Source organism: Lepus europaeus, chromosome 6 (assembly GCF_033115175.1).
Source record: "Lepus europaeus isolate LE1 chromosome 6, mLepTim1.pri, whole genome shotgun sequence".
Classification (NCBI taxonomy): Eukaryota; Metazoa; Chordata; class Mammalia; order Lagomorpha; family Leporidae; genus Lepus; species Lepus europaeus.
Window position 1 is genome coordinate 82,727,936 of NC_084832.1, and position 72,089 is coordinate 82,800,024.

The following is a 72,089-nucleotide window of genomic DNA, read 5'->3' on the forward strand; positions in this document are numbered from 1 at the left end:
TTTTCCTTAGGCAAGTGCATATAATGTCATCTATACAAACAGAAATATCATGTTTGTGTTTCACAGTTCCTCTAGTTTTCTCCCTAGAAAATAGGAATGTGTAGAGCTGTTGTCACCATGTGGAACCAATTAGTGTTTCCAAGAACAAAATTAAACGTTCCCTGAAAAAAAACATTCAAAAAAATAAAGTCCGTGGAAAATATCAGGAATACACAAACACAGAGGCTGTAGCAATAACTGGGATTGAGTTAGCCAAAACACATCGCGATATTTCTGGTTTCATCCAGTCATATCTGGACAAAAGGTGTGGAATTCATATGCAATGGACTGAGAAAATCACAGTAAAAATGGATTTGGAGAAAACAGTCTTTTCGTTAGGCAAGTGCATAAAATGTCATCTAGACAAACAGAAATATCATGTTTGTTTGCCGCAGTTCCTCTAGCTTTCTCCATAGAAAATACCAATGTGTAGAGCTGGTGTCTCCATGTGTAACCAATTAGTGTTTCCAAGCTCAAAATTAAATGTTCCCTGATAAATAAAATTCAAAACAATAAAGTCTTTGGATAATATCAGGAATACACAAACACAGAGGCTGTACCAATATCTGGGATTGAGTTAGCAAAAACACAACCGGATATTTCTGGTTTCATCCAGTCATATCTGGACAAAAGGTGTGGAATTCATACGCAATTGACCGAGAAAATCACAGTAAAAATGGTTTTGGAGAAAACAGTCTTTTCGTTAGGCAAGTGCATAAAATGTCATCTAGACAAACAGAAATATCATGTTTGTTTGCCGCAGTTCCTCTAGCTTTCTCCATAGAAAATACCAATGTGTAGAGCTGGTGACTCCATGTGTAACCAATTAGTGTTTCCAAGCTCAAAATTAAATGTTCCCTGATAAATAAAATTCAAAACAATAAAGTCTTTGGATAATATCCAGAAAACACAAACAGAGGGTCTGTAGCAATATCTTTGACTGAGTTAGCCAAAATAAACCGGATATTTCTGTTTTCATCCAGTCATATCCGGACAAACTGGTGTGGAATTCCCATGCAATGGACCGAGAAAATCAGAGTAAAAATGGTTTTGGAGTAAAGCAAAGTCTTTTCGTTAGGCAAGTGCATAAAATGTCATCTAGACAAACAGAAATATCAGGTTTGTTTGCCTCAGTTCTCTAGCTTTCTCCCTAGAAAATACGAGTATGTTCAGCTGGTGTCTCCATGTGGAACCAATTACTGTATCCAATCTCAAAATAAAATGTTCCCTGAAAAAAAAATTCAAAACAATAACGTCCGTGGATAATATCAGGAATACACAAACACAGAGGCTGTAGCAATATTTCAGATTGAGTTAGCCAAAACACAACCGGATATTTCTGGTTTCATCCAGTAATATCCGGACAAAGTGGTTTGGAATTCGTATGCAATGGACCGAGAAAATCAGAGTAAAAATGGTTTTGGAGAAAAGCAAAGTCTTTTCATTAGGCAAGAGCATAAAATATAAACGATACAAACAGAAATATCATGTTTGTTTACCGCAGTTACTCTAGCTTTCTGCCTAGATAATACGAATGTGCAGACCTGGTGTCTCCATGTGCAACCAATTACTGTATCCAAGCTCAAAATAAAATGTTCCCCGATAAAAAATATTCAAAACAATAAAGTCTGTGGATAATATCCAGAAAAAGCAAACACAGAGGCTGTAGCAATATCTGGGTTTGAGTTTGCCAAAACAAAACCAGATATTTCCGGATTCATCCAGTCATATCCGGACAAAGTGGTGTGGAAGTCGTATGCAATGGACCGAGAAAATCACAGTAAAAATGGTTTTGGAGTAAAGTAAATTCTTTAAGTTAGGCAAGTGCATAAAATGTCATCTATACAAACAGAAATATCATGTTTCTTGCCACAGTTCCTCTAGCTTTTTCCCTAGAAAATACGAATGTTTAGTGCGGGTGTTCCCATTATGAAAGAATTAGTGTTTCAATGGTACAAAATTAAATGTTCCCGGATAAAAACATTGAAAACGATAAAGTCCATAGATAATATCCGGAAAATACAAACACAGAGGCTGTAGCAATATTTCGGATTGAGTTAGCCAAAACACAACCGGATATTTGTGGTTTCATCCAGTCATATCCGGACAAAGTGGTGTGGAAATCGTATGCAATGGAGCGAGAAAATCACAGTAAAAATGCTTTTGGAGAAAAGCAAAGTCTTTTCATTAGGCAAATAGTTAAAATTTCATCGATAAAAAAGAAATATCATGTTTCTTTGCCCCAGTTCCTCTAGCTTTCTCCCTAGAAAATACGAATGTGTAGAGCTGGTGCCCCCATGATGAACCAGTTAGTGTTTCCGAGCCCAAAATTAAATGTTCCCTGAAATAAAAAATTCAAAACAATAAAGTCCTTAGATAATATCAGGAATACACAAAAACAGTGGCTGTAGCAATATTTCAGATTGATTAGCCAAAACTCAACCAGGTACTTCTGGTTTCATCCAGTCATATCTGGACAAACTGGTGTGGAGTTCGTATGCAATGGACCGAGAAAATCACAGTACAAAGGTTTTGGGGAAAAGCAAAGTCTTTTCGTTTGGCAAATGCATAAAATGTCATACAGACAAACAGAAATATCATGTTTGTTTGCCCCAGTTCATCTAGCTTTCTCCCTGGAAAATACGAATGTGTAGACCTGGTGTCTCCATGTGGAACGAATTAGAGTTTCCAAGCCAAAATTAAATGTTCCCTGATAAAAAACATTCAAAACAATAAAGTCCATGGATAATATTAGGAATACACAAACACAGAAGCTGTAGCAATATCTCGGATTGAGTTAGCCAAAACAAAACCGGATATTTCTGGTTTCATCCAGTAATATGCGGACAAACTGGTGTGGAATTCATATGAATGGACCGAGAAAATCACTGTAAAAATGGTTTTGCAGAAAAGCAAAGTCTTTTTGTTAGGCAAGTGCATAAAATCTCATCTATAGCAACTTAAATATCATGTTTGTTTTCCGCAGTTCCTGTAGCTTTCTCCCTAGAAAAAACAAATGTGTAGAGCTGATGTCCCCATAATGAAACAATTAGTCTTTCCAGGGTACAATATTAAATATTCCCTGATAAAAAACTTTCAAAACAATAAAGTCCATCGATAATATCCAGAAAACACAAACACAGAAGCTTTCACAATATTTCGGATTGAGTTAGCCAAAACACAACCGGATATTTCTGGATACATCCAGTCATATCCGGACAAACTGGTGTGGAATTCGTATGCAATGGACCGAGAAAATCACAGTAAAAATGGTTTTGGAGAAAAGCAAAGTCTTTTCCTTAGGCAAGTGCATATAATGTCATCTATACAAACAGAAATATCATGTTTGTGTTTCACAGTTCCTCTAGTTTTCTCCCTAGAAAATAGGAATGTGTAGAGCTGTTGTCACCATGTGGAACCAATTAGTGTTTCCAAGAACAAAATTAAACGTTCCCTGAAAAAAAAATTCAAAAAAATAAAGTCCGTGGAAAATATCAGGAATACACAAACACAGAGGCTGTAGCAATAACTGGGATTGAGTTAGCCAAAACACATCGCGATATTTCTGGTTTCATCCAGTCATATCTGGACAAAAGGTGTGGAATTCATATGCAATGGACTGAGAAAATCACAGTAAAAATGGATTTGGAGAAAACAGTCTTTTCGTTAGGCAAGTGCATAAAATGTCATCTAGACAAACAGAAATATCATGTTTGTTTGCCGCAGTTCCTCTAGCTTTCTCCATAGAAAATACCAATGTGTAGAGCTGGTGTCTCCATGTGTAACCAATTAGTGTTTCCAAGCTCAAAATTAAATGTTCCCTGATAAATAAAATTCAAAACAATAAAGTCTTTGGATAATATCAGGAATACACAAACACAGAGGCTGTACCAATATCTGGGATTGAGTTAGCAAAAACACAACCGGATATTTCTGGTTTCATCCAGTCATATCTGGACAAAAGGTGTGGAATTCATACGCAATTGACCGAGAAAATCACAGTAAAAATGGTTTTGGAGAAAACAGTCTTTTCGTTAGGCAAGTGCATAAAATGTCATCTAGACAAACAGAAATATCATGTTTGTTTGCCGCAGTTCCTCTAGCTTTCTCCATAAAAAATACCAATGTGTAGAGCTGGTGACTCCATGTGTAACCAATTAGTGTTTCCAAGCTCAAAATTAAATGTTCCCTGATAAATAAAATTCAAAACAATAAAGTCTTTGGATAATATCCAGAAAACACAAACAGAGGGTCTGTAGCAATATCTTTGACTGAGTTAGCCAAAATAAACCGGATATTTCTGTTTTCATCCAGTCATATCCGGACAAACTGGTGTGGAATTCCCATGCAATGGACCGAGAAAATCAGAGTAAAAATGGTTTTGGAGTAAAGCAAAGTCTTTTCGTTAGGCAAGTGCATAAAATGTCATCTAGACAAACAGAAATATCAGGTTTGTTTGCCTCAGTTCTCTAGCTTTCTCCCTAGAAAATACGAGTATGTTCAGCTGGTGTCTCCATGTGGAACCAATTACTGTATCCAATCTCAAAATAAAATGTTCCCTGAAAAAAAAATTCAAAACAATAACGTCCGTGGATAATATCAGGAATACACAAACACAGAGGCTGTAGCAATATTTCAGATTGAGTTAGCCAAAACACAACCGGATATTTCTGGTTTCATCCAGTAATATCCGGACAAAGTGGTTTGGAATTCGTATGCAATGGACCGAGAAAATCAGAGTAAAAATGGTTTTGGAGAAAAGCAAAGTCTTTTCATTAGGCAAGAGCATAAAATATAATCGATACAAACAGAAATATCATGTTTGTTTACCGCAGTTACTCTAGCTTTCTGCCTAGATAATACGAATGTGCAGACCTGGTGTCTCCATGTGCAACCAATTACTGTATCCAAGCTCAAAATAAAATGTTCCCCGATAAAAAATATTCAAAACAATAAAGTCTGTGGATAATATCCAGAAAAAGCAAACACAGAGGCTGTAGCAATATCTGGGTTTGAGTTTGCCAAAACAAAACCAGATATTTCCGGATTCATCCAGTCATATCTGGACAAAGTGGTGTGGAAGTCGTATGCAATGGACCGAGAAAATCACAGTAAAAATGGTTTTGGAGTAAAGTAAATTCTTTAAGTTAGGCAAGTGCATAAAATGTCATCTATACAAACAGAAATATCATGTTTCTTGCCACAGTTCCTCTAGCTTTTTCCCTAGAAAATACGAATGTTTAGTGCGGGTGTTCCCATTATGAAAGAATTAGTGTTTCAATGGTACAAAATTAAATGTTCCCGGATAAAAACATTGAAAACGATAAAGTCCATAGATAATATCCGGAAAATACAAACACAGAGGCTGTAGCAATATTTCGGATTGAGTTAGCCAAAACACAACCGGATATTTGTGGTTTCATCCAGTCATATCCGGACAAAGTGGTGTGGAAATCGTATGCAATGGAGCGAGAAAATCACAGTAAAAATGCTTTTGGAGAAAAGCAAAGTCTTTTCATTAGGCAAATAGTTAAAATTTCATCGATAAAAAAGAAATATCATGTTTCTTTGCCCCAGTTCCTCTAGCTTTCTCCCTAGAAAATACGAATGTGTAGAGCTGGTGCCCCCATGATGAACCAGTTAGTGTTTCCGAGCCCAAAATTAAATGTTCCCTGAAATAAAAAATTCAAAACAATAAAGTCCTTAGATAATATCAGGAATACACAAAAACAGTGGCTGTAGCAATATTTCAGATTGATTAGCCAAAACTCAACCAGGTACTTCTGGTTTCATCCAGTCATATCTGGACAAACTGGTGTGGAGTTCGTATGCAATGGACCGAGAAAATCACAGTACAAAGGTTTTGGGGAAAAGCAAAGTCTTTTCGTTTGGCAAATGCATAAAATGTCATACAGACAAACAGAAATATCATGTTTGTTTGCCCCAGTTCATCTAGCTTTCTCCCTGGAAAATACGAATGTGTAGACCTGGTGTCTCCATGTGGAACGAATTAGAGTTTCCAAGCCAAAATTAAATGTTCCCTGATAAAAAACATTCAAAACAATAAAGTCCATGGATAATATTAGGAATACACAAACACAGAAGCTGTAGCAATATCTCGGATTGAGTTAGCCAAAACAAAACCGGATATTTCTGGTTTCATCCAGTAATATGCGGACAAACTGGTGTGGAATTCATATGAATGGACCGAGAAAATCACTGTAAAAATGGTTTTGCAGAAAAGCAAAGTCTTTTTGTTAGGCAAGTGCATAAAATCTCATCTATAGCAACTTAAATATCATGTTTGTTTTCCGCAGTTCCTGTAGCTTTCTCCCTAGAAAAAGCAAATGTGTAGAGCTGATGTCCCCATAATGAAACAATTAGTCTTTCCAGGGTACAATATTAAATATTCCCTGATAAAAAACTTTCAAAACAATAAAGTCCATCGATAATATCCAGAAAACACAAACACAGAAGCTTTCACAATATTTCGGATTGAGTTAGCCAAAACACAACCGGATATTTCTGGATACATCCAGTCATATCCGGACAAACTGGTGTGGAATTCGTATGCAATGGACCGAGAAAATCACAGTAAAAATGGTTTTGGAGAAAAGCAAAGTCTTTTCCTTAGGCAAGTGCATATAATGTCATCTATACAAACAGAAATATCATGTTTGTGTTTCACAGTTCCTCTAGTTTTCTCCCTAGAAAATAGGAATGTGTAGAGCTGTTGTCACCATGTGGAACCAATTAGTGTTTCCAAGAACAAAATTAAACGTTCCCTGAAAAAAAACATTCAAAAAAATAAAGTCCGTGGAAAATATCAGCAATACACAAACACAGAGGCTGTAGCAATAACTGGGATTGAGTTAGCCAAAACACATCGCGATATTTCTGGTTTCATCCAGTCATATCTGGACAAAAGGTGTGGAATTCATATGCAATGGACTGAGAAAATCACAGTAAAAATGGATTTGGAGAAAACAGTCTTTTCGTTAGGCAAGTGCATAAAATGTCATCTAGACAAACAGAAATATCATGTTTGTTTGCCGCAGTTCCTCTAGCTTTCTCCATAGAAAATACCAATGTGTAGAGCTGGTGTCTCCATGTGTAACCAATTAGTGTTTCCAAGCTCAAAATTAAATGTTCCCTGATAAATAAAATTCAAAACAATAAAGTCTTTGGATAATATCAGGAATACACAAACACAGAGGCTGTACCAATATCTGGGATTGAGTTAGCAAAAACACAACCGGATATTTCTGGTTTCATCCAGTCATATCTGGACAAAAGGTGTGGAATTCATACGCAATTGACCGAGAAAATCACAGTAAAAATGGTTTTGGAGAAAACAGTCTTTTCGTTAGGCAAGTGCATAAAATGTCATCTAGACAAACAGAAATATCATGTTTGTTTGCCGCAGTTCCTCTAGCTTTCTCCATAAAAAATACCAATGTGTAGAGCTGGTGACTCCATGTGTAACCAATTAGTGTTTCCAAGCTCAAAATTAAATGTTCCCTGATAAATAAAATTCAAAACAATAAAGTCTTTGGATAATATCCAGAAAACACAAACAGAGGGTCTGTAGCAATATCTTTGACTGAGTTAGCCAAAATAAACCGGATATTTCTGTTTTCATCCAGTCATATCCGGACAAACTGGTGTGGAATTCCCATGCAATGGACCGAGAAAATCAGAGTAAAAATGGTTTTGGAGTAAAGCAAAGTCTTTTCGTTAGGCAAGTGCATAAAATGTCATCTAGACAAACAGAAATATCAGGTTTGTTTGCCTCAGTTCTCTAGCTTTCTCCCTAGAAAATACGAGTATGTTCAGCTGGTGTCTCCATGTGGAACCAATTACTGTATCCAATCTCAAAATAAAATGTTCCCTGAAAAAAAAATTCAAAACAATAACGTCCGTGGATAATATCAGGAATACACAAACACAGAGGCTGTAGCAATATTTCAGATTGAGTTAGCCAAAACACAACCGGATATTTCTGGTTTCATCCAGTAATATCCGGACAAAGTGGTTTGGAATTCGTATGCAATGGACCGAGAAAATCAGAGTAAAAATGGTTTTGGAGAAAAGCAAAGTCTTTTCATTAGGCAAGAGCATAAAATATAATCGATACAAACAGAAATATCATGTTTGTTTACCGCAGTTACTCTAGCTTTCTGCCTAGATAATACGAATGTGCAGACCTGGTGTCTCCATGTGCAACCAATTACTGTATCCAAGCTCAAAATAAAATGTTCCCCGATAAAAAATATTCAAAACAATAAAGTCTGTGGATAATATCCAGAAAAAGCAAACACAGAGGCTGTAGCAATATCTGGGTTTGAGTTTGCCAAAACAAAACCAGATATTTCCGGATTCATCCAGTCATATCCGGACAAAGTGGTGTGGAAGTCGTATGCAATGGACCGAGAAAATCACAGTAAAAATGGTTTTGGAGTAAAGTAAATTCTTTAAGTTAGGCAAGTGCATAAAATGTCATCTATACAAACAGAAATATCATGTTTCTTGCCACAGTTCCTCTAGCTTTTTCCCTAGAAAATACGAATGTTTAGTGCGGGTGTTCCCATTATGAAAGAATTAGTGTTTCAATGGTACAAAATTAAATGTTCCCGGATAAAAACATTGAAAACGATAAAGTCCATAGATAATATCCGGAAAATACAAACACAGAGGCTGTAGCAATATTTCGGATTGAGTTAGCCAAAACACAACCGGATATTTGTGGTTTCATCCAGTCATATCCGGACAAAGTGGTGTGGAAATCGTATGCAATGGAGCGAGAAAATCACAGTAAAAATGCTTTTGGAGAAAAGCAAAGTCTTTTCATTAGGCAAATAGTTAAAATTTCATCGATAAAAAAGAAATATCATGTTTCTTTGCCCCAGTTCCTCTAGCTTTCTCCCTAGAAAATACGAATGTGTAGAGCTGGTGCCCCCATGATGAACCAGTTAGTGTTTCCGAGCCCAAAATTAAATGTTCCCTGAAATAAAAAATTCAAAACAATAAAGTCCTTAGATAATATCAGGAATACACAAAAACAGTGGCTGTAGCAATATTTCAGATTGATTAGCCAAAACTCAACCAGGTACTTCTGGTTTCATCCAGTCATATCTGGACAAACTGGTGTGGAGTTCGTATGCAATGGACCGAGAAAATCACAGTACAAAGGTTTTGGGGAAAAGCAAAGTCTTTTCGTTTGGCAAATGCATAAAATGTCATACAGACAAACAGAAATATCATGTTTGTTTGCCCCAGTTCATCTAGCTTTCTCCCTGGAAAATACGAATGTGTAGACCTGGTGTCTCCATGTGGAACGAATTAGAGTTTCCAAGCCAAAATTAAATGTTCCCTGATAAAAAACATTCAAAACAATAAAGTCCATGGATAATATTAGGAATACACAAACACAGAAGCTGTAGCAATATCTCGGATTGAGTTAGCCAAAACAAAACCGGATATTTCTGGTTTCATCCAGTAATATGCGGACAAACTGGTGTGGAATTCATATGAATGGACCGAGAAAATCACTGTAAAAATGGTTTTGCAGAAAAGCAAAGTCTTTTTGTTAGGCAAGTGCATAAAATCTCATCTATAGCAACTTAAATATCATGTTTGTTTTCCGCAGTTCCTGTAGCTTTCTCCCTAGAAAAAACAAATGTGTAGAGCTGATGTCCCCATAATGAAACAATTAGTCTTTCCAGGGTACAATATTAAATATTCCCTGATAAAAAACTTTCAAAACAATAAAGTCCATCGATAATATCCAGAAAACACAAACACAGAAGCTTTCACAATATTTCGGATTGAGTTAGCCAAAACACAACCGGATATTTCTGGATACATCCAGTCATATCCGGACAAACTGGTGTGGAATTCGTATGCAATGGACCGAGAAAATCACAGTAAAAATGGTTTTGGAGAAAAGCAAAGTCTTTTCCTTAGGCAAGTGCATATAATGTCATCTATACAAACAGAAATATCATGTTTGTGTTTCACAGTTCCTCTAGTTTTCTCCCTAGAAAATAGGAATGTGTAGAGCTGTTGTCACCATGTGGAACCAATTAGTGTTTCCAAGAACAAAATTAAACGTTCCCTGAAAAAAAACATTCAAAAAAATAAAGTCCGTGGAAAATATCAGGAATACACAAACACAGAGGCTGTAGCAATAACTGGGATTGAGTTAGCCAAAACACATCGCGATATTTCTGGTTTCATCCAGTCATATCTGGACAAAAGGTGTGGAATTCATATGCAATGGACTGAGAAAATCACAGTAAAAATGGATTTGGAGAAAACAGTCTTTTCGTTAGGCAAGTGCATAAAATGTCATCTAGACAAACAGAAATATCATGTTTGTTTGCCGCAGTTCCTCTAGCTTTCTCCATAGAAAATACCAATGTGTAGAGCTGGTGTCTCCATGTGTAACCAATTAGTGTTTCCAAGCTCAAAATTAAATGTTCCCTGATAAATAAAATTCAAAACAATAAAGTCTTTGGATAATATCAGGAATACACAAACACAGAGGCTGTACCAATATCTGGGATTGAGTTAGCAAAAACACAACCGGATATTTCTGGTTTCATCCAGTCATATCTGGACAAAAGGTGTGGAATTCATACGCAATTGACCGAGAAAATCACAGTAAAAATGGTTTTGGAGAAAACAGTCTTTTCGTTAGGCAAGTGCATAAAATGTCATCTAGACAAACAGAAATATCATGTTTGTTTGCCGCAGTTCCTCTAGCTTTCTCCATAAAAAATACCAATGTGTAGAGCTGGTGACTCCATGTGTAACCAATTAGTGTTTCCAAGCTCAAAATTAAATGTTCCCTGATAAATAAAATTCAAAACAATAAAGTCTTTGGATAATATCCAGAAAACACAAACAGAGGGTCTGTAGCAATATCTTTGACTGAGTTAGCCAAAATAAACCGGATATTTCTGTTTTCATCCAGTCATATCCGGACAAACTGGTGTGGAATTCCCATGCAATGGACCGAGAAAATCAGAGTAAAAATGGTTTTGGAGTAAAGCAAAGTCTTTTCGTTAGGCAAGTGCATAAAATGTCATCTAGACAAACAGAAATATCAGGTTTGTTTGCCTCAGTTCTCTAGCTTTCTCCCTAGAAAATACGAGTATGTTCAGCTGGTGTCTCCATGTGGAACCAATTACTGTATCCAATCTCAAAATAAAATGTTCCCTGAAAAAAAAATTCAAAACAATAACGTCCGTGGATAATATCAGGAATACACAAACACAGAGGCTGTAGCAATATTTCAGATTGAGTTAGCCAAAACACAACCGGATATTTCTGGTTTCATCCAGTAATATCCGGACAAAGTGGTTTGGAATTCGTATGCAATGGACCGAGAAAATCAGAGTAAAAATGGTTTTGGAGAAAAGCAAAGTCTTTTCATTAGGCAAGAGCATAAAATATAATCGATACAAACAGAAATATCATGTTTGTTTACCGCAGTTACTCTAGCTTTCTGCCTAGATAATACGAATGTGCAGACCTGGTGTCTCCATGTGCAACCAATTACTGTATCCAAGCTCAAAATAAAATGTTCCCCGATAAAAAATATTCAAAACAATAAAGTCTGTGGATAATATCCAGAAAAAGCAAACACAGAGGCTGTAGCAATATCTGGGTTTGAGTTTGCCAAAACAAAACCAGATATTTCCGGATTCATCCAGTCATATCCGGACAAAGTGGTGTGGAAGTCGTATGCAATGGACCGAGAAAATCACAGTAAAAATGGTTTTGGAGTAAAGTAAATTCTTTAAGTTAGGCAAGTGCATAAAATGTCATCTATACAAACAGAAATATCATGTTTCTTGCCACAGTTCCTCTAGCTTTTTCCCTAGAAAATACGAATGTTTAGTGCGGGTGTTCCCATTATGAAAGAATTAGTGTTTCAATGGTACAAAATTAAATGTTCCCGGATAAAAACATTGAAAACGATAAAGTCCATAGATAATATCCGGAAAATACAAACACAGAGGCTGTAGCAATATTTCGGATTGAGTTAGCCAAAACACAACCGGATATTTGTGGTTTCATCCAGTCATATCCGGACAAAGTGGTGTGGAAATCGTATGCAATGGAGCGAGAAAATCACAGTAAAAATGCTTTTGGAGAAAAGCAAAGTCTTTTCATTAGGCAAATAGTTAAAATTTCATCGATAAAAAAGAAATATCATGTTTCTTTGCCCCAGTTCCTCTAGCTTTCTCCCTAGAAAATACGAATGTGTAGAGCTGGTGCCCCCATGATGAACCAGTTAGTGTTTCCGAGCCCAAAATTAAATGTTCCCTGAAATAAAAAATTCAAAACAATAAAGTCCTTAGATAATATCAGGAATACACAAAAACAGTGGCTGTAGCAATATTTCAGATTGATTAGCCAAAACTCAACCGGGTACTTCTGGTTTCATCCAGTCATATCTGGACAAACTGGTGTGGAGTTCGTATGCAATGGACCGAGAAAATCACAGTACAAAGGTTTTGGGGAAAAGCAAAGTCTTTTCGTTTGGCAAATGCATAAAATGTCATACAGACAAACAGAAATATCATGTTTGTTTGCCCCAGTTCATCTAGCTTTCTCCCTGGAAAATACGAATGTGTAGACCTGGTGTCTCCATGTGGAACGAATTAGAGTTTCCAAGCCAAAATTAAATGTTCCCTGATAAAAAACATTCAAAACAATAAAGTCCATGGATAATATTAGGAATACACAAACACAGAAGCTGTAGCAATATCTCGGATTGAGTTAGCCAAAACAAAACCGGATATTTCTGGTTTCATCCAGTAATATGCGGACAAACTGGTGTGGAATTCATATGAATGGACCAAGAAAATCACTGTAAAAATGGTTTTGCAGAAAAGCAAAGTCTTTTTGTTAGGCAAGTGCATAAAATCTCATCTATAGCAACTTAAATATCATGTTTGTTTTCCGCAGTTCCTGTAGCTTTCTCCCTAGAAAAAACAAATGTGTAGAGCTGATGTCCCCATAATGAAACAATTAGTCTTTCCAGGGTACAATATTAAATATTCCCTGATAAAAAACTTTCAAAACAATAAAGTCCATCGATAATATCCAGAAAACACAAACACAGAAGCTTTCACAATATTTCGGATTGAGTTAGCCAAAACACAACCGGATATTTCTGGATACATCCAGTCATATCCGGACAAACTGGTGTGGAATTCGTATGCAATGGACCGAGAAAATCACAGTAAAAATGGTTTTGGAGAAAAGCAAAGTGTTTTCCTTAGGCAAGTGCATAAAATGTCATCGATACAAACAGAAATATCATGCTTGTTTGCCACAGTTCCTCTAGCTTTCTACCTTGAAAATACGAATGTGTAGAGCTGGTGTCTCCATGTGGAACCAATTAGTGATTGCAAGCACAAAATTAAATGTTCCCTGAAAAAAAAATTTGAAAAAAATAAAGTCCATGGATAATATCAGGAAAACACAAATACAGAGGCTGTAGCAATATTTCGGACTGAGTTAGCCAAAATACAACCAGATATTTCTGGTTTCATCCAGTCATATTCAGAGAAACTGGTGTGGAATTCGTATGCAATGGACCGAGAGAGAAAATCACAGTAAAAATGCTTTTGGAGAAAAGCAAAGTCTTCTCATTAGGTAAGTAGGTAAAATATCGTCGATACAAACAGATATATCATGTTTGTTTGCCGCAGTTCCTCTAGCTTTCTCCCTAGAAAATACAAATAAGTAGAGCTGGTGTCTCCATGTGGAACCAATTAGAGTTTCCAAGATCAAAGTAAAATGCTCCCTGATAAAAAACATTCAAAACAATAAAGTCTGTGGATAATATCAGGAATACACAAACACAGAGGCTGTTGCAATATTTCAGATTGAGTTAGCCAAAACAAAACTGGATATTTCCGGTTTCATCCAGTAATATCTGTAGAAACTGGTGTTGAATTCCTATGTAGTGGACCGAGAAAATCACAGTAAAAACGGTTTTGGAGAAAAGCAACGTCTTTTCGTTAGGCAAGTGCATAAAATGTCATCGATACAAACAGAAATATCATGCTTGTTTGCTGCAGTTCCTCTAGCTTTCTCCCTAGAATATACGAATGTGCAGAGCTGGTTTCTCCATGTGGAACCAATTAGTGTTTCGCAGCACAAAATTAAATGTTCCCTGAAATAAAACTTTGAAAAAAATAAAGTCCGTGGATAATATCAGGAATACACAAACACAGAGGCTGTAGCAATATTTTCGATTGAGTTAGCCAAAACAAAACCAGATATTTCTGGATTCATCCATTCATATCCGGACAAAGTGGTCTGGAATTCGTATGCAATGGACTGAGAAAATCACTGTAAAAATGGTTTTGGAGAAAAGCAAAGTCTTTTCATTAGGCAAGTTCATAAATTGTCATCGATACAAACAGAAATATTATGTTTGTTTGTCGCAGTTCCTCTAGCTTTCTCCCTAGAAAGTACGAATTTGTCGAGCTGGTGTCTCCATGTGGAACCAAATAGTATTTCCAAGCACAAAATTAAATGTCCCCTGATAAAAAAACATTCAAAACCATAAAGTCCATGGATAATATCCAGAAAACACAAACACAGACGCTGTCGCAATATCTGGGATTGAGTTAGCGAAAGCAAAACCGGATATTTCCGGTTTTATCCAGTCATATCCGGACAAACTCCTGTGGAATTCCTATGCAATGCACTGAGAAAATCACAGTCAAAATGTTTTTGGAGAATTGAAAGTGCATGATGGCGGAATAGGCAGGGAGCACACTATTAGTCTGGGGGAGAGACAGTTTTATATAAGTGGAGATACTGCCTGGTCAAGCAAGAGTAGGGGATGCAACAGCAGAGGAAACTCTTCCGGAACTAGTGATTCACAGTGGACCTGCGTGGAAAGCATGGGAGCCCAAGTTCGGGACACCAGCGGCAGACTCAACACACCAGCACTGGAACGCGAAGTGAGCCGAACTTCAATAGCCCGAGACACCAGCGGGCAAGCGGAAAGAGGAGGCTAGAGGGAACGAGGCTTGAAACTCTGTGGGGAAAAATTCACCAGGCTAACTAGAAGAGAGAGAGGAAAAAAATAAAAAAGTGACCGATACGGACACAAGTTTCTCTCTCTCCGCTCCCCTCTCAAAGTTGAGCAAGACAGAGCAGGCGCCATTTTGGACATACGTCATAAGCAGGGTGACCTCAGGTCTGCACTAGCCCTGAGCCTAGCAGAAAAACCTAACTCTGTGGGGAGGGGTGAAATAACAGGAGATTAGCATCTAACTTGGCAACCCAGTGGGAGACTGCAGGAGAATTGGAGCCCACACTGAGGGCAGCACAGATTCCCTGTGTGGTCCTTGGGAAAGAGCTTCCGATCTCTGGCTCCTGTGGGTATATCATTTGCCTGCTAACTACCTCCAATTACATTCAGCTGTGCGGAATTACTTCCCTTTTGAATCAAAAAAAGAAAGAGAGATTTACCACGCCTAACCTGGGAGTGTCATCTTTGACACACCCTCAACCCTGAGGAACCAAACACAGCTCCCAGTCCACACTCATCTCAAGCATCTAAGGCTCCACCGAAAGCAGACAGTCCACTTAATATAGAGCCATAGTGTAACAAGAAGAAACACCACAGTGAAGAAACCAAATATCTCCAACATGCCAAACAACAAACGCAAAAACCGAGGTAACAAGAACAAGGAAGACACTATGACGCCCCCAAATGAAAAAGACACCCCAATTCAAGATTATGAAGATGATGAGATAGAAGAAATGCAAGAAGCGGATCTCAAAAAATTGATAAGAACATTACGAAGTTCTCAAAAACAAATTCTTGAACTACAGAAATCCTTAATGGACAAGATAGAAAATCTCTCTCGTGAAAGTGAAATATTAAGGAGGAATCAAAATGAAATGAAACAACTAGTGGAACAAGAAATGGTGATAGTGACGAGAAATCATACTGAAATGAAGAATTCAATAGATCAAATGACAAACACATTAGAGGGCCTTAAAAACAGAATGGGCAAAGCAGAAGAGAGAATATCAAACTTAGAAGACAGAGAACAGGAAAGGAAACAGGCAAACCAAAGAAAAGAAGAAGAAATTAGAAATCTGAAAAATATTGTCGGGAATCTACAGGATACTATTAAAAAACCCAACATTCGGGTTCTAGGAGTTCCTGAAGGCATGGAGAGGGAGAAAGGATTAGAAGGCATTTTCAGTGAGATACTAGCAGAAAATTTCCCAGGTTTGGAGAAGGACAGAGGCATCTTAGTACAGGAAGCTTATAGAACCCCTAATAAACATGACCAAAAGAGATCCTCACCATGACATGTTGTAATCAAACTCACCACAGTGAAACATAAAGAAAAGATCCAAAAATGTGCAGGAGAGAAACGTCAGATTACTCTTAGAGGATCTCCAATCAGACTCACAGCAGACTTCTCATCAGAAACCCTACAAGTTAGAAGGGAATGGCGAGACATAGCCCATGTACTAAGAGAGAAAAACTGCCAGCCCAGAATACTATATCCTGCAAAGCTCTCATTTGTGAATGAAGGTGAAATTAAGACTTTTCATAGCAAACAGAAACTGAAAGAATTTGTTGCCACTCATCCTGCCCTGCAAAAGATGCTTAAAGATGCGTTACACACAGAAACACAGAAACATGGTCACCAATATGAAAGAACGTAAAGGAAGGAAACCTCACAGCAAAAGATCACAGGAAGCTCAATTTCTCTTTGACATAGAATTAAACTCTGATGCTCTGTTAAATCAATGTGTTAAAGTAATCTATTATGTTCTCTTGATGTCTGTTAAATTCTAATTGTTCAAAAACAGCTGAATTTTATTAAGTGCTATGGGTTATTTAAATATGTGCTTATTTTCAAAGATTTGAATAATCACCTTGTAACAATGATCACATTTGGTCTATGTTATGTCATGATTTTAAGGAATCTTATTTCAACCAGATATTTTGGATTTTGAGCCTTCTTGGCATTCTTGACAGGCATTCAAAAAATCAAAGTTTCAAACAATCTGGACTCTAATATTTCCAGTAAATCCTGGACTTTGGTTTTTCCAGTTTGGGCCCAACTAAAAAAATCGAAGGACCTATGTCTCTCATCTTATAGAGACACCAACAAATCAGTCTATTTGGATTATATTAGAAGGACTGTCAAGATGTGATGTGGTACCAGACTTTAAGTTTCTATAATGGAAAATGCTATTAATACAAATGTTTGAGAATTAAAAAGTCTAATGATCTTGTGTTCCTAGACATGATAGTTATCTTAATGAGAAAGCCCCAGAGGACAAAAAGGGTTAAATACTTCTAAAATCCTACAGGTGCTTTCAAAAATACTGTGAAGGAAGCAAGTGCCTCTTGTTGGTTGATGAGTTTATAATTTTAAACATGGCGACTTAAAGTCTTTTGTCATCCATAGTTATATATGATGTGCTGCTCATAAAACTAAAGCATTGTTGGTTCTGTGTTTAGCTGTCCTCCTATAGGTTCCTATGGACTTTTTCCAGCCACTTTTATTGTATTCAATACTTTGGGATGGCTCTTTAAACAGATGAAGCCAATAATGTATTAACAGTACCAAATGAGAGAAAGTATGGTTAACTGAGGTTACTAAAAACAAAAAGCAATTCAAATAAATTGGCAATCTACAAAAAGAGTTAAAAATTTTAAAAGCTATTATTAAAATTGCTATGTTGGTCTATTATGCTATATTATATGTGTGTACATATTGTATGTCCACAGGGGGAAATTTTATTAAGAGTTTTATTTTCAATGGCTTATAGATAAGATTGTCCATAAATTTAAGCTGCTAAAATCAATCAAAGATGCATTTTAATTTGTGTGACCTGAACCTGTGTATCATATGTTTTAAACGTGTTGGTAGAAAGAAACTAAACACATTTTAGATGGTTGTGCTTAAGTTTACTGGCTAAACAAACTACACCATGTTAGATATTTAAGAGGTGTTTTCAAATACATGATTCTTAAAATTTATAGAAGGCATTGGACCTTCTGGTAAATGTTTTCTTAAGTTGTTATCTAATGGTTGAAACGGTTTGCTAAGTATTCATGTGATATTGCTATTGTCAGCAAGCGATCTAGGACTTGCTCCCTCATTTCTCTATTCTAAGCCCAACTTGTTCTTTCATTTCTCTATTCTCTTCAAGGTAGGAAACTAATTCTATTATAAAGGAATCTGTAGGACGCACAATTTAATCTTTAGACCTTATAAAAGAGATGGCTAACATTTTTCTGTAATAGCATAGCCAAAATAAGAGCTTAAATAATAATCTCATAGCTAGATTCACTTGGCCATCAGCGAAGTATACAGTAAGTAGAAAAAACCTCCCTTTCAGACCAAAGGGAAAGAAAGTTTTAAAGTGAGAATATAAGTTTCCTCATGGGCATTGTCTACCTTAGAAAAACTACCTACAGAACATGCCTGTGACTATAGACTTGTAGTTCAGGCCACTGAAGATTAGAGATGGGACACGGGCACTCCCTTGACTTGCATCCTCTGGTCTGCTTTAACACAAACCAGGAGGAAAAGAAAGCTTGGCATCAGAAACAATGGCTGACAGGCCTATTAATGGCTGTTCTGTACAGTGATCTGCCCTCAAGGAGACCCAACAGGCCAGTCCACTGCAGTGGCTTTCGATGTGGTAAGCCTGGGCTTCAGCAGAAATCAGCTTGTGAAGAGCCCTGGCAGCTCTGCCAAGAGTTGGATCACTGGAAATGGACCTGCCCTGGAGTCGAAGGATGCCCAGGTCAGAGCCACAGATCTTATTGACTCTAAGCTGAAAAGCCCTTCACTCAGCCCAACTTCTAAAGTGACCACTGCAGCTGAGGGGATGGTCAAGTAGGGTCAGCAACATTGCAGGCAGAACTGTAAATTTCTTGTTAGAGATGCCCCCTGCCTTTACCTGGCCAGCTCTCCTCCCAGCCCAGCCAAGTAATGAAAGTCAACAGAGTGCCTTCCCCTAGGAGGCTCACACCTCCCTTAGGATATACCCCATGTGAAGAGATAGATAGGTCTGGGCCTCTTAACTTACAAGGACTAAAGCCCACCAGATTATTATCAAGCCCCTTCTATCAGGTTCTATTTGCCTCTCAATCAGAAAAATTACTTGTAGCTTAGACATCACCTTTCTTAGCTCCTCTAATAATGACTCTGTCCTTTGTTCTAGGCCCTGTCTAGTGCACTTGGGCCTCATTCCTTTGTAATCATAACCTCTACTCTACCACCCATGGCTCTACTTCCAACCTGTGTGTACTGATGATCCTCTTCCCCACTTAATGCTGTATAATTGTTCAAACCTGGTAAATGCCACTCTTAGGATCATTGGTTACTATCCTCACTCTGTCTTTTATGAACTTGTCTAAATATGATCAGAGTCGGCGAACTTGGAAGGCTTCCATAGCCTTGGCAACTCATGACAACAGCCTAGAGTGGTCACTGGCGCCAAAAAGTAGAGTGTCATTTTGTTGGGTCAACAACAGGAGCCACTGTGCACTTGCTCCTCATGTGGGATCTCTGTCCTTAATGTGCTGTACATTTTGATTTAATGCTATAACTAGTACTCAAACAGTATGTTTCACTTTGTGTGTCTATGTGCTGCAAACTGTTGAAACCTTTATACTAAATTGATCTTCTCTATATAAAGAGAATTGAAAATGAATCTTGATGCAAATGGAAGAGGAGAGGGTGCGGGAGAGGGGAGGGTTGCGGGTGGGAGGGAAGTTATGGGAGGGGGAAGCCATTGTAATCCATAAGCTGTACACGGGAAATTTATATTCATTAAATAAATATTAAAAAAAAACAAAAAAACCAAAACAAAACAAAAAATGTTTTTGGAGAAAAGCAAAGTCTTTTCATTAGGAAAGTAGATAAAATATCATCGATATAAACAGAAATATCCTGTTTGTTTGCAGTATATCTTCTAGCTTTCTCCATAGAAAACACGAATGTGTAGAGCTGGTGTCTCCATGTGGAATCAATTAGAGTTTGCAAGCACAAAATTAAATGTTCCCTGATAATAAACATTCAAAACAATAAAGTCCGTGGATAATATCAGGAATACACAAACAGAGAGGCTGTAGCAATATTTTGGATTGAGTTAGCCAAAACAAAACCTGATATTTTCATTTTCATCCAGTCATATCCGGACAAAGTGGTGTGGAATTCGTTTGCAATGGACCGAGAAAATCACTGTAAAAATGGTTTTGCAGAAAAGCAAAGTCTTTTCATTAGGCAAATGCATAAAATGTCATCTAAACAAACAGAAATATCATGTTTGTTTGCCGCTGCTCCTCTGGCTTTCTCCATAGAAAATACGAATGTGTAGAGCTGGTGTCCCCATGAAGAACCAATTAGTGTTTCTAGGGTACAAAATTAAATGTTCCTTGATAATAAACATTCAAAACAATAAAGTCCAACGATAATATCCAGAAAACAAAACACAGAGGCTTTCACAATATTTCACATTCAGTTAGCCAAAACAAAACCGGATATTTCCGGTTTCATCCAGTCATATCCGGACAAAGTGGTGTGGAATTCGTATGCAATGAACCGAGAAACTCACAGTAAAAATGGTTTTGGAGAAAAGCAAAGTCTTTTCGTTAGGCAAGTGCATAAAATGTCATCTATACAAACAGAAATATCATGTCTGTTTGCCACAGTTCCTCTACCTTTCTCCCTAGAAAATACGAATATGTTCAGCTGGTGTCTCCATGTGGAACCAATTAGTGTTTCCAAGCTCAAAATAAAATCTTCCCCCTATAAAAAACATTCAAAAAATAAACTCCATTGATAATATCCACGAAAAAAAAAAAACACCGAGGCTTAGCAATATTTGGGATTGATTTAGCAAAACAAAACCATATATTTCCGGTTTCATCCAGTCATATCTGGTAAAATGGTGTGGAATTCTTATGCAATGGACTGAGAAAATCACAGTAAAAATGGTTTTGGAGAAAAGCAAAGTCTTTTCGTTAGGCAAGTGCATAAAATGTCATCTATACAAACAGAAATACCAAGCTTGTTTGCCGCAGTTCCTCTAGCTTTCTCCCTAGAAAATACGAATGTGTAGAGCTGCTGTCTCCATGTGGAACCAATTAGAGTTTCTAAGCACAAAATTAAATGTTGCCTGATAAAAAACATTCAAAACAATAAATTCCGTGGATAATATCAGGAATACACAAACACAGAGGCTGTAGCAATATGTGGGATTGAGTTAGCCAAAACAAAACTGGATATTTCCGGTTTAATCCAGTCATATCCAGACAAACTGGTGTGGAATTCGGATGAAGTGTACCGAGAAATCACAGAAAAATGGTTTTGGAGTAAAGCAAAGTCTTTTCATTAGGCAAGTAGATAAAATATTATCGATACAAACAGAAATATCATGTGTGTTTGCTGCAGTTCCTCTAGCTTTCTCCCTAGAAAATACAAATGTGTAGAGCTGGTGTCTCCATGTGGAATCAATTACTGTATCCAAGCTCAAAATAAAATGTTCCCCGATAAAAAGCTTTAAAAACAATGAAGTCCATTGATACTATCCAGAAAAAAACAAACTCAGAGGCTGTAGCAATATCTGGGATTTAGTTAGCCAAAAAAAACCGGATATTTCTGGTTTCATCCAGTCATATCCTGACATACCGGTGTGGAATTCGTATGCAATGGATCGAGAAAAATCACGGTACAAATGGTTTTGGAGAAAAGCAAAGTCTTTACGTTAGGCAAGTGCATAAAATGTCATCTACACAAACATAAATATCATGTTTTTTTGAAACAGTTCCTCTAGCTTTCTCCCTAGAAAATACGAATGTGTAGAGCTGGTGTCTCCATGTGGAAACAGTGTTTCACAGCACAAAATTAAATGTTCCCTGATAAAAACAATTCAAAACAATAAAGTCTGTAGATAATATCAGGAATACAAAAACATGGAGGCTGTAGCGATATCTGGGGTTGAGTTAGTCAAAACAAAACCGGATATTTCTGGTTTCATCCAGTCATATCTGGACAAAGTGGTGTGGAATTCGTATGCAATGGACCGAGAAAATCACAGTAAAAATGGTTTTGGAGAAAAGCAAAGTCTTTTCGTTAGGCAAGTGCATAAAATGTCATCTAGACAAACAGAAATATCATGCTTGTTTTCCACAGTTCCTCTAGCTTTCTCCCTAGAAAATACGAATGTGTAGAGCTGGTGTCTCCATGTGGAAACAGTGCTTTCCAGCACAAAATTAAATGTTCCCCGATAAACAGCATTCAAAACAATAAAGTCCATCGGTAGTATCCAGAAAACACAAACACAGAGGCTTTCACAATATTTCCGATTGAGTTAGACAAAACACAACCGGATATTTCTGTTTTCATCCAGTCATATCCGGACAAACTGTTGTGGAATTCGTATGAAATGGACTTAGAAAATCACAGTAAAAATAATTTTGGAGAAAAGCAAAGTCTTTTCATTAGGCAAGTGCATAAAATGTCATCGATACAAACAGAAATATCATGTTTGTTTGCCGCAGTTCCTCTAGCTTTCTCCCTAGAAAATACGAATGTGTAGAGCTGGTGTCCCCATGATGAACCAATTAGTGTTTCTACGGTACAAAATTAAATGTACCCTGATAAAAACATTCAAAACAATAAAGTCCATCGATAATATCGTGAAAACACAAACACAGAGGCTGTAGCAATATCTGGGAATGAGTTAGCCAAAAGAAAACCAGATTTTTCCGGTTTCATCCAGTCATTTCTGGACAAACTGGTGTGGAATTCGTAAGCAATGAACTGAAAAAAACACAGTAAAAATGGTTTTGGAGAAAAGCAAAGTCTTTTCATTAGGCAAATAGATAAAATATCATCGATAGAAACAGAAATATCATCTGTGTTTGCTGCAGTTCCTCTAGCTTTCTCCCTAGAAAATACAAATGTGTAGAGCTGTTGTCTCCATGTGGAACCAATTACTGTATCCAAGCTCAAAATTAAAAGCTCCCTGATGAAAAAAATTCAATGCAATAAAGTTCGTGGATAATATCAGGAATACACAAACACAGACTGTAGCAATATCTGGGATTGAGTTAGCCTAAACAAAACCAGATATTTCCGGTATCACCCAGTCTTTACATTAGGTAAGTGCATAAAACGTCATCTACACAAACATAAATATCATGTTTCTTTGAAACAGTTCCTCTAGCTTTCTCCCTAGAAAATACGAATATGTAGAGCTGGTGTCTCCATGTGGAACCAATTACTGTATCCAAGTTCAAAATAAAATGTTCCACGATAAAAAGCATTCAAAACAATAAAGTCCATTGATAGTATCCAGAAAAAAACAAACTCAGAAGCTGTAGCAATATCTGGTGTAGAGTTAGCCAAAATAAAACCAGATATTTCCCGTTTCATCCAGTCATATCCGGACAAACTGGTTTGGAATTCGTATGCAATGGACCGAGAAAATCACCGTACAAATGGTTTTGGAGAAAAGCAAAGTCTTTTCATAAGGCAAGTAGATAAAATATCATCGATACAAACAGAAATATCAGGTTTGTTTGCCGCAGTTCCTCTAGCTTTCTCCATAGAAAATACGAATGTGTAGATCTGGTGTCTCCATTTGGAAACAATTAGTGTTTCGCAGCACAAAATTAAATGTTCCCTGATAAAAAACATTCAAAACAATAAATTCTGTGGATAATTTCAGGAATACAGAAACACAGAGGCTTTCACAATATTTCGGATTCAGTTATCAAAAACACAACCGGATATTTCTGGTTTCATCCAGTCATATCCGGACAAACTGGTGTGGAATCCGTATGCAATGGACCGAGAAAATCACAGTAAAATGGTTTTGGAGAAAAGCAAAATCTTTTCGTTAGGCAAGTGCATAAAATATCCTCGATACAAACAGAAATATCATGTTTGTTTGCCACAGTTCCTCTAGGTTTCTCCCTAGAAAATACCAATATATATACCTGGTGTCTCCATGAAGAACCAATAACTGTATCCAAGCTCAACATAAAATATTCCCCAATAAAAAACATTCAAAACAATAAAGTCCGTGGATAATATCCGGAAAACACAAACACAGAGGATGTAGCAATATCTGGAATTGAGTTAGCTAAAACAAAACTGGATATTTCCGGTTTCATCCAGTCATATCTGGACAAACTGGTGTGGAATTCGTATTAAATGGACCAAGAAAATCACAGTAAAAATGATTTTGGAGAAAAGCAAAGTCTTTTCATTAGGCAAGTGCATAAAATGTCATCTATACAAACAGAAATATCATGTTTGTTTGCCGAAGTTCCTCTAGCTTTCTTCCTAGAATATACTAATATGTTCAGCTGGTGTCCCCATGATGAACCAATTGAAGATTCTACGGTACAAAATTCAATGTTCCCTGATAAAAAGCATTCAACACAATGAAGTCCGTGGATAATATCAGGAATACACAAACACCGAGGCATGGAAAGGGAGAAAGGATTAGAAGGCCTTTTTAGTGAGATACTAGCAGAATATTTCCCAGGTTTGGAGAAGGACAGAGGCATCCTAGTACAGGAAGCTCATAGAACCCCTAATAAACATGATCAAAAGAGATCCTCACCACGACACGTCGTAATGAAATTCACCACAGTGAAACACAAAGAAAAGATCCTAAAATGTGCAAGAGAGAAACGCCAGATTACTCTCAGAGGATCTGCAATTAGACTTACAGCTGACTTCTCATCAGAAACCCTACAAGCCAGGAAAGAGTGGCGAGATATAGCCCAGGTACTAAGAGAGAAAAACTGCCAGCCCAGAATATTATATCCTGCAAAGCTCTCATTTGTGAATGAAGGTGAAATAAAGACCTTTCACAGCAAACAGAAATTGAAAGAATTTGTCGCCACTTGTCCAGCCCTGCAAAAGATGCTTAAAGATGTGTTACATACAGAAACACAGAAACACGTTCACCAATATGAAGGAAGGTAAAGGAAGGAAATCTCACAGCAAAAGATCACAGGAATCTCAAACCAGATAGTAGAAAATATCTTTGGCAAATGGCAGGGCAAAGTTACTCCTTCTCAATAGTCACATTGAATGTTAATGGCTTGAACTGTCCAGTTAAAAGACACCGATTGGCTGATTGGGTTAAGGAACAAAACCCATCTTTTTGCTGCTTACAAGAAACTCATTTCCAACAATGATCCATACAGACTGAAAGTGAAAGGCTGGAAAAAGATATACCATGCCAACAGAAATGAAAAAAGAGCGGGCATAGCCATCTTAATATCGGACAACATAAACTTTACCACAAAAACTGTCAGGAGAGACAAAGAGGGGCACTATTTAATGATTAAGGGATTCATTCAACAGGAAGATATAACAATTATCAATGTATATGCACCTAATTACAGGGCACCAGCTTATTTAAAAGACTTGTTAAGGGACTTAAAGGGAGACTTAGACCCCAATACAATAGTACTGGGGGACTTCAATACTCCACTCTCAGAGATAGACAGATCAACAGGACAGAAGGTCAACAAGGAGACAGCAGATTTAAATGACACTATAGCCCAAATGGATCTAACAGATATCTCAGAACATTTCATCCTACATCTAAGGACTTTACATTCTTCTCAGCAGTATATGGAACCTTCTCTAGGATTGACCACATACTAGGCCATAAAGCAAGTCTCAGCAAATTCAAGAGAATTAGAATCATACCATGCAGCTTCTCAGACCACAAAGGAATGAAATTGGAAATTAGCAACTCGGGAATCCCCAGAGCATGTGCAAACACATGGAGATTGAACAACATGCTCCTGAATGAACAATGGGTCATAGAAGAAATTAAAAGAGAAATCAAAAATTTTCTGGAAGTAAATGAGGATAACAGCACAACATACCAAAACCTATGGGATACAACAAAAGCAGTGTTAAGAGGAAAATTTATATCAATAGGTGCCTACATCAAGAAATTGGAGAGGCACCAAATAGATGAGCTTTCAAGTCATCTCAAGGATCTAGAAAATCTGCAGCAAACCAAACCCAAACCCAGTAGAAGAAGGGAAATAATTAAAATCAAAGAAGAAATCAACAGGATTGAATCCAAAAAAAATTACAAAAAATCAGCCAAACAAGGAGCTGGTTTTTTGAAAAACTAAACAAAATTGACACCCCATTGGCCCAACTAACTAAAAAAAGAAGAGAAAAGACCCAAATGAATAGGATCAGAGATGAAAAAGGAAACATAACAACAGACACCACAGAAATAAAAAGAATCATCAGAAATTACTACAAGGACTTGTATGCCAGCAAACAGGGAAATCTATCAGAAATGGACAGATTCTTGGACACATACAACCTACCTAAATTGAGCCAGGAAGACATAGGAAACCTAAACAGACCCATAACTGACACAGAAATTGAAACAGTAATAAAGGCCCTCCCAACAAAGAAAAGCCCAGGACCAGATGGATTCACTGCTGAGTTCTACCAGACATTTAGAGAAGAACTAACTCCAATTCTTCTCAAACTATTCAGAACAATTGAAAAAGAGGGAATCCTCCCAAATTCTTTCTATGAAGCCAGCATCACCTTAATTCCTAAGCCGGAAAAAGATGCAGCATTGAAAGAGAATTGCAGACCAATATCCCTGATGAACATAGATGCAAAAATACTCAATACAATTCTGGCCAATAGAATGCAACAACACATCAGAAACATCATCCACCCAGACCAAGTGGGATTTATCCCTGGTATGCAAGGATGGTTCAACGTCCGCAAAACAATCAACGTAATACACTACATTAACAGGCTGCAGAAGAAAAACTATATGATTCTCTCAATAGACGCAGAGAAAGCATTTGATAAAATACAACACCCTTTCATGATGAAAACTCTAAGCAAACTGGGTATGGAAGGAACATTCCTCAATACAATCAAAGCAATATATGAAAAACCCACGGCCAACATCCTATTGAATGGGGAAAAGTTGGAAGCATTTCCGCTGAGATCTGGTACCAGACAGGGATGCCCACTCTCACCACTGCTCTTCAATATAGTTCTGGAAGTTTTAGCCAGAGCTATTAGGCAAGAAAAAGAAATTAAAGGGATACAAATCGGGAAGGAAGAACTCAAACTATCCCTCTTTGCAGATGATATGATTTTTTATTTAGGGGACCCAAAGAACTCTACTAAGAGACTACTGGAACTCATCGAAGAGTTTGGCAAAGTAGCAGGATATAAAATCAATGCACAAAAATCAACAGCCTTTGTAAACACAGGCAATGCCACGGCTGAGGAAGAACTTCTAAGATCTATCCCATTCACAATAGCTACAAAAACAATCAAATACCTTGGAATAAACTTAACCAAGGACGTTAAAGATCTCTATGATGAAAACTACAAAACCTTAAAGAAAGAAATAGAAGAGGATACCAAAAAATGGAGAAATCTTCCATGCTCATGGATTGGAAGAATCAATATCATCAAAATGTCTATTCTCCCAAAAGCAATTTATACATTCAATGCAATACCAATCAAGATCCCGAAGACATTCTTCTCAGATCTGGAAAAAATGATGCTGAAATTTATATGGAGACACAGAAGTCCTTGAATACCCAAAGCAATCTTGTACAACAAAAACAAAGCCGGAGGCATCACAATACCAGATTTCAGGGCATACTACAGGGCAGTTGTTATCAAAACAGCATGGTACTGGTACAGAAACAGATGGATAGACCAATGGAACAGAATAGAAATGCCAGAAATCAATCCAAACATCTACAGCCAACTTATATTTGACCAAAGATCCAAAACTAATCCCTGGAATAAGGACAATCTATTCAATAAATGGTGCTGGGAAAATTGGATTTCCATGTGCAGAAGCTTGAAGCAAGACCCATACCTTTCACCTTACACAAAAATTCACTCAACGTGGATTAAAGACTTAAGTCTACGACCTGAAACCATCAAATTATTAGAGAGCATTGGAGAAACCCTGCAAGATATAGGTACAGGTAAAGACTTCTTGGAAAAGACCCCAGGAGCACAGGCAGTCAAAACCAAAATTAACATTTGGGATTGCATCAAATTGAGAAGTTTCTGTACTTCAAAAGAAACAGTCAGGAAAGTGAAGAGGCAACCGACAGAATGGGAAAACATATTTGCAAACTATACTACAGATAAAGGGTTGATAACCAGAATCTACAAAGAAATCAAGAAAATCCACAACAACAGAACAAACAACCCACTTGAGAGATGGGCCAAGGACCTAAATAGACATTTTTCAAAAGAGGAAATCCAAATGGCCAACAGACACATGAAAAAATGTTCAAGATCACTAGCAATCAGAGAAATGCAAATCAAAACCCCGGTGAGAATGGCTCACATCCAGAAATCTACCAACAATAGATGCTGGAGAGGATGTGGTGAAAAAGGGACACTAACCCACTGGAGGTGGGAATGCAAACTGGTTAAGCCACTATGGAAGTCAGTCTGGAGATTCCTCAGAAACCTGAACATAACCCTACCATACAACCCAGCCATCCCACTCCTTGGAATTTACCCAAAGGAAATTAATTTGGCTAATAAAAAAGCCATCTGCACATTAATGTTTATTGCAGCACAATTCACAATAGCAAAGACCTGGAACCAACCCAAATGCCCATCAACAGTAGACTGGATAAAGAAATTATGGGACATGTACTCCATAGAATACTATACAGCAGTAAGGAACAATGAAACCCAGTCATTTGCAACAAGATGGAGGGATCTGGAAAACATCATGCTGAGTGAATTAAGCCATTCCCAAAGAGACAAATATCATTTGTTTTCCCTGATCGTCGACAACTGAGCACCAAAGGGGAAACCTGTTGAAGTGAAATGGACACTATAAGAAACAATTACCTGATCAGCTTTTGTCCTGACTCTAGATGTACAATGTAATACTTTATCCTTTTTAGTATTTGTTGTTGTTGTTGTTGTTGTTCTAGTACTAGTGGTTGAACTCTCTAAATAACACACAATTATTCTTAGGTGTTTAAATTTTAACTGAAAAGTGATCCCTGTTAAATTTCAGAGTGGAAAAATAGAGGGAGGAGATGCACAATTTGGGACATGCACAGTCTTTCCCCAAATGATGGAGTTAGAAATGTGCCAGGGGATTCCAATACAATCCCATCAAGGTGGCATGTACCAATGCCATCTCACTAGTCCAAGTGATCAATTTCAGTTCACATTTGATGGCTTAGATAGGTCTAAAAATCAAAGGGAACACACAAACAAGACAAGTGTCTGCTAATACTAACTGATAGAATCAAAAGGGAGAGAAAGATCCAACATGGGAAGTGGGATACACAGCAGACTCATAGAATGGCAGATGTCCTAAACAACACTCTGGCCTCAGAATCAGCGCTTAAGGCATTCGGATCTGGATGAAGAGCCCATGAGAGTATTGTAGGCATGGAAAGCCAAGACACCATGGAAAAGAAAAAAAAAAGAAGAAGACCTAAATGAAAGATCTCTGTTAGTGAGATCCCAATGGAAAGAACGGGGCCATCAAAGAAGGAGGTACCTTTCTCTGAAGGGAGGAGAGATCTTCCACTTTGACTGTGACCCTATCGGAACAAGATCAAAGTCAGCGAACTCTAAAGGCTTCCATAGCCCTGGCAACTCATGACTAGAGCCTAGGGAGATTACTGACACCATGAACAGGAGTGTCAAATTGTTAAGTCAGCAACAGAAGTCACTGTGTACTTACATCCCATGTGGGATCTGTCCTTAATGTGTTGTCTAATGTGCAGTGATGCTATAACTAGTACTGAAACAGTATTTTTACACTTTGTGGTTCTGCGTGGGTACAAACTGATGAGATCTTTACTAATTACATACTGAATCGATCTTCTGTATATAAAGATAATTGGAAATGAAAACAAACACCTGGTGTTAAATTGGAAATGGCATAGAAAATTAATTAATTTTAAATAAAATATTATGTAGGATCTAGGTCTTTAATGTGCTGTAGACTCTTATTTAATGCTATAACTAGTACTCTAACAGTTTTTTTTTTTTTACTTTGTGTTGCTATGTGGGGGAAAACTGTTGAAATCGTTACCAAATATATATAAAACTGATCTTTTGTATATAAAGAGAATTGAAAATGAATCATGATGTGATAGGAAGGGGAGAGGAAGCGGGAGGGGGGAGGGTTGTGGGTGGGAGGAAAGTTTTATGAGGGGGAAGCCATTGTAACACATAAGCTGTAATTAGGAAATTTATACTCATTAAATAAAAGTTTAATTAAAAAAATTCAAAACAATAAAATCCGTGGATAATATCCAGAAAACACAAACACAGAGGCTGTAGCAATCTCTGGGATTGAGTTAGCCAAAACAAAACCGGATATTTCCGGTGACATCCACTCAATCCGGACAAACTGGTGTGGAATTCGTATGCAATGGACTGAGAAAATCACGGTACAAATGCTTTTGGAGAAAAGCAAAGTCTTTACCTTAGGCAAGTGCATAAAATGTCATCTACATAAACAGAAATATCATGTTTGTTTGCCGAAGTTCCTCTAGCTTTCTCCCTAGAAAATACGAATGTGTAGAGCTGGTGTCCCCATGATGAACCAATTGAAGATTCTATGGTACAAAATTAAATGTTTGCTGATAAAAACATTCCAAATAATGAAGTCCGTGGATAATATCAGGAATACACAAACACAGAGACTGTAGCAATATCTGGGATTGAGTTATCCAAAAGAAAACTGGATATTTCCGGTTTCATCCAGTCATTTCCGGAAAATTCATTTAGAATTCGTATGCAATGGACCGAGAAAATCAAAGTAAAAATGTTTTGGAGAAACCAAAGTCTTTTCTTTAGAAAAGTGCATAAATGTCATCGATACAAACAGAAATATCATGTTTGTTTGTCGCAGTTCCTCTAGCTTTCTCACTAGAAAATAGGAATGTGTAGAGCTGGTGTCTCCATGTGGAACCAATTAGTGTTTAAAAGATCAAAATCTTGACAGGCATTCAAAAAATCAAAGTTTCAAACAATCTGGAGTCTAAAATTTCCAGTAAATCCTGGACTTTGGTTTTTCCAGTTTGGGCCCAACTGAAAAAATTGAAGGACCTATATCTCTCATCTTATAGAGACACCAACTAATCAGTCTATTTGGATTATATTAGAAGGACTGTCAAGATGTGATGTGGTACCAGACTTTAAGTTTCTATAATGGAAAATGCTATTAATACAAATGTTTGAGAATTAAAAAGTCTAATGATCTTGTGTTACTAGACATGATAGTTATCTTAATGAGAAAGCCCCAGAGGACAAAAAGGGTTAAATACTTGTAAAATCCTACAGGTGCTTTCAAAAATACTGTGAAGGAAGCAAGTGCCTCTTGTTGGTTGATGAGTTTATAATTTTAAACATGGCGACTTAAAGTCTTTTGTCATCCATAGTTATATATGATGTGCTGCTCATAAAACTAAAGCGTTGTTGGTTCTGTGTTTAGCTGTCCTCCTATAGGTTCCTATGGACTTTTTCCAGCCACTTTTATTGTATTCAGTACTTTGGGATGGCTCTGTAAACAGATGAAGCCAATAATGTATTAACAGTACCAACTGAGAGAAAGTATGGTAAACAGGTTACTAAAAACAAAAAGCAATTTAAATCAATTGGCAATCTACAAAAAGAGTTAAAGATTTTAAAAGCTATTACTAAAATTGCTATATTTGTTTATTATGCTATGTTATATGTGCGTACATATTGTATGTCCACAGGGGGAAATTTTATTAAGAGTTTTATTTTAAATGGCTTATAGATAAGATTGTCCATAAATTTAAGCTGCTAAAATCAATCAAAGATACATTTTAATTTGTGTGACCTGAATCTGTGTATCATATGTTTTAAACGTGTTGGTAGAAAGAAACTAAAAACATTTTAGATGGTTGTGCTTAAGTTTACTGGCTAAACAAACTACACCATGTTAGATATTTAAGAGGTGTTTTCAAATACATGATTCTTAAAATTTATAGAAGGCATTGGACCTTCTGGTAAATGTTTTCTTAAGTTGTTATCTAATGGCTGCAACAGTTTGCTAAGTATTCATGTGATATTGCTATTGTCAGCAAGCGATCTAGGACTTGCTCCCTCATTTCTCTATTCTAAGCCCAACTTGTTCTTTCATTTCTCTATTCTCTTCAAGGTAGGAAACTAATTCTATTATAAAGGAATCTGTAGGATGCACAATTTAATCTTTAAACCTTATAAAAGAGATGGCTAACATTTTTCTGTTATAGCATAGCCAAAATAAGAACTCAAATAATAATCTCATAGCTAGATTCACTTGGCCATCAGCGAAGTATACAGTAAGTAGAAAAAACCTCCCTTTCAGACCAAAGGGAAAGAAAGTTTTAAAGTGAGAATATAATTTTCCTCATGGGCATTGTCTACCTTAGAAAAACTACTACAGAACATGCCTGTGACTATAGACTTGTAGTTCAGGCCACCGAAGATTAGAGATGGGACATGGGCACTCCCTTGACTTGCATCCTCTGGTCGGCTTTAACAAAACCCAGGAGGAAAAGAAAGCTTGGCATCAGAAGCAATGGGTGGCAGGCTTATTAATGGATGTTCTGTACAGTGATCTGCCCTCAAGGAGACCCAACAGGCCAATCCACTGCAGTGGCTTTCAATGTGGTAAGCCTGGGCTTCAGCAGAAGTCAGCTTGTGAAGAGCCCTGGCAGCTCTGCCAAGAGTTGGATCACTGGAAATGGACCTGCCCTGGAGTCGAAGGATGCCCGGGTCAGAGCCACACATCTTATTGGCTCTAAGCTGAAAAGCCCTTCACTCAGCCCAACTTCTAAAGTGACCACTGCAGCTGAGGGGATGGTCAAGTAGGGTCAGCAACATTGCAGGCAGAACTGTAAATTTCTTGTTAGAGATGCCCCCTGCCTTTACCTGGCCAGCTCTCCCCCCAGGCCAGCCAAGTAATGAAAGTCAACAGAGTGCCTTCCCCTAGGAGGTTCACACCTCCCTTAGGAGATACCCCATGGGAAGAGATAGATAGGTCTGGGCCTCTGAATTTACAAGGCCTAAAGCCCACCAGATTTTTATCAAGCCCCTTCTAGCAGGTTCTATTTGCCTCTCAATCAGAAAAATTACTTGTAGCTTAGACAGCACCTTTCTTAGCTCCTCTAATAATGACTCTGTCCTTTGTTCTAGGCCCTGTCTAGTGCACTTGGGCCTCATTCCTTTGTAATCATAACCTCTACACTACCACCAATGGCTCTACTCCCAACCTGTGGGTACTGATGGTCCTCTTCTCCACTTAATGCTGTATAATTGTTCAAACCTGATAAATGCCACTCTTAGGATCATTGGTTACTATCCTCACTCTGTCTTTTATGAACTTGTCTAAATATGATCAGTGTCAGCGAACTTGGAAGGCTTCCATAGCCTTGGCAACTCATGACGACAGCCTAGGGTGGTCACTGGCGCCATAAACTAGAGTGTCAATTTGTTGCGTCAACAATAGGAGCCACTGTGCACTTGCTCCTCATGTGGGATCTCTGTCCTTAATGTGCTGTACATTGTGATTTAATGCTATAACTAGTACTCAAACAGTATGTTGCACTTTCTGTTTCTATGTGGGTGCAAACTGTTGAAATCTTTATACTAAATTGATCTTCTGTATATAAGGAGAATTGAAAATGAATCTTGATGAAAATGGAAAGGGAGAGGGAGTGGGAGAGGGGAGGGTTGCGGGTGGCAGGGGAATTATGGGAGGGTGAAGCCATTATAATCCATAAGTTGTACACTGTAAATTTATATTCATTAAATCAAAGTTAAAAAAAAATAAAAAATAAAAAAATAAAGTGTATTCCATAAGGACTAAAAAAATATATATATCAAAATAAAATGTTGCCTGATAAAAAACTTTCAAAACAATAAAGTCCACTGATAATATCCAGAAGACACAAACACAGAGGCTGTAGCAATATCTGGGATTGAGTTAGCCAAAACAAAATAGGATATTTCCGGTTTCATCCAGTCATATCCGGAAAAACCGGTGTGGAATTTGTATGCAATGGACCAAGAAATTCACAGTAAAAATGGTTTTGGAGAAAAGCAAAGTCTTTTCGTTAGGCAAGTACATAAAATGTCATCTATACAAACAGAAATATCATGTTTATTTGCCTCAGTTCCTCTAGCAGTCTCCCTAGAAAATACGAATGTGTAGAGCTGGTGTCCCCACGATGAACCAATTAGAGTTTCAACGGTACAAAATTAAATATTCCCTGATAGAAACATTCAAAACAATAAAGTCCATCGATAATATCCAGAAAACACAAACACAGAGGCTTTCACAATATTTCCGATTGAGTTAGACAAAAAACAACCGGATATTTCTGTTTTCATCCAGTCATATCCGGAAAATTCGTTTAGAATTCGTATGCAATGGACCGAGAAAATCAAAGTAAAAATGTTTTGGAGAAACCAAAGTCTTTTCTTTAGAAAAGTGCATAAATGTCATCGATACAAACAGAAATATCATGTTTGTTTGCCGCAGTTCCTCAAGCTCTCTCCCTAGAAAATACAAATGTGTAGAGCTGGTGTCCCCATGATGAACCAATTAGTGTTTCAAGGTACAAAATTAAATGTTCCCTGATAAAAACATTCAAAACAATTAAGTCCATCAATAATATCCAGAAAACACAAACAGAGGCTTTTACAATATTTCGGAATGAGTTAGCCAAAACACAAACGGATGTTTATGGTTTCATCCAGTCATATCCGGACAAACTGGTGTGGAATTCGTATGCAATGGACCGAGAAAATCACAGTACAAATGGCTTTGGAGAAAAGCAAAGTCTTTTCGTTAGGCAAGTGCATAAAATGTCATCTATACAAACAGAAATATCATGTTTGTTTGCTGCACTTCTTCTAGCTTTCTCTTTAGAAAATACGAATGTGTAGAGCTGGTTTCCCCATGATGAACCAATTAGAGTTCAATGGTACAAAATTAAATGTTCCCTGATAAAAATATTCAAATCAATAAACTCCATCGATAATATCCAGAAAACACAAACACAGAGGCTGTAGCAATATTTGGGATTTAGTTAGGCAAAACAAAACCAGATATTTCCGGTTTCATCCAGTCATATCTGGACAAACTGGTGTGGAATTCATATGCAATTGACAGAGAAAATCACAGTAAAAATGGTTTTGGAGAAAAGCAAAGTCTTTTCGTTAGGCAAGTGCATAAAATGTCATCTATACAAACAGAAATACCATGTTTGTTTGCCGCAGTTCCTCTAGCTTTCTCCCTAGAAAATACGAATGTGTAGAGGTGGTGTCCTCAATATGAACCACATAGTGTTTCAATGGTACAAAATTAAATGTTCCCTGATAAAAACATTCAAAACAATAAAGTCCGTGGATAATATCAGGATTACAGAAACACAGACACTGTAGCAATATCTGGGATTGAGTTAGCTAAAACAAAAACGGATATTTCGGGTTTCATCCAGTCATATCCGGACAAACTGGTGTGGAATTCATTTGAAGTGTACCGAGAAAATCACAGAAAAATGCTTTGGAGAAATGCAAAGTCTTTTCATTAAGCAAGTGCATACAATGTCATCTATACAAACAGAAATATCATGTTTCTTTGCAGCAGTTCCTCTAGCTTTCTCCCTAGAAAATATGAATATGTTCAGCTGGTGTCTCCATGTGGAACCAATTACTGTATCCAAGCTCAAAATAAAATGTTCCCCGATAAAAAACATTGAAATAAATAAAGTCCAATGATAATATCCAGAAAACACAAACACAGAGGCTGTAGCAATATTTCTGATTGAGTTAGGCAAAACAAAACCAGAAATTTCCGGTTTCATCCAGTCATATCTGGACAAACTGGTGTGGAATTCATATGTAATGGACCGAGAAAAATAACAGTAAAAATGGTTTTGGAGAAAAGCAAAGTCTTTTCGTTAGGCAAGTGCATAAAATGTCATCTATACAAACAGAAATACCATGTTTGTTTGCTGCAGTTCCTCTAGCTTTCTCCATAGAAAATACGAATGAGTAGAGCTGGTGTCCCCATGATGAACCAAATAGTGTTTCAACGGTACACAATTAAATGTTCCCTGATAAAAACATTGAAAACAATAAAATGCGTGGATAATATCAGGATTACACAAACACAGAGGCTGTAGCAATATCTGGGATTGAGTTAGCTAAAACAAAATAGGATATTTCGGGTTTCATCCAGTCATATCCGGACAAACTGGTTTGGAATTCATTTGAAGTTTACCGAGAAAATCACAGAAAAATGGTTTGGAGAAAAGAAAAGTCTTTTCATTAGGCAAGTGCATAAAATGTCATCTATACAAACAGAAATATCATGTTTGTTTTCCGCAATTCCTCTAGCTATCTCTCTAGAAAATACGAATATGTTCAGCTGGTGTCTCCTTGTGGAACCAATTACTGTATCCAAGCTCAAAATAAAATGTTTCCTGATTAAAAATATTCAAAAAAATAAAGTCCATTGATAATATCCAGTAAACACAAACCCAGCAGCTTTCACAATATTTTGGATTGAGTTAGCCAAAACACAACCGGATATTTCTGTTTTCATCCAGTCATATCCGGACAAACTGGTGTGGAATTGGGATGCAATGGACTGAGCAAATCACAGTAAAAATGGCTTTGGAGAAAAGCAAAGTCTTTTCGTTAGGCAAGTGCATAAAATGTCATCTATGCAAACAGAAATATCATGTTTGTTTGGCGCAGTTCCTCTAGTTTTCTCCCTAGAAAATAGGAATGTGTAGAGCTGGTGTCTCCATGTGGAACCAATTAGTGTTTCCAAGATCAAAATAAAATATTCACTGATAAAAAAAAAACATTCCAAACAATAAAGTCCGTGGATAATATCAGGAATACACAAACACAGAGGCTGTAGTGTTGTTGTTGATTTCTCCACAATGTAGCAGTGGGTTCGTTTCTGAGAAGAACAGCGTGGTGGGGGCAAGAGGCGCGGAGTCAACACACAGACCCCGGGAGTCCGGTGAGAGCAGGCTTGAGGCGAGTAGCCTGCAGACTCGTTTATTACAGTTGGTACAACAGCTTATATAGCCAAGACCAGCCAATCTGGTCAAGGGGCGGTCCATACCCCAACCAATCACAGCCTGTTGCCAGGCAGTTTCCACAGCCATCCAATCACAGCCTGTCGCCAGGCAGTTTCAAATCCATCCAATCACTGCCTGTTGCCAGGCAGTTTCCAGAGCCATCCAATCACAGCCTGTCGCCAGGCAGTTTCAAATCCATCCAATCACAGCCTGTTGCCAGGCAGTTTCCAGAGCCATCCAATCACAGCCTGTCGCCAGGCAGTTTCAAAACCATTCCTGACTAACTGACGCTCGCTTGCCAGTGGCCACCTTGACATGGCCTTCTCATTCCACTACATTTCCCCCTTTTCGTTTATTTTTGAGCAACGGGAGGCATGATTCTTGGCCATACCATTGTTGACCCCGTTTCCATGTGGTCTCCGTACGCAGCTGTGCCTGTCTTAGGTTGTCCCCCAGGGGATCTTACCCGTCATTGACTAACCAGCGCTCAAATCGAGAGACCACAGGATTGCTTGCTCAGATAGGGGTAGGAATGAGGAATAATGGTTATCAGGAGTGGCATGACCGCACACAGGCTGTGGGCCATTGGAGTGGCTGACCAGAGCTAGTGGGGTACACAACAGTAACAGATATGGCTTTGGGCAGTTTCTCAGGGTAGGATGATAGGGCAGGAGCGTCTGCTAACAAGGTGGAGTCTTGGTCTTGTTCAGCTGGTTCTGGTTGGCTGTCAGTTGCAGGCTTGATGTTTCTGGCTGGTACCCAAATGGGCTGTTCCGCATTCTCTGGAAAGACACAAGCATATCCTCGACCCTTGGTTAATAGAAGCCTTTTTACAGGCGTTGGAATCCAGGGCCTGAATTCTGCATCCGCTCCTGTATTAACAGCAAATGTGCAGGTGGGACGGGGTCCAGCTGCTGCCCTAAGAGCTTGGGGTGCCCGAGGACTGCCACTAATGTGGGGATCCTCACTGGGTGCGGATGGGATGACCTCGCATGAGTTATTGTGTAGAGGTCCTCTTAGTTCATCCCACGGGTATGTGGGGGGTGGCTGACTAGGCATTGCTACCTTGTTTGCTACATTGTTTTTTTCACTGTCGGAGCTCTCTCTCCCTAAGTCTTCAACCATTGTCTGTGAGACAGGGACCTGGAGTGTCAGGCTCCTATCACTCACAGATTCAGTATCTTTGATAATCTGCACAGGATTCTGAGAGGGGGGTATCTTTCCCATGTCTGAGCGCTTAAGAGCGGCACGGTACGCCAACTCTAGCCAGAGGAAAGACACGTATAGCACTGCTACCGTAACAAAGCAAATTCCTAGCACCTCAGCTGTGGATGGCATTTTGCAGGAGGTTTCCCTATGCTAGACAAACAGACAGTGGTGTATCAGATCGTACGTATGTCTTGTGCTTAGTGGGGGACTTCCTTGATTCGTTAGGTCAAGGCCGTATGCCCACACGGTGTCTCCGGAGCGTCACCTCTCTCGAGTGAGGGAAGATGACTTGGTTCCGAATTCTGGGATGATCAGTCCCTTATGTGAATTCGCCGGGCGAACTGAAAGTAAAAGGAGGAGCCGAGAAGCGACGTACGCTTCAGGGCGGTGTGTGCTAACCTGGGGTCACTTAGACCGAGGACAAGGACAAGGAAAGGGGCGTAGGAGGGGGTTCTGTGTTCACCCTCACAGAACCTAACAGCACACAAAACACCGAGGGGCCTACTTGCCGAAATCCAGGGGGGGACCTCGCCGAGTCCGACACGCTGTTTCTTTCTCAGTCACGTTGGCGCGCCAGATGTTGTTGTTGATTTCTCCACAATGTTGCAGTGGGTTCGTTTCTGAGAAGAGCAGCGTGGTGGGGGCAAGAGGCGCGGAGTCAACACACAGACCCCGGGAGTCCGGTGAGAGCAGGCTTGAGGCGAGCAGCCTGCAGACTCGTTTATTACAGTTGGTACAACAGCTTATATAGCCAAGACCAGCCAATCTGGTCAAGGGGCGGTCCATACCCCAACCAATCACAGCCTGTTGCCAGGCAGTTTCCACAGCCATCCAATCACAGCCTGTCGCCAGGCAGTTTCAAATCCATCCAATCACTGCCTGTTGCCAGGCAGTTTCCAGAGCCATCCAATCACAGCCTGTCGCCAGGCAGTTTCAAATCCATCCAATTACAGCCTGTTGCCAGGCAGTTTCCAGAGCCATCCAATCACAGCCTGTCGCCAGGCAGTTTCAAATCCATCCAATCACAGCCTGTCGCCAGGCAGTTTCCAAAGCCATCAATCACAGCCTGTCGCCAGACAGTTTCAAAACCATTCCTGACCAACTGACGCTCGCTTGCCAGTGGCCACCTTGACATGGCCTTCTCATTCCACTACACTGTAGCAATATCTGGGATTGAGTTATCCAAAAGAAAACCGGATATTTCCGGTTTCATCCAGTCATATCCGGACAAAACAGTGTGGAATTCGTATGCAATGGACTGAGGAAATCACAGTAAAAAAGATTTTGCAGAAAAGCAAAGTCTTTTCATTAGGCAAGTGCATAAAAAGTCATCTACAGAAACAGAAATATCATGTTTGTTTGCCGCAGTTCCTCTAGCTTTCTCCCTAGAAAATACGAATGTGCAGAGCTAGTGTCTCCATGTGGAACCAATTAATGTTTCCAAGCACAAAATTAAATGTTCCCTGAAAAAAAACATTCAAAAAAATAAAGTCCGTGGATAATATCAGGAATACACAAACACAGATGCTGTAGCAATATTTCGGATTGAATTAGCGAAAAAAAAAAAAAAACAGATATTTCTGGTTTCTTCCACTCATATCCGGACAAACTGGTGTGGAATTCGTATGCAATGGACCAAGAAAATCACAGTAAAAATGGTTTCAGAGAAAAGCAAAGTCTTTTTATTAGGCAAGTGGATAAAATGTCACCTATAAAAACAGAAATATCATTTTTGTCAGTTCCTCTACCTTTCTCCCATGAAAATAAGATTATGCAGAGCTGGTGTTTCCATGTGGAACCAATTACTGTATCCAAGCGCAAAATAAAATGTTCCCCGATAAAAGACATTCAAAAAAATAAAGTCTGATTATAATATCCAGAAAACACAAACACAGAGGCTGTAGCAATATTTCGGATTGAGTTAGCCAAAAGAAAACCGGATATTTCCGGTTTCATCCAGTCATATCCGGACAAAGTGGTGTGGAATTCGGATGCAATGGACCAAGAAAATCACAGAAAAATGGTTTGGAGAAAAGCAAAGTCTTTTCATTAGGCAGGTGCATAAAATGTCATCTATACAAACAGAAATATCATGTGTGTTTGCCGCAGTTCCTTTAGCAGTCTCCCTAGAAAATATGAATGTGTAGAGATCGTGTCCCCATGATGAACCAATTAGTGTTTCTATGGTACAAAATGAAATGTTCCCTGATAAAAATATTCAAAACAATAAAGTTTGTTGATAATATCAGGAATACAGAAACACAGAGGCTTTCACAATATTTCGGATTGAGTTAGCCAAAAAAGAACCGGATATTTCTGTTTTCATCCTGTCATATCAGGACAAAGTGGTGTGGAATTCAGATGCAATGGACAGAGAAAATCACATTAAAATGATTTTGGAGAAAAGCAAAGTCTTTTCGTTAGGCAAGTGCATAAAATGTCATCTATACAAACAGAAATATCATGTTTCTTTGCAGCAGTTCCTCTAGCTTTCTCCCTAGAAAATAGGAATGTGTAGAGCTGGTGTCTCCATGTGGAACCAATTAGTGTTTCCAAGATCAAAATAAAATGTTCCCTGATAAAAAAACATTCAAAACAATACAGTCAATCAATAATATCAGGAATACACAAACACAGAGGCTGTAGCAATATCTGGGATTGAGTTAGCCAAAACACAACCGGATATTTCTGGTTTCATCCTGTCATATCCGGACAAACAGGTGTGGAATTCAGATGCAATGGACCGAGAAAATCACAGTAAAAATGGTTTTGGAGAAAAGCAAAGTCTTTTCATTAGGCAAGTGCATAAAATGTCATCTATACAAACAGAAATATCATGTTTGTTTGCCGCAGTTCCTCTAGCTTTCTCCCTAGAAAATACGAATGAGTAGAGCTGGTGTCCCCATGATGAACCAAATAGTGTTTCAACGGTACACAATTAAATGTTCCCTGATAAAAACATTGAAAACAATAAAGTCCGTGGATAATATCTGGAAAACATAAACACAGAGTCTGTAGCCATATTTGGGATTGAGTTAGGCAAAACAAAACCAGATATTTTCGGTTTCATCCTGTCATATCCGGACAAAATGGTGTGGAATTCATTTCAAGTGTACCGAGAAAATCACAGAAAAATGGTTTGGAGAAAAGCAAAGTCTTTTCATTAGGCAAGTGCATAAAATGTCATCTATACGGAGTTAAATATCATGTTTGTTTGCCGCAGTTCCTCTAGATTTCTCCCTAGAAAATACGAATATGCAGAACTGGTGTCTCCATGTGGAACCAATCAGTGTTTCCAAGCAATAGCTAAATCTTCCCCGATATAAAACATTCAAAAAAATAAAGTCTGTGGATAATATCAGGAATACACTAACACACAGGCTGTAGCAATATTTTGGATTGTGTTAGCCAAAACACAAGCAGATATTACTGGTTTCATCCAATAATATCTGGAAAAAGTGGTGTCGAATTCGTATGCAATGGACTGAGAAAATCACAGTAAATATGGTTTTGGAGAAAAGCAAAGTCTTTTCGTTAGGCAAGTGCATAAAATGTCATATATACAAACAGAAATATCATGTTTGTTTGCCGCAGTCCCTCCAGCTTTTCCGTAGAAAACACGAATGTGTAGAGCTGGTGTCTCCATGTGGAACCAATTACTGTATCCAAGCAAAAAATTACATTTTACCTGATAAAAAACATTCAAAACAATAAAGTCCATGGATAATATCAGGAATACACAAACACAGAGGCTGTAGCAATATCTGGGATTGAGTTAGACAAAAGAAAACCGGATATTTCCGGTTTCATCCAGTCATATCCGGACAAAGTGGTGTGGAATTTGTATGCAATGGGCTGAGAAAATCACAGTAAAAAACGTTTTCCAGAAAAGCAAAGTCTTTTCGTTAGGCAAGTGCATTAAATGTCATCTACACAAACAGAAATATCATGTTTGTTTGCCGCAGATCCTCTAGCTTTCTCACTAGAAAATATGAATATTTTCACCTGGTGTCTCTATGTGGAACCAATTACTGTATCCAAGCTCAAAATAAAATGTTCCCCGATAAAAAAATTCAAAAAAATAAAGTCCGTTGATAATTTCCGAAAAAAAACAAACACAGAGGATGTAGCAATATTTTGGATTGAGTTAGCCAAAACACCACCGGATATTTCTGTTTTCATCCAGTCATATCCGGACGAAGTTGTGTGGAATTCGCATGCCATGGACCGAGAAAATCACAGTAAAAATGGTTTTGGAGAAAAGCAAAGTCTTTTCGTTAGGCAAGTGCATAAAATGTCATCTATACAAACAGACATATCATGTTTGTTTGCCGCAGTTCCTCTAGCTTTCTCCATAGAAAATACAAATGTGTAGAGATGGTGTCCCCATGATGAAACAGTTAGTGTTTCTACGGTACAAAATTAAATGTTCCCTGAAAAAAACATTCAAAACAATAAAGTCTGTGGATAATATCAGGAATACACAAACACAGAGGCTGTAGCAATATCTGGGATTGAGTTAGCCAAAACAAAACCGGATATTACCGCTTTCATCCTGTCATATCTGGACAAACTGTTGTGGAATTCATTTCAAGTGTACCGAGAAAATCACAGAAAAATGGTTTGGAGAAAAGCAAAGTCTTTTCATTAGGCAAGTGCATAAAATGTTATCTATACAAACAGAAATATCATGTTTGTTTGCTGCAGTTCCTTTAGGAGTCTCCCTAGAAAATATGAATGTGTAGAGCTTGTGTCCCCATGATGAACCAATTAGTGTTTCTACGGTACAAAATTAAATGTTCCCTGATAAAAATATTCAAAACAATAATGTTTTTTGATAATATCAGGAATACACAAACACAGAGGCTTTCACAATATTTCGGATTGAGTTAGCCAAAAGACAACCGGATATTTCTGGTTTCATCCTGTCATATCCGGAAAAACTGGAGTGGAATTCATATGCAATGGACACAGCAATCACATTAAAAATGGTTTTGGAGAAAAGCAAAGTCTTTTCGTTAGGCAAGTGCATAAAATGTCATCTATACAAACTGAAATATCATGTTTGTTTGCCGCAGTTGCTCTAGCTTTCTCCCTAGAAATCACTAATCTTCAGAAATTTTGTTTGCAAATGGAACCAATTAGCATTTGCCAGCACAAAAGAAAATGTCACCTACTAAAATTCATTCAAAAGCATAAAGTTCATTGATAATGTCCAGAAAACACAAATACAGAGGCTGTAGCTTGGTCTGGGATTGAGTCAGCAACAATACAGGAGGATATTCCGGGTTTCATACGGTCATATCTGGACAAAGTTTTGTGGGCTTCGTATGCAATGGACCAAGAAAATCACAGTCAAACTGCTTTTGGAGAAAAGCAAAGTATTTTTCTTAGACAAGTGGATAAATGTCATGTTTACAAACACAAATATCACGTTTGTTTGCCGCAGTTGCTCTAGCTTTCTCCCTAGAAATCACGAATGTGTAGAGGTTTGGACTCTATGTGGAAATAATTAGCATTTTCCAGCACAAAATAAAAGGTTCTCTGCTAAAGTTCATTCAAAACTGTAAAGTCCATTGACAATATCCAGAAAACACATACACAGCATCTGTAGGATTATATGGGCTTGAGTTAGCCAAAACACTGGTGGATAGTTCTGGTTTCATTCAGTCATATCTGGACGAAGTGTTGTGGAATTCCTATGCAATGGACTCAGAAAATCACACTCAAACTGGTTTAGGAGAAAAGCAAAGTCTTTTCCTTGGGCAAGTGGATAAAATGCCATGTAAAAAAACAAAAATATATTTTTTTGCTGAACTTTCTATAGCTTTCTCCTAGAATACATGAATGTGCAGATTTTTTGTCTCCATGTGCAACCAATTAGTGTTAGGCAGCACAAAACAAAATGTTCCCTTCTAAAATTCATTCAAATCCATAAAGTCCATTGATAATATCTAGAAAACACCAACACAGAGGCTATATTAAGCTCTGCGATTGAGATAGCCACAAAACAACCGGATATGTCTGATTTCATCCCATCATATCCAGACAAAGTATTGTGCAATTCATATAAAATGGATGCAGAAAATCACAGTCAAACTGGTTTGGAAGAAAAGCAAAGCCTTTTTCTTGTGTAAGTGGATAACATGTCATGTTTACAAACAGAAATAGCATGTTTGCAGCAGTGGCTCTAGCTTTCCTAATAGAAAACACAAATTTGTCGCAGTTTTTTCTCTATGTGGACATCATTAGCCTTTACTAGCACAAAATAAAATGGTCCCTGCTAAAATTCCGTCCTACCCATAAGGTCCATTGATAATATCCAGAAAACACAAACACAGAGTCTGTAGCAAGATCTGGGATCGAGATAGCCACAAAACAACTGGATATGTCTGATTTCATCCAGTCATATCCAGACAAAGTATTGTGCAATTCATATAAAATGGATGCAGAAAATCACAGTCAAACTTGTTTGGAAGAAAAGCAAAGTCTTTTTCTTGGGTAAGTGGATAACATGTCATGTATACAAACAGAAATAGCATGTTTGCAGCAGTTGCTCTAGCTTTCTCAATAGAAAACACAAATTTGTAGCGGTTTGGTCTCCATGTGGAAATCATTAGCCTTTACTAGCACAAAATAAAATGGTCCCTACTAAAATTCCTTCCAACCCGTAAGGTCCATTGATAATATCCAGAAAACACAAACACAGAGACTGTAGCAAGATCTGGGATCGAGATAGCCACAAAACAACCGGATATGTCTGATTTCATCCAGTCATATCCAGACAAAGTATTGTGCAATTCATATAAAATGGATGCAGAAAATCACAGTCAAACTTGTTTGGAAGAAAAGCAAAGTCTTTTTCTTGGGTAAGTGGAGAACATGTCATGTATAAAAACACATATATCATGTTTGTTTCCTGCACTTGCTCTAGCATTATCCCTAGAAAACACGAATGTGCCAAGGTTTTTTCTCCATGTTGGACCATTAGTGTTAGGCAGTACAAAACCAAATGTTCCCTGCTACAATTCGTTCCAAACCATAAAGTCCATTGATAATATCCAGAAAACACAAATGCAGGGGCTGTAGCAAGATCTGGGATTGAGTAAGCCACAACACAACCAGATATTTCTGGTTTCATCCAGTCATATCTTGACAAAATGTTCTGGAATTCGTATGCAAAAGAACTAGAAAATCACAAAATGGTTTTGGAGAAAAGTATAGTTTTTTTCCTGGGAAATTGTATCTAATGTCGTGTTTACAACACAAATATCATGTTTGCAACATTTGCTCTAGATTTCCCCAAGAAAACACGAATGGGGAGATCTTATTTCTATATGTGCAAACAATTAGCGTTTGGAAACAAAACACAAAATGTTTCTTGTGAAAATTCATTCCAAACCATAAAGTCCATTGATAATATCCAGATAATGCAAACACAGAGGGTTTAGCAAGGTCTGGTAATGAGTTAGCCACAACACAAGAGGATATATCTGGTTTAATCCAGTCATATCCGGACAAAGTGTTGTGGAATTCATATCAATGGACCCAGAAAATCACAGTCAAACTGATTTTGGAGAAAAGCAAATTCTTTTTCTTGGACAAATGGATAAAATGTCATGTTTACAAACATAAATATCATGTTTGCAGTATTTGCTCTACCTTTTTCCCTAGAAAACATGAATGGGTAGAGGTTTTTTCTCCATGTGGATCCAATCACTCTTTGCCACCACAAAACAAAATATTCGCTGCTAAAATTCATTCCAAACCATAAAGTCCATAGGGAATATCCAGAAAACACAAACAAACACAGAGGCTGTAGCAAGAAATGGGGTTGAGTTAGCCACAAAACAACTGAATATTTCTGGTTCATCCAGTCATATCTGGACATAATGTTCTGGAATTCGTATGCAAAGGAACTAGAAAATCACAGTAAAACTGGTTTTGGAGAAAAGCAGTCTTTTTCTTGGGAAATTGAATCCAATGTCATGTTTACAAACATAAATATCACGTTTGCAGGATTTGCTTTAACTTTTTCCAAGAAAACATGAATGGGAAGATGTTATTTCTATATGTGGAAACAATTAGTGTTTGCAAACACAAAAACAAAATGTTACCTGCTAAAATTAATTCCAAACCTAAAGTCCTTTGATAATATCCAGAAAACACAAACACAGAGGCTGTAGCAAGATCTGGGAATGAGTTAGCCACAAAAAAACTGGATATTTCTATTTTCATCCAGTCTTCCGGACAAAGTATTGTGGAATTTGTATGCAATGGACTCAGAAAATCACAGTCAAACTGGATTTGGAGAAAAGCATAGTCTTTTTCTTTGGCAAGTGGATAAATATGAAGTTTACAAACAAAAATATCAGGTTTGTTTCTCACAATTGCTCTAGCTTTCTCCCTAGAAAACACGAATATGTAGAGGTTTTTTCTCCATGTGGAACCAATCACTGTTGCCAGAACAAAACAAAATATTCCCTGCTAAAATTCATTCCAAATATAAAGTCCATAGGGAATATCCAGAAAACACAAACAAACACAGAGACAATAGCAAGACCTGGGATTGAATTATTCACAACAGAAAACGATATTTCTGGTTTGATCTAGTCACATCCAGACAAATTGTTGGGGAATTCATATTCAATGGATGCAGAAAATCACAGTCAAACTGGTTTTGGAGGAAATCTTAATCTTTTTCTTAGGCAAATGGATAAAATATTATGTATACAAACATAAATACCATGTTTGCCACGGTTACTCTATCTTTCTCCCTAGAAAACCCAAATGTGTAGAGGTTTTGTCTGCATATGAAACCAATTAGTGCTTGCCACCAGGAAACAAAATGCTGCATGCTAAAATTCATTGAAAACCATAAGTCCATAGAGAATATCCAGAAAACACAAATACACACAGAGGCTGTAGCAAGATCTGGATTTGAGATAGCCACAACACAATTGGATGTTTCTGGTCTGATCTACTCATATCCGGACAAAATGTTGTGGAATTTGTATGCAAGGGACCCAGAAAATCACAATCAAACTCATTTTGGAGAAAAGCACAGTCTTTTTCCCAGGCAACTGGGTTCAATGTCCTGTTAACAAATACAAATATCATGTGTGCAGCATTTGCTCTAGCTTTCTCTCTAGAGAACACGAATATGTAGAGGTTTTTTCTCCTTGTGGAAACAAATAGCGTTTGCCAGCACAAAACAAAATGTTCCTGCTAAAATTCATTAAAAACCATAAAGTACATAAAGAATATCCAGAAAACACAAACAAACACAGATGCTGTAGCAAGATTTGGATGTGAGCTAGCAACAACCCAACTGGATATTTCTGGTTTGATGCAGTCATATCCGGACAAAATGTTGTGAAATTCATATGAAATGGACCCAGAAAATCACAGTGAAGTTTGTTTTTAGGAAGCACAGTCCTATCCTGTGCAACTGGATTCAATGTCATATTTACCAACATAAATATCTTGTGTGCAGCAGTTGCTTTAGCGTTCTCCCTAGAAAACACGAATGTGTAGAGGTTTTTTCTCCATGTGGAACAATTAGCGTTTGCTAGCACAAAACATAATGTTCCCTGCTAAAATTCATTCAAAACCATAAAGTCATTGGTAATATCCAGAAAACACAAACACAGAGGCTGTAGCAAGATCAGCATTTGAGTTAGCCACAACACAGCTGGATAATTCTGGTTTGATCCTGTCATATCTGGACAAAGTGTTGTGGAATTCATATGCACTGGCCCCAGAAAATCACAGTGAAGTTTTTTTTTTTTAAACTTTTATTTAATGAATAAAAATTTCCAATGTACAGCTTATGAATTACAATGGCTTCCCCCTCCCATAACTTCCCTCCCACCCGCAACCCTCCCCTCTCCCACTCCCTCTCCCCTTCCATTTGCATCAAGATTCATTTTCAATTCTCTTTATATACAGAAGATTAATTTAGTATACATTAAGTAAAGATTTCAACAGTTTGCACCCACATAGCAACACAAAGTGAAACATACTGTTTGAGTACTAGTTATAGCATTAAATCACAATGTACAGCACATTAAGGACAGAGATCCCACATGCAGAGCAAGTGCACAGTGGCTACTGTTGTTGACCCAACAAATTGACACTCTAGGTTATGGCGCCAGTAACCACCCTAGGCTCTCGTCATGAGTTGCCAAGGCTATGGAAGCCTTCCAAGTTCACCGACTCTGATCATATTTAGACAAGGTCATAAAAGACAGAGCGAGGATAGTAACCAATGATCCTAAGAGTGGCGTTAACCAGGTCTGAACAGTTATACAGCATTAAGTGGGGAAGAGGACCATCAATTACACACAGGTTGGGAGTAGAGCCATGGGTGGTAGAGTAGAGGTTACGATTACAAAGGAATGATGCCCTCGTGCGCTAGACAGGGTCTAGAACAAAGGACAGAGTCATTATTAGAGGAGCTAAGAAAGGTGCTGTCTAAGCTGCAATTAAGTTTTCTGATTGAGAGGCAAATAGAACCTGACAGAAGGGTCCTGGTAATAATCTGGTGGGCTTTAGGCCTTGTAAGTTAAGAGGCCCAGACCTATCTCTCCCTTCTCATGGGGTCCATCTTAAGGGAGGTGTGAACCACCTTAGGGAAGGCACCCTGTTGACTTTCATTACTTAGCTGGCCTGGGAGGAGAGCTGGCCAGGTAAAGGCAGGGGGCATCTCTAACAAGAAATTTACAGTTCTGCCTGCAATGTTGCTGACCCTGCTTGGCTGTCCCCTCAGCTGCAGTGGCCACTTTGGAAGTTGGGCTGAGTGAAGGGCTTTTCAGCTTAGAGCCAATAAGATCTGTGGCTCTGACCTGGGCATTCTTCGATGCCCATTTCCAATGATCCAACTCTTGGCAGAGCTGCCAGGGCTCTTCACAAGCTGACTTCTGCTGAAGCCCAGGCTTACCACATTGAAAGCCACTGCAGTGGACTGGCCTGTTGGGTCTCCTTGAGGGCAGATCACTGTACAGATCAGCCATTAATAGCACTGCCACCCACTGCTTCTGATGCCTAGCTTTCTTTTCCTCCTGGTTTTTGTTAAAGCAGAGCAGAGGATGCAAGTCAAGGGAGTGCCCAAGTCCCATCTCTAATCTTCGGTGGTCTGAACTACAAGTCTATAGTCACAGGCATGTTCTGTAGTAGTTTTTCTAAGGTAGACAATGCCCATGAGGAAAATTATATTCTCACTTAAAAACTTTCTTTCCCTTTGGTCTGAAAGGGAGGTTTTTTCTACTTTCTGTTTCCTTCGCTGATGGCAAAGTAAATCTCGCTATGAGATTATTATTTAAGCTCTTATTTTGGCTATGCTATAACAGAAAAATGTTAGCCATCTCTTTTATAAGGTCTAAAGATTAAATTGTGCATCCTACGGATTCCTTCATAATAGAATTAGTTACCTACCTTGAAGAGAATAGAGAAATGAAAGAACAAGTTGGGCTTAGAATAGAGAAATGAGGGAGCAAGTCCTAGATCACTTGCTGACAATAGCAATATCACATGAATACTTAGCAAACTGTTGCAGCCATTAGATAACAACTTAAGAAAACATTTACCAGAAGGTCCAATGCCTTCTATAAATTTTAAGAATCATGTATTTGGAAACACCTCTTAAATATCTAACATGGTGTAGTTTGTTTAACCAGTAAACTTAAGCACAAACATATAAAATGTATTTAGTTTCTTTCTACCAACAAGTATAAAACATATGATACAGAGATTCATGTCACATGAATAAAAAGTATCTTTGATTAAATTTAGCAACTTAAATTTATGGACAATCTTATCTATAAGCCGATTAAAATAAAATTCTTGGCCGGAGCCGTGGCTCAACAGGCTAATCCTCCGCCTTGCGGCTCCGGCACACCGGGTTCTAGTCCCGGTCGGGGCACTGATCCTGTCCCGGTTGCCCCTCTTCCAGGCCAGCTCTCTGCTGTGGCCAGGGAGTGCAGTGGAGGATGGCCCAAGTCCTTGGGCCCTGCACCCCATGGGAGACCAGGATAAGCACCTGGCTCCTGCCATCGGAACAGCGCTGTGCGCCGGCCGCAGCGCGCTACCGCGGCGGCCGTTGGAGGGTGAACCAACGGCAAAAAGGAAGACCTTTCTCTCTGTCTCTCTCTCACTGTCCACTCTGCCTGTCAAAAAATAAAAATAAAAAAAAATAAAATTCTTAATAAAATTTTCACATGTAGACATACAATATTTACACATATATAACATAATATAATAGACCAATATAGCAATTTTAATAATAGCTTTTAAAATCTTTAACTCTTTTTTAAATTGCCAATTGCTTTGAATTGCTTTTTGTTTTTAGTAACCTCAGTTAACCATACTTTCTCTCAGTTGGTACTGTTAATACATTATTGGCTTCATCTGGTTACAGAGCCATCCCAAAGTACTGAATACAATAGAAGTGGCTGGAAAAAGTCCATAGGAACCTATAAGAGGACAGCTAAACACAGAACCAATAACACTTAATTTTATGAGCAGAAAATCACATATAACAGTGGATGAAAAAAGACTTTAAGTCGTCATGTTTAAAATTATAAACTCATCAACCAACAAGAGGCACTTGCTGACTTCACAGTATTTTTGAAAGCACCTGTAGGATTTTAAAAGTATTTAACCCTTTAGGCCTCTGGGGATTTCTCATTAAGCTAACTATCATGTCAAGTAACACAAGATCATTAGACTTTTTAATTCTCAAACATTTGTATTAATAGCATTTTCCATTATAGAAACTTAAAATTTAGTACCACGTCACATCTTGACAGTACTTCTAATATAATCCAAATAGCCTGATTAGTTGGTGTCTCTATAGAATGAGAGACATAGGTCCTTTGATTTTTTTCAGTTGGGCCCAACCTGGAAAATTCTAAGTCCAAGATTTACTGGAAATTTTCGAGTCCGGATTGTTTGAAACTTTGATTTTTTGAATGCCTGTCAAGAATGCCAAGAAGGCTCAAAATCCAAAATATCTGGTTGAAATAAGATTCCTTAAAATTGTAACACATTATAGACCAAATTTGATTGTTGTTACAAGGTGATTATTCAAATCTTTGAAAATAAGCACATATTTAAATAACCCATAGCTCTTAATAAAAATTCAGCTGTTTTTGAACAATTAGAATGTAACAGACAGCAAGAGAACATAATAGATTACTTTAACACATTGCTTTAACAGAGAATCAGATTTTAATTCTATGTAAAAGAGAAATTGAGCTTCCTGTGATCTTTTGCTGTGAGGTTTCCTTCCTTTACCTTCTTTCATATTGATGACCATGTTTCTGTGTTTCTGTGTATAACACATCTTTAAGCATCTTTTGCAGGGCAGGATGAGTGGCAACAAATTCTTTCAATTTCTGTTTGCGATGAAAAGTCTTTATTTCACCTTCCTTCACAAATGAGAGCTTTGCAGGATATAGTATTCTGGGCTGGCAGTTTTTCTCTCTTAGTACTTGGGCTATGTCTTGCCATTCCCTTCTAGCTTGTAGGGATTCTGATGAGAAGTCTGACGTTTCTCTCTTGCACATTTTAGAATCTTTATGTTTCACTGTGGTGAGTTTGATTACAACATGTCGTGGTGAGGATCTCTTTTGGTCATGTTTATTAGGGGTTCTATGAGCTTCCTGTACTAGGATGTCTCTGTCCTTCTCTAGACCTGGGAAGTTCTCTGCAAGTATCTCACTAAAAAGGCCTTCTAATCCTTTCTCTGTCTCCATGCCTTCAGGAACTCCTAGTGTTGTACCTGTGCGAGTATGAACAAAGGAGCTCCACATTGATAAAATTTGATGGTCCTTTATTTGCCGGCGGTAGAGAGTGGGCTCATGCCCTAAAGAACTCTCGACCCTGAAGCCTAAAGCAACAGGGTTTATAAAGGCAAAAACCATAAAATCAGGAGGGGAATTTATGGTTGCTAGGAACAGGGGGGAATACATGGTTACCGGGTCAAGCTGACCTAAAACCTATGCGAAACTAGTATCAATTATAATCTTGACAATACCAGTTACAATCTTATAATCCTGACATTAATCCAGGTATTGGTTTTAATTATATGTAGGACATAGACAAATTACATTTTTATCATTAACCCAGGTGCAACCTTTTTACTTTTAAGCTTGAACAATTATGCTAGGGGGTTTCTATGCTCTGCCAAGTGTGATGTAGTGGACTGCTATTGTTCTACTGTTTTAGATCATAGTTTCAGACCAGAGTCTCACAGTGGGGGGGTGCTTTCCCAGAATGGAGTCTCAAGTGCTCCAAAATGGAGTCCCTACTGTCAAGGTGCTACTTCACTAGCACCCAAATGTTGGGTTTTTTAATAGTATCCTGTAGATTCCCAACAATATTTTTTTAGATTTCTAATTTCCTCTTCTTTTCTTTGGTTTGACTTTATACTTTCCTGTGCCCTGTCTTCTAAGTCCGATATTCTCACTTCTGCTTCACCCATTCTGTTTTTAAGGCTCTCTAATGTGTTTGTCATTTGATCTATTGAATTTTTCATTTCATTATGATTTCTCGTCACTATCACAGTTTCTTGTTCTACTAGTTGTTTCATTTCATTTTGATTCCTCCTTAATATTTCATTTTTGTGTGAGAGATTTTCTATCTTGTCCACTAAGGATTTCTGTAGTTCAAGAATTTGTTTTTGAGAACTTCTTAATGTTCTTATTAATTTTTTGAGATCCACTTCTTGCATTTCTTCTCTCTCATCATCTTCATAGTTTTGAATTGGGGTGTCTTTTTCATTTGGGGCCATCATAATGTCTTTCTTGTTCTTGTTACCTCAGTTTTTGCGTGTGCTATTCAACATATTGGAGATATTCTTTGGTTTCTTCACTGTGGTGTTTTTTTTTCTTTTTATAATGTGATTCTAGAATAAGTGGACTGTCTGCTTTCGATGGAGCCTTAGAGACTTGAGATCGTGTGGCCTGAGATCTCTGTTTGGTTCCTCAGGGTTGAGGGTGTGTCAAAGGTGACACTCCCAGGTTAGGCATGGTAAATCTCTCTCTTTCTTTCTTTCTTTTTTGATTCAAAAGGGAAGTAATTCCACACAGCTGAACTGAATTGGAGGTAGTTAGCAGGCGAATGATATACCCACAGGAGCCAGACATCAGAAGCTCTTTCCCAAGGACCACACAGGGAATCAGTGCTGCCCTCAGTGTGGGCTCCAATTCTCCTACAGACTCCCACTGGGTTGCCAAGGTTACCGAATTGTAGCATCTCTGGAGAGTACTCATGTGAATTCCATGAGTTCTCTCCCCCACCATCTCTTTTTTCACAGTCTCGGTTCATTAGCACCAAACATTCATTAAATCCTAATCTCTTGTTATTTCACCACTCCCCCCAGAGTCAGGTGTTTCTGCTAGACTCAGGGCCGGTGCAGACCTGAGGTCACCCTGCTTATGATGTATGTCCAAAATGGTGCCTGCTCTTTGTCTTGCTCGCCTTTGAGAGGTGAGCGGAGAGAAAGAAACTCGTGTCCATATCAGTCACGTTTCTCTCTCTCTCTCTCTCTCTCTCTCTCTCTCTCTCTCTCTCTCTCTCTCTCTCTCTCTCTCTCTCCTAGTTAGCCTGGCAAACATTTCCCCATGGGGTTTCAAGCCTCATTCCCACTAGTCTCCTCTTTCTGCTTTCCTGCTGGTGTCTCTGGCTATTGAGGTTCGGCTCAGCTCATGTTCCAGCGCTGGTGTGTTGAGTCTGCCACTGGTATCCCGAACGTGGGCTACCACACTCTCCCCACAGGTCTACTGTGAATCACTAGTTCTAGAAGAGTTTCCTTTGCTGTTTCTTCCCCTACTCTTCCTTGAACATGCAGTATCTCCACTTTTATTAAACTATCTCTCCCTGGATTATCTGTGTGCTCCCTTCCTATTCTGCCATCTTGCCGCTCTCCAGTGAAGTTGGTTTTGGAGAAAAGAACAGTGCTTTTCCTGTGCAAGTAGATTCAATGTCATGTTTACAAACATAAATATCATGTGTGTTTCCCACAGTTGCTCTAACTTTCTCCCTAGAAAACACAAATGTGTAGAGGTTTTTTCTCCAAGTGGATACAATTAGCATCTGCCAGCACAAATAAAATGTTCCCTGCTAAAATTCATGCAAAATCATAAAGTACATAGAGACTATCTGGAAAACAGAAACAAACACAGAGGCTGTAGCAATATCTGGATTTGAGTTAGCCACAACACAACTGGATATTTCTGGTATGATCGAGTCATATCCTGACAAAGGGTTGTGGAATTCCTATGCAATGGATGCAGAAAATCACAGCCAAACTGGTTCTGGAGAAAAGCACAGTCTTCTTCATGTGCAAGTGGATTCAATGTCATATTTACAAACATAAATATCATGTTTGCAGCACTTGCTCTAGGTTCTCCCTAGAAAACACCAATGTGTAGAGCATTTATTTATTGTGGAACCAATAAGCCTTTGCAAGCACAAAACAAAATATTTCCTGCTAAATTTCCTTCCATACCATAAAGTCCCTACAAAATATTCAGAAAACACAAACAAACACAGAGGCTGTAGCAATATCTGGATTAAGTTAGCCACAACAAACCGGATATTTCTGGTATGATCCAGTCATATCCTGAGAAAGTGTTGTGGAATTCATATGCAATGGTCCCAGAAAATCACAGTCATACTGGATTTGGAGTAAAGCAGTCTTTGTCCTGGGCAAGTGGATTCAATGTCATGTTTAAAAACACAAATATCATGTTAGCAGCAGTTGTTCTAGCTTTCTCCCTAGAAGATACGAATGTGTAGAGACTTTTTCTCCATGTGGAAACAATTAGCATTTGCCAGCACAAAATAAAAGGTTCCCTCCTAAAATTCATTCAAAACCGTAAAGTGTGTAGAGAATATCTGGGAAATAAAAATGAACACAGAGGCTGTAGCAAGATCTGGATTTCAGTGAGCCTCACCCCAACCAGATATTTCTGATTTGTTCCTATCATATCCAAAGTCATTCAGAATTCCTATGCAATGGACCCAGAAAATCACAGTGAACTTGGTTTTGGAGAAAAGAACAGTGCTTTTCCTGTGCAAGTGTATTCAATGTCATATTTACAAACATAACTATCATGTTTGCAGCACTTGCTCTAGCTTTCTCCCAGAAAAAAAGAATGTGTAGAGGTTTTTCCTCCACGTGAAACGAATTGGCATTTGCCAACACAAAACAAAATATTCCCTACTAAATATCATTCCATATGGGAAGGCCAAAGAGAATATCCAGAAAAAACAAACACAGAGGCTGTAGCAAGATCTGGGATTGAGTCATCCACAACATGACTGGATATTTCTGCTTTGACCCAGTCAAATCCGGACAAAGTGTTGTGGCATTTACATGCATTGGACCCAGAAAATCACAGTCCAAATAGTTTTGAAGAAAAGCAAAGTCATTTTGATAGGCAAGTGGATAAAATGCCATATTTAGAAACACAAATACCATGTGTGTTTGCCACAGTTTCTCTAGCTTTCTCCCTTAAAAGACCAATTTGTAGAGATTTTGTCTCCGTGTGAAACCAAATAGTGTTTCCCAGCATAGCACAAAATGTTCCCTGCTAAAATTCATTCCAAACCATAAAGTCCATTAATAATATCCAGAAAACCCAAACACAGAGGCTGTATCAAGATTTTTCATTGAGTTAGCCACAACACAACTGGATGTTTCTGGTCTGATCTAGTCATATCCGGACAAAATGTTGTGGAATTCATATGCAAGGGACCCAGAAAATCACAGTCAACCTGGTTTTGGGGAAAAGCAAAGTCTTTTTCTCGGGCAAGTGGATAAAATGTCATGTATACAAGCAAAAATATCATGTTTGTTTCCCACAGTTGCTCTAGCTTTCTCCCTAGGAAACACGAATGTGTAGAGTTTCGGTCTCCATCTGGAACGAGTTATTGTTTGCCAGTACAAAACAAAATGTTGACTGCTAAAATTCATTACAAACCATGAAGTCAATTGACAATATCCAGAAATCACAAACAGAGAGGCTGTAGCAAAATGTGGGATTGAGTTAGCCACAACACGACCAGATATTTCTGGATTCATCCAGTCATATGTGGACAAAGTATTGTGGATTAGTGTGCAAGGGACCCAAAAAATCACAGTCAAACTGGTTTTGGAGAAAAGCAAAGTCTTTTTCTTCAGTAAATGGATAAAATGTCACATTTACAAATGTAAATATCCTGTTTTTTTTCCCACAGTTGCTATAGCTTTCTCCCTAGAAAACATGAATGTGTAGAGGATTTGTCTTCTTGTGGAACCAACTAGTGTTTGCCAGAATGAAAAAAGGGTTCCCTGCTAAAATTCATTAGAAACCATAAAGTCCATTGATAACATCCAGAAAACACAAACACAGAGGCTGTAGCAAGATCTGGGATTGAGTTAGCCTCAACACAACTGGATATCTCTGGTTTGATCCAGTCATATCCAGACAAAGCATTTTGGATTCATATGCAATGGACCCAAAAAATCACAAACTGGTTTTGGAGAAAAGCAATGTCTTTATTTTCGGCGAGTGGATAAATATGATGTTTACAAACATAAATATCATGTTTGTTTCTCGCAGTTGCTCTAACTTTCTACCTAGAAAACTGCATATTTAGAGATTTTGTCTTCTTTTGGAACAAACTAGTGTTTCATGGTGCAAAACAAAATGTTGCATGCTAAAATCAATCCAAACCCTAAAGTACGTAGATTATAACCAGAAAACACACACACACAAAAAAACAAAGAATGTAGCACATTCTGGGAATGAGTTAGCCACAACACAACCAGCTATTTCTGGTTTGATTCAGTCATATCCAGACAAAGTATTGTAGAATTCGTATGCAAGGGACACAGAAAATCACAGTCATACTGGCTTTGGAGAAAAGCAAAGTCCTTTTCCTGGGCCAGTGGATTCAATGTCATGTTTACAAACATAAATATCATGTTGGAAGCAGTTGCTCTAGCTTTCTCTCTAGAAAACGCAAATGTGAAGATGATTTTTCTCCATGTGGAAACAATTAATGTTTGCCAGCACAAAACAATATGTTCCCTTCTAAAATTCATTCAAAACCGTAAGGCCCATAGAGAGTATCCAGAAAACACAAACAAACCAGAGGCAGTAGCAAGATCTGGATTTGAGTTAGCCACAACACAACTGCATATTACTGGCTGATCCCCTCATATCCGGACAAAATGTTGTGGAAATCATATGCAATGGACCCAGAAAATGACAGTCAAACTGCTTTTGGAGAAAAGCAAATTCTTTTTCTTGGACAAATGGATAAAATGTCATGTTGACAAACGTAAATATCATGTTGGTACCTGCAGCTGCTCTAGCTTTCTTCCTAGAAAACACCAATGTGTAGAGGTTTTGTCTTCTTGGGGAACCAATTAGTGTTTGCCAGCACAAAACAAAATGTTCCCTACTAAAATCCATCTACCTATCTCTCTCTCTCAAATGAATGTCTTCTAAAAATAATTATTTATTTGAAAGGCAGAATGAAAGAGAGAGAGAGAGAGACAGAGAGAGGAAATAAATATCTTCCATCTGCTGGTCCACTCTCCAAATGGTTCCAACCGCCAGGACTGGGCCAAGTCAAAGCCAGAGCATCATTTGTGTCTGCAACCACTTGGTGTATCTTTCACTGCTTTACCAGGCTATTAGCAGGGAGATGGATCAGAAGTGGAGCAGCCAGGACTTGAGTTGGTGCCCAGTTTGGATGGTGGTGCCACAGGTGGTGGCTTTACCAGCTGTGCCACAGCCCTGGCCCCCTCTCTGTTTTTCTGTCTGTCTCTCTCTCTCTTTCTCTTACTCTGACTTTCAAATAAATAAATCTTTTTAAGAAGTAAAACATAAAAATAGAGATAATAGTTCCAGTCTCGAGAATCTTAGGAGATTGGTTTTGATGTTCTTACAGCACCTGTTTTGGAAGAAAAGTGGAGTAATATGAGCTACTGTTGGGAGTGTTTCTTCCAGTTCCTCATTCACTGAGTCAGCCAACCCAGGAACCTGGAAGTCTTCCTCAATGCCTGCCGTCCCCAGCTCCTGCATCCAGCTGATCACCCAGTGTTTCTGATTTCTCGTTATGGTTTGTTTCCTAGTTTTGGAACCAATAAGCCTTCTCCTTTCCAGATTCCCACCGCCACTGCTGGTGTACAGAATGCACCGTTGCTCTCCCAAGATGAAACCACAGTCTCTTGCCTTCTGTATGTTCCTGGGAAACCACCCTGCAGTGTGTTACCAGGCAGCCTCTCTGCCTAGCAGGGTCTTTGTTCTCCTTGAAGCCCTGTGGTGACTCCCAATCATGTGCAATTCAGACACCAAGCTGTCTTATGTGGTGGGCCTGGCACTCTTCCTGACACTTAATGCCCTTTAACCTCTCTTCTCACCATGTCCTGATTCCACCTTTGTACTCGAAAAGCACCATCCTGCTAGCTACCTCTGCACATTGAGTTTTTTGGCTGTTTCTTGCCTTTGTAAGCCAAACTCCTCGGAGTGCTCCTTTCCCTGTTTTTCCCATACTGATTCCTTATTCTGAAGGTGCAGCTGAGGTGTCATCCCCTCCAGGAAGCCTTCTCTGACCCTCCCAGGACAGGGAAGGTAGCCTTCCACAGAGATATTCACTGGGTAACTTGACTTGTATCATATTGGATCATTGTCTTTGTATGATGCAGAAACCATATAATTCAGTTTCCTATCCTTTGTGCTGAGTTGGATGCTCAGCATGGAGCAAGTGCTCATGAAATGTTTGGTAAATGAGCAACTGAGTTCTCTGAGAGACCTCAAATTCCAGTGTGTGTGGACTACAGTGTTCTAGGGCAAGCCTGGGAATCAGCAGTTCAAGCCTGGGCTGGGGCAGGCACAACTAAAGAGACAGCCTTACATTCTTTCCACTGAGCACCCAGCCCTAGCACCTGCAGTGTCAGAGTGAGCCTGAAAAGTATTCCTTCCAGGAGTAACATAAAGCAGTGTAAATCCTAGGCATAATTCTTACTTTATTGTTATTAGAGAACACTTTAATATTTTAGAACCTATGGTAATACTGGCAACTTCTGTTTGCATATGAAGTCCCCTGATAGAAGATCCTGAAGATGTAAGTCTTCCTAAGCAGTGTGACACCATACTAGAACTAGGTTATCATTCAGGAACCCCAGGGCATTGATTGTAGATCCACCCTTAGATCTCAGAATCTGAGGATGCTTAAGTTTCTTCTTCTTGTATACTTTAAATCATCGCTAGATGCCTTACAATACCTGATATAATATAAACACTGTGTGAACTTGTTAGGGTCTATGATGTGGGCAGTAAAGGCATGAAGCAAATTTTGTGTATGTTTAGTACAGATTTTTTTTTTGCCAAATATTTTCAGTCTGCACTTGGTTGAATACACAGATACAGAACCCCTGGATATGAAGGGCTCGCTAGTTTCCATGGAGATGAAGGACATGTATGCTATGAGAACAGGATCTCTGGGAGCTGTAAATTAGGCTATATTCTTTGAGAGGCTACCTGAATCCCAATTGTCCTTTTTTTAAAAAAAAATGATGATGACCAAACACTGAAAAGCTTTGAATGTTCTAGAATTATATTACCAAATGTAGAGTGCTGTATTGCATCTGGAAATATTTTATGCAACTCAGAAAGGAAAGACTGTGTGTTGAATAAATGAAATTGTTTTTTCCTGTTTCACATTCTCATATGATTCCAAAGCAGCTAAACTATGTCCTGGAAAACAATGTTTACGTTTCTTAAAGAAAGCCACATGTGCTTGCTTTGAATGACAGAGAAATGAGGATGAGGTGTATTGTTGGATACTAATATCAAAAAATTTTTACAAAGTAAAAAAAATGGAAGTCAAGATTTACTTCCTTTTTTTTTCCTTCCATAGTTAATTAACTCTGTTCTCTGGCTTCTGGTGGCCAGAATAATGAGAGTAAGTCCAGAGTAAGCCTAGGTGAGGTCAGATACATCTGCTCCTGGAAGTTCTTAGTCAGGGACCCAACTGCTTGAACTGTCACCTATGGCCTCCCAAAGGTCTGCGCTGGCAGGAAGCCTGATTCAGTCACTAGCACTGGGTAATGAAACCAGGTACCCCAATATGGAATACATGTGTTTTTAACTGCTAGGCCACATGTCTGCCCTTAGACTGCCTTGACCAGAGAGAAGGGTGAAAGAGAAGGTGAAAAGCATTGGAGACTGAGAACGAAGAGTCTAAACACATTCAACAGATCACATAAGCTTGCAAGTGCAAACCTTTCAGTGCTAATGGAGTGGAAAGCATGAAGTGGAGCCTCGTGGACTAGAAAGGGATGTGGTATAGTTGGAGACCAGCTCATCAAGATCCAGGTACCCTCTGTAAGGATACAGGTAACATTAATCCACTGTCTCAGGAGACATTGTAGCATTTTCTCCAGGGGTATAAATGGTCAGACTTGCCTTTTGGATGGATTGCCAGAACAACCCAGTGGATCACAAATTTGAGGTTGGTCTGTAGGAAGTCATGGTGATAGGGCAGCTGAGAATGGATGCATACAAGCACTAAAGCAGCAAATGGTGCAAAGAAGATAGTTTGAGAAGTTTCCAAGATGTGGAGTTGACGTGGTCTTTTGACTATGAGGATATGAACAATATGGAAGAGAACAGCATGTCCCAAAGAATATCCATATCCATATATATATATATATAGATAGATAGATAGATACAGATATAGATATATTTATTATTTATTTATTTATTTATTTATTTATTTTTTGACAGGCAGTTTGGCCAGTGTGGACAGTGAGAGAGAGACAGAGAGCAAGCTCTTCCTTTGCTGTTGGTTCACGCTCCAATGGCTGCCGATGCACACACCTATCCTCTATTCATGACTATTCCAATACAGAAAAGCAGTACCAAGAAAGAATTCTGGAAGTTGGAAGCAATTAAAAAGCAGACCTTGCAGCAGGTATGAAGATGCATCAGGTGAAGCTGCATAGAGAAAAAAGGTATAGATATATAATGAATTGCACCCAGATTATTCTTTCAGGTTTAACCAACTAAAGTCAATGAGTCATTATGTCCTTTTCTCACATAAAATTTTCATGAATGTCAACATTTTTCCAATGACTGGTTTGGCCACTCGTTCCCATTACAGGGCAATAATATGACTTCAGGAAGCATTGTGCTGATTCATTCGTTTACCCACTCACTCAGGAAAGCAACACTTCCTGGGACTATCAAGTCACAGTCACAATCTGAAGAGAAGCCAAAAGGACGAAAGCTTCATTTTACCCATTATTCAAGTGGAGGAACAGATTGGGGAGAACTAGAAGAGCAAAGCCATCTATCAGTTCCCCTCAGACCAGGAACCAGACAAAGATATCAACTCCCACCGCTCTTATTTCAGGGAGTATTGGAAGCCTTCTCAAGAGCAGTTTGAAAAAGAGAAAGCCAGCAGGAGTCAGACATGAGGCTGTCACTCTCAAGGGGGTAGGACAAAGCATGGCTGTCACTGCCACAGGGGTGGAATAAAGCAGGGCTGTCACTCCCAGGGGGCGGAAGCAAGCAAGACTGTCACAACTGGAGGGGTGGTACAAACCAGGGCTGACACACCCAGAGGGGCAGAACAAAGCAGTTCTCTCAATTGCAGGGCTCAGGGAAATCAGGGCTGCCACTCCCAGGGGGCGGGACAAAGCAGGACTGCCACAACCAGAGGGGCGGTACAAAGCAAGATTGCCATAACCAAAGGGCCTGGACAAAGCAGGGCAGATACTCTGAGAAAGGCTGGACAAAGCAGGGCTCTCACTCCCAGAGGGCAGGACAAAGCAGGGCTGTCAGTCCCATTGGGCAGGAACAAGCAAGACTGTCACAACCAGAGAGGCAGTACAAAGCAGGGCTGCCACACACAGAGGGGCAGAACAAAGCAGTACTGTCAATCACAGGGGTCTGGAAAGCAGGGCAGCCACGCCCAGAGTGCAGGACAAGCAGGATGGCCACAACCAGAGGGGCTGGACAAAGCAAGATTGCCACAACCAGAGGCGGGGTACAAAGCAGGGCTGTCACGCACAGAGGGGTGGGACAAAGAAAACTGCCACAGACAAAGGGCAGGGAAAACCCAGGGCAGATACTCTGAGAGGGGCTGGACAAAGCAGGGCTCTCAGTCCCAGAGGGCGGGACAAAGCAGGGCTCTCACTCCCACAGGGGCAGAATAATCAGGGCTGTCACTCCCAGGCCGCAGGGACAAGCATGACTGTCACAACAAGAGGGGCAGTACAAAGCAGGGCTGCCATGCCCAGAGGGGCGGGACAAAGCAAGACTGCCACAGACAAAGGGCCAGGACAAAGCAGGGCAGATACTCTGAGAGGGGCTGGACAAAGCAGAGCTCTCACTCCCAAAGGGGTGGGACAAAGCAGGGCTGTCACTCCCAGGGGGCGGGAGCAAGCAAGACTGTCACAACTGGAGGGGCGGTACAAAGCTGGGCTGTCAGTCCCAGGGGGCTATACAAAGCAGGGCTGTGACTCCCAGTGAAGGGACAAAGCAGGTCTGTCACACCCAGAGGGTGGGAAAGCCAGGCTTTCAGTCTCAGGGGGTGTTACAAAGCAGGTTTGTCACACCCAGAGGGTGGGAAAAAGAAGGGCTGTCAGTCCAAGGGGGCGGGACTAAGCAGGGCTGTCACTCCCATAGGGGAAGAATAAAGCAGAGTGTCACTCCCAGGGTTCAGGGATAAGCAAGACTGTTACAACCAGAGGGGCAGTACAAAGCAGGCCTACCACATCCAGAGGGATGGGACAAAGCAAGACTGCCACAGCCACAGGGCCCAGACAAACCAAGTCTGTCACTCTTAGAGGGGCCCAAGCACTTGGAGCATCTTCCACTGCTTTTCTGAGACCATTAACAGGGAGCTGGATTGGAAGTGGAGCAGCCAGGACTTGGACTGATGTCCATTTTGGATGCCAGGGTCACAGGCAGTGGCTTTACCTGCTATACTACAATGCCAGTGCCCAATATATATATTTTTTAAATTAGCCTTTTTCTTCTTGGCTTTATAAACCTCCCATTTGAGCAGAAACCAAATGAAGCCACCTGTCAAGAGTGGAGCTCTTCCTCTAGCAGCTCCACACTACTTCCTGTGTCTCATCTAGTTCTCACCTCTTCTCCTCACTTCCTCTGTCGCCATTCAGCCAACCTTGCCTCTGGTCCAGAGTGGTGCATGCACATGCCCCAAAGGAATGGGTCACAGACTCAATGAAGCCTACAGCCTGTCCCAATTAACAAGGCCTGCTTGTGCTATGCATCCACTGGCCACAGACTAAGCATCTCTAGAAATGTTGGAGCCCAGGATCCCTGAACTATGGGGCTCACAGGGGAAGAAAGAAGCAAACGTTTACTTTTTGCAAGGCAGCCAATCCTGTCACAGTTTATTTTCTCCTCCTAACCCAAGAATTTCCATCCTTCCTTCTCATATCAGCAGTGCTATTGCGCATAGGCCCACTCCTCTCAACCCTAGCTCAAGAGCCCCTACTCCCTTGTCCTCAGGTTGTTTTGTTCATAAGCAACCTGGTTTCCTGCCTCCAGTGGCTCCCAAAGCTAGAACCACTGTCACCTCTAGACTCTGGAGTCAGCCCTTCCCAAGGGGAGGATCACAATGCCTTGTTCACTTTGGAGACATATATCACCATCTCTTCTGGGTCTGAATTGCTGCTAGATTACTTATAGATGCCACTTCCCAATTCCCAAAGTCCTCTCCTTGCTCTCAAAAACTCCCTGCCAGCAGCAAGGACCACTACCCCTCTGAACTGTACTGTGTGTTAGGATGCTGACAACTAAAAGCTGGCCCACTAAGGTGGTGAAGTTCACACCCAGATAGTCCACGATTTGAATCCTGCCTCTCATACTGACTGATCTTATGGCTTCATTGCACCTTGTCTAAGCAGCCTCGTGTAATATGATTTGCCTCTATCTCCTATGATATTTGGAGCTTCTTGGGAAAATCTTACCCAGCTATAAGTTCCTTGTGCATATATTTGGTGAATAAGTGATATCATCTTATCTTGGCCTGCTTTTGTCAATTATAAAATGAAGCTATTACTTACCTGCCCGATTGAGTGAAGAGGGCACCCATCACGTGTCCACTGGCATAAGTTGGACTCTTAATGGGTGAAGTTTTCTACAATTTCCTCTTCAGTTTGCTCAACAGTTTTCACCCATTTCTATCTCAATTCCAAGCTCAGCTTACTGGGGCTTTCCTTTTTCTCCCACATGGGTGCAGGGGCCCAAACCCTTGGGACATCTTCTACCACTTTCCCACACTATAAGCAGAGAGCTGGATACGGAATGGAGCAGCTGGGAGATGGACTGACACCCATATAGGGGATGCTGGCCCTGCAGGTGGAGGCTTAGCCTAGTATGCCACAACACTGGACCCCAAAAACTCTTTTATTAATATAAAGATTTTATACATTTCGTGGGTATGATTCCAAGAAGATAACCACAATTCCCTTAAGTATATATATATATATATATATATATATATATATATGTGTGTGTGTGTGTGTGTGTGTGATTTATCTATTTGAAAAGTAGAGTAATAGCGAGAGAAGGAAAGACAGGGAGAGAGAGAGAGGGAGAGAGAGAGAGAGATATTCCATCCACTGGTTCACTCCCCCAAAAGCCACAGTGCTGCTTCTGGGCTAGATAAAGCCAGAATCCTGGACTCCATTCAAATCTCCCACATAGGTGATGGGGGGCTCAAGTACTTGGGTCATCTTCCATTGCTTTCCCAGACATATTAACAGGGAACTGGATCAGAAGTTAAGCAGCTAGGACTTGAAGTGGCACTCATATGGGGGGCCAGTGTCACAGGCAGTGGCTTAACCCACTGTGCCAGACCACCAGCCCCATGTTCATTTTTACATCCTCATTTATCCATTCAGCTAAGAGACAGACTCTGCCAGGTTCTGAGGTTATTGGGTCAAATAAAGCAAACACGGTTCTTGCTCTCATGAAGTCTGCAATCTGACAGGAAAGAATGAACCAGGCAAACGATATTTCCTTGTGTAGCAAATACTAAGTGTGAAGTGAATGGCTGAAGATTTAAACCGTCCAAACCAAGCAATTCTAATCTTGTGAACAAGAGACAGAAGGCACAGACATAGAACTGCAAATGATACAGTTAACTATTTATCTAAACAGCTTCTAATTAAAAACTTAAAATACAAATAACACACATATATCTGAGCACAGTTGTTACCTTCACATTAACCATAAAAAAGACCATGAAATAATAAGAGTGAGACTTTAAGTGTAATTCATTTTTTAGACAATTTGCAATCCTACATGGTTTTCTGCAGTGTGTTCTTCTACAGGTATTCTTCCTCTTTCTCACATTTTTTTGGAAAGATTTATTTCTTTGGAAAGCAGATTAACAGAAGGAGGGGTCAGAGAGAGTGATCTTTCATCTGAAGGCTCACTCCCCACATGGCCACAATAGCCAGGGCTGCAGCAGGTTGAAGCCAGAAGCCTAGAACTCCATCTGGGTCTCCTACATGTGTGCAGGGGCACAATGACTTGAGCCACCATACACTGCTTTATCAGCCACACTTGCAGGGAATGGGATCAGAAGTGGAGCAGTAGAGACTCAAAGCGGCACCCATATGGAATGCCAACCTTGCAGCTGGTGGCTTAAGCCACTGTGCTACATTGCTGGTCCTCTCAATTTTTTTTCCAGCTGGGAAATGTGAGGTTTGAAAGACTGAGCCATAAGACAAAGCAATGATTTCTTAAGCTGTGTTAAATTTCAGCTGGTGTTCCTTCTAGTCTAAAAGACTATATTCCCCATGGGCAAATGACAAAATCTTTTCCACCTGAGTCTCCTCTTAGCAAACTAGTGATAATATGGTCTCCAGAAGTAATCTATGGGCTAAAAGATATGATGCCAGGCATTTATTCTCTCAGGAATGTTAGTTCTCTATCCAGGTCTCCTGTTTATCTTTCTGTACTTGGTGTAAAATGATTTGAAAATAACTACCAAACAGCAATAAAACACCAATACAAATTTTATTCTGAAATCTGGATACTAAGCTTTCCCCTATGCAACTCAACCAAAATTATTTTGCATTCATTCTCATTTATTATTTGACTGTTACAGGTAAAAACCCAGAGAAATCTTCCAGGTAAGCAGCAGGTAAGGTACTTTTTGAAGAAGGCAGAGTTTATAAAGTATCCTGAAATTGGGGTCAACTTCACTGGGTGTCACTCTTAAGGATGTTGGTTCAATTTCTCTGAAGGGAGGAGAGAACTTCCACTTTGCTTATGGTCTTATCTGAATAAGGTCGGAGGTTGTGACCTCAAGAGGCTTCTGTGGCCTTGGCAGCTCGTGACAAGAGCCTTGGGTGATTACTGACATCATAAGTAAGAATGTCCATTGTTAAATCAACAGGAGTCATTGTGCACTTCCTCCCTACGTAGGATCTCTGTCCTTAATATGTTGTACTATGCGGATTAATGGTAAAACTAGTCTTCAAACAATACGTTACCCTTTGTGTGTCTGTGTGGGTGCAAACTGTTGAAATCTTTACTTAGTATATACTAAGTTGATCTGCATATAAAGAGAATTAAAAATGAATCTTAATGAAGAATGGGATGGAAAAGAGTAAGAGATGGGATGGTTTGCAGGTGGGAGAGTGGTTATGGGGGGGAAAACCTGCTATAATCCAAAAGTTGTACTTTTGAACTTTATATTTATTAAATAAAAGTTTTGTAATCCTCCGCCTCGCGGCGCCGGCACACCGGGTTCTAGTCCCGGTCGGGGCACCGATCCTGTCCCGGTTGCCCCTCTTCCAGGCCAGCTCTCTGCTGTGGCCCGGGAGTGCAGTGGAGGATGGCCCAAGTGCTTGGGCTCTGCACCCCATGGGAGACCAGGATAAGCAGCTGGCTCCTGCCATCGGAACAGCGCTGTGCGCCGGCCGCAGCGCGCTACCGCGGCGGCCATTGGAGGGTGAACCAACGGCAAAAGGAAGACCTTTCTCTCTGTCTCTCTCTCACTGTCCACTCTGCCTGTCAAAAAAAAATAAAAAAAAAATAAAAATTTTTGCAAGAAAATTTGGAAAAGGATGTTGGTTGCAGAAAGGTATGAGGGCAGCAACCTATCTTTGAAATTTTTTTTTTTTATTTTTGACAGGCAGAGTGGACAGTGAGAGAGAAAGAGACAGAGAGAAAGGTCTTCCTTTGCCGTTGGTTCACCCTCCAATGGCCGCCGCGGTAGTGCGCTGTGGCCGGCGCACCGTGCTGATCCAATGGCAGGAGCCAGGTGCTTATCCTGGTCTCCCATGGGGTGCAGGGCCCAAGGACTTGGGCCATCCTCCACTGCACTCCCTGGCCACAGCAGAGAGTTGGCCTGGAAGAGGGGCAACCGGGACAGGATCGGTGCCCAGACTGGGACTAGAACCCGGTGTGCCAGCACCGCAAGGCGGAGGATTAGCTGTGCCAGCCCCGCAAGGTGGAGGATTAGCCTAGTGAGCCGCGGAGCCAGCGGTATCTTTGAAATTTTTGGAGGGGAAGAGTGGAGAGATGTAAACAAAAGCAAAGGCTTTTAGTTCCCATTCTGTCTCCACCTGCTGGAGGCTGTAAAGCCCTTGAGGAGGGCCAGCGAGTCTGGTCTGCAGCCAAGCCTTGGTCCTGGACTCCATTTCCCAGAGTCCCTTGTGCCCTGACATCCTGCGTACCCGAGCGCCTGCGTGCCTGTGTGCACATCAGAGCGCGCGTGCACACAGGTGGATCCGAGGCCCTGGACTGCGGAAGGTCATTCACTGACCAGAGCCAGCGCTGGGAGGCAGCGCAGTGACTTGGCTCTGGCTCAGCGAGTCTGGTACTCTGCACCTGCGGTCCCAGGCAGTTTGCAATCATAACACCCCGGACGGCCCCTGCCGCTTCTCCTTCCGCTGCTGTTGGTCTGTAGCCATGGCCACTACCGTTCCCGTGCGTCCCTTTGCTTCCCTGCGCGTCCTGAAGGGAGCCGCCGGGCTCTCAGAATTCTCACAGCAGATATGGAGACCATGCAGAGGGGTTGGGTGCCAGGGCTGCTGGCGGCTGGGGATCCCGGCTCACTGGGTGCCATCGGGCGGCAGCAGGGACTGAGAGGGACCCAGAATATCCCGCGTTTCCCCACGCTCTGGGGCTTCCGCGTCTCCCCTTTTCTTAAGTTTCCGTAATGCCTTTTATTTACGGGGTCCCAGGGGGTGTTCCCGGTCGCAAAGGGTGTGTGTGGGGTGTTGAGTGTTACTGGAACAGATGGCTGGGTTCATTTCTTCAGCTCAGTGTAGCAATAAATGGCTGGGAAAAGGTTGCAAAAAGGCAGAAGTTTTATTCTGTCAAGCGAAAGTAGAGTCTTATTTGAGCTGCATGCTGGTTTTCAGGAGGTGTACTAGGTTTTTAAAGGTCTCACTTTTTATTTTTTAATTGGACCACAATCGGAGGGGTGGGGTGGGATAGTTCATTTTTATATTGTTCTAAGTATGGCAGGGACCCCTCCTCTCAGGAAGATAAAACTAGATAAAGGCAAAACAAAAATACAGAAACAAAAAGAACAGCAACAACAACACATTACAACCAGGTAGACGTTTTGGAGCTGAGACTTTCTGAGAAATGCCACAGTGCAGATCTGGGTCAGTGGTCTGGGTGCACGCAGGCGGGTGACTGCCAGGAACTGGAGTTAAGAGCTAGTTTCCTCTTTCAGTGCCCATGCAACCTCAGACTTACCAGGCCATTTTGCAGTGGTTCCCATGGAGCAGGGCTGGGTGGCCCCAAGCAGGGAGCCCAGGGCTGCAGTGGATGGCTCAGCCCTGCAACCCCCACTCCACATGCACACAGCCCACAAGGTGGGGTCCCTGCAGGCACTAGGGGCAGCTAGGGCTCTGTGGGCTCTGCTGACATTTTCCCCCTCTTCTTCACTGTCCCCACAATGCCACTTCCCACTGATTGTGCTACAGCCCCTGTAGCTGGAAGTAAGGGGGCCACTGAGTTTTCTTATTTTCTGTTTGGTGCCAAAGCCCAAAACATTTTTAGCATTGGGAGCACACTAACTAAGGATTGGTCTGTGGAGCCCTCTGTACAAGTGTTGGAAGTGGTAAGACAGAAAAAGGAACAGAAATAAGTGCCCCCTTTCCCCCACAGAGATGTCCATGCAGTGGGGAAAGAGATGTGGCCTAGGAAAATATGGCACTTATCTTCCGCATAGTGGAATTGTCAGGAGAGTAACCAGTCTTGAGTGAGTCCCTGTTCTGTTAGATTAGCACTGTCACCTGATTCCCTGTTGATGACCTGATTGCCCATCATGAGGTTGCCTAGGAGGGAGGAGCAGAAGGGACTCTAGGCAGTGGGTGTGAAGGTTGCCACGTGACTCCTCTCAGCCCCAGTATGGGGTTTGCTTGTCTCCAGGCTGCTTCCTGTCATGGTGCCTCTGATGTACCAGCAGCTGTGTGTCGCTGCTGGGAGGAGCTGCTTCAAGCTGGCATTCTGAGCACCTATGTCCTGTGACCATTCATCTCCCAGGGAAACAGCCAGGAACAGGATTCCTAGAGCTGTCCAGCTGGCTGGCTGTCCTCGGCAGATTGTACCCTGTGCCGCTGGAGGGTGACAGGCAAGGTATTTAGCATCTGGAAGAGAAGTTTTTAATATGTGATGCATGCTCTGGTGACTTAGCAGCAATGTCTCTAGGAAAGGTGCCCTGTGAGGAAGCTGATGGTGTCCATTCATCTTCCCGTTAGTAGCAGCCACTGGCATGTGCTGTGGGCTGGAGAAGGAAGCCTTATTCTTGAACTCCAGTGAGTGGGAAGATTCAGCTACAGCTTAATGGAGGCTTCATTTGGAGGGAGTACCCAAAGCACTTCATTTTGCATTTTTTTAAAGAGGTAGTAACATTTTTTCAGTTACAGCTCTGCATGTGTGGATTGTAATTTGTAGCAAATGATGATTTTTTTGGTTACATTTTGAGTTTCATTTAGTTTCTGTTTAATTTATGTTTTTCAAGTTAATGAGTCCTAGAAATCAGCTTATATTATCTTGGCTGTTAATTGGATAACCTTTCTCTCATATCTCATCCAATGTACATTTTAAAGATTTATTTTATTTCTTGGAAAGGCAGAGTGACACAGAGAAGAAGAGGAGACAGGGAGACAGAGGGACCCAGAACTCCATCTGGGTCTCCCATGTGGGTGGCAAGGACACAAATACTGGAGCTATCTTCTGCTGTTTTCCCAGGTGTGTGAACAGGGAGCTGGATCAGAAGCAGAGCAAGTAGGTCTTGAGTAGTGTTCATAGGGGATGCCAGCATTGGAGGCAGTGGCATAACCCTCTGTGCCATGGAGCCAGCTCCTCCATAGACATTTGGAAATGCTGTCGGTAGCATTGAAAGGGTACAGTCTTAATTTTACAAGGGAAAGGGAAAGAAATCTGTTCTAACTCTGGTCAGTTCCAAGGTCTGTTGGCTCACATAGAAGCTGTTTCTGAAAAGAGACACAGGAGATGTGTGTGTCTGTGCCACAGTATTGAAGGTATCCGTGTGTTTGCACACTGACTCACATGTACAGATGTTCCTTGTGCAGATGAATGTGATGCGGGGATTCCTCTGTGTCTGGGCCTTGTCTGGGGAGATGAAGAGAAGATGCATGGGTGGGGGAACCACACAGCTGGAAACTGGGCTCTGAATCAGGCCCACAATGCACGGTGCTTCTTCACCACAGAGACCCCCACCTGTTCTGGGTGACTTGGCCTTGCAAAGCTCATCTCCCCAGGGAATATTGTAGCTGAAGGTTTTTCAGTTTTTTGTTTTTTTTTTTTTTTGCTTGGCTCAACTGCATTTTACCCAGCGTGTGTGCAGACCAAAGTCAGGTGTGTGTAGATCCCAGGACACCATCTGTGGGTTTTCCTGAGTGACTGTGCTCTGCTGCTGCTGCCCACTGGCTCATAAGGCCTGTGGTGGCTCTCGCCTGAGCATCTGGAAGCCAACAAGATGGCAGCTCAGCCATTGGGGCTTCCCTGTTTTTCTGCCCCTGACTTTCTCCACCTTCTCTCTTTTTCTATTTGCTGTTACTGCTGGTCTGGAAAGAGGATGATTTTCCAGGAATATTCACTCCTTGATCCAAATTGTCAGTCAGCCTCTGTCCCTCTGGGAAGACTGCTTCTTGTGGGACATTGGCCATTGGCAGAGATGCTGATGGACATAATGTGGGCACCTTTGAGACAGCCAACTTGTGCTACCTTTGCAGTCCTTTGGCAGTGGAATGAATGCCCCTGCTTTAGCAAGTGTAAGTTCCTGTGGAATGTGGTGAAAGAGATGGCATCCAGAAATCCACCCATCCATCCCTCATGTGTTTGCTTTCCTCCTTATGCCTCTCTGACCTCAGAATTATTTCCCAGGGTTTCTGTTGTTTCACACTTAACAGACTGCATGGGATTCTATTTTCACAACCCTTGTCCACCTCAGAATATTTTTCAGAGAAGCACGGAGGTGTCATCAGTCATCCATAAAGCATCCATCTTACATTTCAAGCAGCTGTGTTTTCCTGGTGCTTCCCTTTAATGGACTGGGAAGCTGACTTCTCTTGGGATATAACAGGCTTGCTGTCCTGGGTCTCACTTTGAAC